The 72089-nt window shown below is 37.5% G+C and overlaps 2 protein-coding genes across 6 annotated transcripts; one reads left to right on the top strand and one right to left on the bottom strand.

Annotated features, from left to right (window-relative positions):
• Positions 1-14906: 14906 nt before the first annotated feature.
• Positions 14907-37347, bottom strand: STARD6 (StAR related lipid transfer domain containing 6). 3 transcript variants are annotated; one of them, XM_039255254.1, is made up of 9 exons: positions 37299-37347; positions 36493-36552; positions 35574-35657; positions 33467-33568; positions 33226-33275; positions 25062-25188; positions 21974-22091; positions 19208-19301; positions 14907-15421 (listed from the first exon to the last, which is right to left on the bottom strand). In XM_039255254.1, the coding sequence occupies exons 4-9, from the start codon at positions 33554-33556 to the stop codon at positions 15220-15222; spliced, it is 681 nt and encodes a 226-aa protein (XP_039111185.1). In that variant the 5' UTR covers positions 33557-33568; positions 35574-35657; positions 36493-36552; positions 37299-37347; the 3' UTR covers positions 14907-15219. The 3 variants fall into 3 exon arrangements, with proteins under 3 accessions (XP_039111185.1, XP_039111187.1, XP_039111186.1); XM_039255256.1 differs by lacking the exon at positions 37299-37347 and adding an exon at positions 37059-37193; XM_039255255.1 differs by lacking the exon at positions 37299-37347 and adding an exon at positions 36660-37028.
• Positions 37348-38170: 823 nt separating this feature from the next.
• CUNH18orf54 (chromosome unknown C18orf54 homolog) lies at positions 38171-63927 on the top strand. 3 transcript variants are annotated; one of them, XM_039255252.1, is made up of 8 exons: positions 38171-38240; positions 40288-40613; positions 41665-41970; positions 42763-42913; positions 46428-46530; positions 52948-53079; positions 54569-54639; positions 63367-63927. In XM_039255252.1, exons 2-8 carry the CDS (start codon positions 40331-40333, stop codon positions 63437-63439), a joined length of 1119 nt encoding a protein of 372 aa, XP_039111183.1. In that variant the 5' UTR covers positions 38171-38240; positions 40288-40330; the 3' UTR covers positions 63440-63927. The 3 variants fall into 3 exon arrangements, with proteins under 3 accessions (XP_039111183.1, XP_039111181.1, XP_039111182.1); XM_039255250.1 differs by having other exon boundaries at positions 41665-42453; XM_039255251.1 differs by lacking the exon at positions 38171-38240 and adding an exon at positions 39579-40096 and having other exon boundaries at positions 41665-42453.
• The last annotated feature ends 8162 nt before the right edge of the window (positions 63928-72089 follow it).

The following is a 72089-nucleotide window of genomic DNA, read 5'->3' as shown; positions in this document are numbered from 1 at the left end:
TCAGAGCCTGGAGCCTGCTTCAGATTCTGTGTCTCTGTCTCTCTCTGCCCCTCCTCCGCACGTACACACACACACACACACACACTCTCTCTCTCTCTCTCTCTCTCTCTCTCAGAAATAAAAATGTTTAAAAAACTTCATTCCTTCTGAGTAGAATTCACTTTCTAAAATTATGTCTTTAGAACTGTGGATTAAGTTGACTTTTTTGGGCTATTGTAAGATGTTCACTTTTATCTGTAAAAGTCTGTAGTTTTTATTATATGCCTAGCTACAGATTTCTTTTTATCATGTTTGGGATTTAGGTGCTTTCTGAATCTGCCAATTTATATCTTCATCAAATCTAGATTAATTTCAGTATTTAAAACTTTGTTGTGAAGTCTACATACAGAAAAGTACAGAAGTAAGTTAGCGGGTAATTAAATTTTTTAAAATGTTTGTATTTTTGAGAGAGTGGGGGAGGGGCAGAGAGAGGGAGACACAGAATCCAAAGCAGGCTCCAGGAACCCTTGCTGTAAGCACAGAGCCGGACGTTGGGTTCAAACTCATAAATCATGAGATCATGACCTGAGCAGAAGTTGGACACCCAACTGACTGAACCACCCAGGTGCCCCAGTTAGTGGGAAATTATAAGCAACAACTATGTAACTAGGTCAAGAAATAAAACATATCAAATGATCAGGAAGTCCAGAGATTTTTGTTTATTTTTGATTATGTAACTGATCCAGAAGCGGTTTGCGGTTGGGGGTGCATCAAATTGAACACAACCCAAGGAAATGTTGAAAGCAAAGAACCTTTTATTGCTTATTGTTATAAGTGAGAAGACGGAGATAGCTCACAAAGAACTGTCTCACCATGCTGTTAGTACAGGAAGCTTTTATTCAGTGAGGGGCGGGAGCAAGGGAGTTCGCATGGCCACTTTTGGTTCAGTTGTGGGTGTGTAACATGTTGGGGGGGGGCTAGTGCATACATCATGTGTTCAAAAAATGGCAGAAAACTCCACCCATAGAAGGAGATCTTAGTACTATAATGAGCTAAATATAATTTCAGGACAACGCAGGGGGCTTTTGTGCCGGTCCTCAGCTGCAGTCCAGCTCAAACTAGCACAGATGAGGGTTTATTAGGTGAGACACACCTAGCAAGAGGCTATCAGGTAAAACACCTAGTCAAGCTCCTTCTTGGCTGGAACTTTTGGGTCTGGAAAAACAAAACCCAGTTGTCCCTGGCTTTTGTCCCTCCCCCGTCTGCCTTCTGCCGATGCCGCCTTTGAGTAACTTTGAGTTGCATCCTAGCTAACGGTTGTTTTCTTTTTAAATTTAGATGTAATTGACATATTCCAGATGCACAATATAATTTTTCGATATTTATATTGCAAAATGATCACCACAGTAAGTCTAGCATCTGTCACCTATTCATAGTTACATTTTTTTTTTTTTTTTGCCTTGTAATGAGAACTTTTAAGATCTAAGGAAGTCCAGAGTTTTTCTTGGGGTTTCATCATGTGGGGAGGGTTTAGTAAATCATTGACTCTGTGGTTAAACTCTGTCTCCAGTTCCCCAGGGCTTCTACCGACCCTGGATGTCAGGACGGCACAAAGTCTCAACATTCTAATCATGTGGTTGGTATTTCTGTTGTGGGCTACTGCCATCCTAAGTCTTCCTGTTGGCATAACCTATCTAGCCCCCCCCCACCCCCCCCATAAGTCACCTCATTAGCATACACCATGATGAATAAGAAAGACACAATTGTTTGGGACATTCTAAGAGGTTTAGGAGCTCCATGCTGGGAACCCTGGATAAGGACCAGATAAATTCTACCATGGAATACTTTGAAATAAGTTTTGAGATGTTTTATGGTCCCAAATGTGCCCTATCTTAGTAAATGTCCTGTGTGCACTTGAAAAGAATATGTATTTTGCTGCTGGATGGAATGTTGTATAAATGTCAGGTTTAGTTAATGTTCAAGTCTTCTGTATCTTTACTGATTTTTGGTATATTAATTTCTGAGAGGAGAGTATTAAAGTGTCCCACTATAATTACGTGTATCTTTTTCTCCTTGCTGTTGTATATCAATTTTTGCTTCCGGTTATTTGGAGACACATTCAGGGATATTATATTCTGATCAATTGGTCCTTTTATTATTCTGAAATGACTTTCTTTATCTCTGATAAATTCTTTGCTCTGAAAACCAGTTTCCTGATAAGAGCCACTATAGTTTTTTAAAAAAATTAATGTTAGACTAGTGTCTTTTCCCACCATTTTAACCTATTTGTATGTTTACATGAAAAATGAGGTTTTGGGGGGCTACACAACAGATAGTTGGGTCTTTTTCATTTAGTCTGATATCTTTGCCTTTCAACTGAGGTTTTTGACCATTTATATTAACATAATGACTGATACAGTTTTGTTTAAATCTACCAGTCTGCTATTTATTTTCTATTTTCACCATGTTTTCTTTGTTCCCTTTCTCTTGAGACTTTTACTGGGATTGAGTATTTTTTTTTAAATCATTATGTCTTTTATCTTTGTTGGATTATTAACTATAAAACTCTGCACTCTTAGTGGTTGCTTTAGGGTTGATACTATATATCTCTAACTACTGCTTTATGTTTAGGGGCCTTCCACCAATATACTTCCATTTCTCCCAACCTGGCCCTTGTGCTCTTGTTACTATACGTGTTTACTCCTCCATACCTTGTAATTCCATATTTTTATTATTTTTATTTTTGCTTTATACAGTCAAGGGGAAAAAGGCTATTAAATATACCCATATTTCTGGTACTCTTCATTTATTTGTATAGATTCATATTTCCATCTGGTATCTTTTTTTTCTGCCTGGCGGACTTTAACATATTTTTACAGTACAAGTCTGCTGGGCCTGAATTCTTTCAGCATTCTTAGGGCTTATGGCTTATGTCTTATGTTTTTATTTTACCTTTATATTAAAAATTTTTTTTTAAATATTTTTTATTTATTTCTGAGAGAGAGACAGCATGAGCAGGGGAGGGTCAGAGAGAGAGGGAGAAACAGAATCTGAAGCAGGCTCCAGGCTCTGAGCTAGCTGTCAGCACAGAGCCTGACGCGGGGCTCAAACCCATGAACTATGAGATCATGACCTGGGCCAAAGTTGGACACTTAACCGACTGAGCCACCCGGATGCCCCATACCTTTACATTTTTTAGGATAGTTTTGCTGAGTATAGAATTCTAACTTGACAGGTTTTTTCTTCTCTTCTTCAAAGATGTTTGTTCATGTCTTTTGATTTGGCATTGTTTCCAAAATGAAGTCTACTGCTAGTTTCATTGGTTCTTCTCTAAATAATCTGTGGTTTTTAAGGGGGAGGGTGAGTAGGGATCTCATTGCCTTTAAGGTTTTCTCTTTATTTTTAAGAAATTTTAAGAAATTTTGTTATCATTTTCTTTGGTACAGTTTTATTCATGTTATGTTTGGTATTTATCAAGCTTCTGGAATCTGTTAATTTATAGTGTTCATCAAATTTGGAAAAATTTCAGCCATTGTTTCTTCAAATATTTTTATGTCCTCCACCTTCTTCTTTGGGTACTTGAATAAGACATTTCCAGGGTGCTTCAGGTTGTTATATAACTCACTGATATTCAGTTCATTTTTTTCAGTCTCTTTTTTCCTGTCTCTCTGTTAACTCTTGAAGAATTTTCATTGCTCTGTCTTCAAATTCATGGATTATTTCTTCCATAATAGCGAATCTGCTGTTATTTCTAGTCAATTCAATTTTCAAGTCAGACATTTTATTTCTTTGGATATCTGATTTGGGTTGTTTTAAAAATTTTTTTTAATGGTTATTCAGTTTTGAGAGGCAGAGAGAGAGAGAGAGAGAGAGAGGCAGAGAGAGAGGGAGACACAGAACCTGAAACAGGCTCCAGGCTCTGAGCTGTCAGCACAGAGCCTGACATGGGGCTCAAACTCACAGACGGAGAGACCACGACCTGAGCTGAAGTCACACGTTTAATCAACTGAGGCACCCAGGTGCCCCTGATTTGGGTTGTTTTTATATCTTCCACGTCTCTACTTAATGTACTCAATTTCTGGAATTTCTGTAGCTATTTAGGCAACATAGTAAATTAGATGTGTACAGAATCATTGCATTACTGAAGTAGTGGGTTCTGGGGTTGGCCTCCAGAAACACAGCTGAGAACTAGATGGAGCCAGTCTACCAGGTGAGCTGTCATTTGAAGCAGTTGATGAAACTATGAATTCAAGGAGCTGGACTTGATGTGCTATCACCACTGCCAAGGCTTGACAGTGAGAAGGCTGGAGAACAGTTACCTGCAAGTGTGTCCCAGTAACCAGGGACAGGCCATCAGGAAGACACTGCTGCCCCTGTCATGGATGCACCTGCCTTTTGGCACAGAAGAATCTGGCAGCAGGTGGGTCCTTTCTGGCCAGCAGAAACAACAATAGAAAAATAGGAAAAATGGCCTCTGCCTCATTCAACTCTCAGAAGACTTCATCCAGTGGGTGTAACCTAAATGCCTCCAGAAGAGTAGGTGAAGTCAAGCTGGGGGATGCATGATTGATTGATTGATTTAGCTTTACATCCTCTATAGTTAGAAGCAAGGTAGAATGGAGGTGAACAAGCCAATACACAGAATCTGTCAATTGTGTCAATTGGGTGTGTGTATAATTGAATTTTTATTCAATCGTGGCTAATTGAATTTTATTCAAAAATGGTTATGACAGTATGTTTGTCTCCTAGTGGCAATTTTTTATATTGTATTATAGACTTGTACTGTGATAAAATTCAGCCTGCACTTGAATTATCTAAACTAAATTTATGTGGATGCAGATCTATCGAGGTAGAAAAATTTGAGAAGTTGATAGAATATTGAATCTTCAGACTTAATCAGATTATAGTATTCTAGTTTGGTGTCATCAACTTTTTTGATGTATCACCCTAGCAGTGAAAAGAATGGGGAGTCATACACTCCCAGTATCTGTGTATTAAACTAGGGATACGCCAAAGTTTAGCTTTAGTCCTGGTATCCAGCCAAATTCAGTTCTTTGGTTTGGAAGCAGTTAAATAATCAACTACTTTAGCATCATGTGTGGCTTTAGTGAAATTGTGCATGAAACCACCACATGATTATATAGGTTGCCATCATATCTAATCATTGTTAATGATTCTAGTCATAAAAATAAGGCATAAGATTTATTATTAGCATCTGAGTGTTCAATTTCAAATATAAATAAGCTTTCCAGATGTAACCACATAAAATCTCATGAGCTTCTTTTTGTAATTCCATCAAAATATAAATTTGTAATTGTTATTGCAAAGTAAGTTGTTGCAGTAATTGGTGAATATGACAACTATTAATTTTATGTAGAAAACAGTTACTAATTTTCAAGTTATTGAATAGGGAAAGAGATTGATAGAAGATATGGGGTGTGTGTGTGTGTACCATATTTATTATCTATAAAACATGAAATCTTGCCATTAGTGAGAACATGGACAGCCCTAGAGAGTATTATGCTAAGTGAAATAAGTCAGGCAAAGAAAGACTAATACCATATGATTTCATTTGTACATGGAATATAATAAACACAATGAAGAAATAAATAGGCTCATAGATAACAGAATAAACTGGTGGTTGCCAGTTGGGGAGTGAGTGAAATAAGTGAAGGAGATTAAGAGGTACAAACTTCCAGGTATAAAATAAGTTACAGAGAGGAAAAGTACAGCATAGGGAATATAGTCAATAATATTATAATAATATTCGGTGACAGATGGTGACTGCTCTTATTGTTAGCACTGAGTAATATGCAGAATAATTGAATCATATTGTACACCTGAAACTAACATATGTCAACTATACTTCAATAATAAATATTTTAAAAGATTGAATTAATATAGATATTGAGAGAGCACAATTACTAACTATATGATGGACATACATTCTTTTTGAGTCAACAAAAAAAATGTGTGGTTGTTTTGTGGCATTATTTTGGTAGTAATGCTACCCAACTTGGTACTGAAGGTGGGGAGCCATACAGCAAAATCCTAAATTATATCTATTGGCTTCTGGACAATAGCAAGTTGAACAAGCTGTTAGCTGAGGCTTGAATAATAGTGAGGAAACTACATTATTAAGAAGCCGTTATGAAACATTTGATAAAACAGCTGTTTGTGCTGTCTTAGAAAATAGAAAATAGGGGCCCCTGGGTTGCTGAGTTGGTTAAATGTTCGACTCTTGGTTTTGGCTCAGGTCAAGATCTGTTTCATGAGTTTGAGCCCAGCTTGGGGCTCTGAGCTGGCAGCAAAGAGCCTGCTTGGGATTTTCTCTCTCTTCCTTTCTCTCTGCCCCTACCCTGCTTGCACTGTCTATGTCTCTCTCAAAAATAAATAAACTTAAAAGAAAGAACGAAAACAAAATAAACCTGATGAACTTTGACTTTGGACAAGGAAGTCTGCAGGCAAAATGTAGAAAGTGCCACCTGGCGGTGTATAGCTGTATGGGCTAAAGTACTACTACACAAAAGAGTTGAACTTTGAAAGGAAAGAAAGAAAGAAGGAAGGAAGAAAAAGAAAAAGGAAGAGAGAAAGAAAAGAAAGAGGAAGGAAGGAAGAGAAAGAGAAGGCAAAGAAAAGGAGATGGTTAGGTTGCAAGCAGAATTATATAATATGTAAAGGTAGCGTTACTAAACTGGAAAATAAAACTGTTGCCTTATCTCCAGCCAGCTCAGCTAGCAAAGTCTTAATGTAAGACATGGGCACATATCAAACATCAAATCAAGATTGTGACTACCAGATATATTTTTTATTCATATATTTTTTTATGTTTATTTTTAATAACTTGCGACACTAGCTAACACACAGTGTATATAGCATAGTCTTGGCTTCGGAAGTAGATTCCTGTGATTCACTTACATACAACACCCAGTGCTCATCCCAACAAGTGCCCTCCTCAATTCCCATCTCCATTCAGATATTTTGATAATACAGTTCTGAGTTGAGTTTCAGGTGGTGCTAAGTAGAACTTCTCCAGTGGACAATAGCTTAAGGGTGTGGTCCCACAGAAACCTGATCCAAAAACCTAGCAGTGAGAAAATCTAAACCCAATTATAGATGTGGCTTTTGGGTGTGTAAGGGACCCTAACCAGACAAGAAAGCTCAGAAGTTTTTCTTAATGTTTTATATATTTCTGAGAGAGAGAGAGAGAGAGAGCGAGAGCGAGCATGAACAGGAGAGGGTCAGAGAGAGGGAGACATAGAATCCGAAACAGACTCCAGGCCTGAGCTAGCTGTCAGCATAGAGCCCAATACGGGGCTTGAACGCACGAAGCATGAGATCGTGTCCTGAGCCGAAGTCAGACACTTAACCGACTGAGCCACCCAAGTGCTTCTGAAAGCTCAGGTTTTTTTTTTTTAATGTCTTATTTATTTCCGGGAGAGAGAGAGAGAGAGAGAGAGAGAGAGAGACAGCGTGAGCAGGGGAGGGTCAGAGAGAGAGGGAGACGCAGACTCTGAAATAGGCTCCAGGCTCTGAGCTGGCAGCCAGCACAGAGCCGGACGCGGGGCTCAAACCCACGAACCGCGAGATCATGACCCAAGCGAAAGTCGGACGCTTAACCAACTAAGCCACCCAGGTGCCCCTGAAAGCTCAGAAGTTTTAAGGAAAGTGTTACTAGCAAAACACACCAATTGCTTGGGCTAAACGATGATCACATTATAAAAACATCTCTTGGCCTTTGACTTTCTATGGCATGAAGAAGCTCGAGAGTTACTCAGCAGCTAACAAGGATCATGTCTTCAGAAAGAATAAAGGAGAGTGATAGGAAAAGAAGCACATCTCAGAGTAACCAAAGGCTGTGGGGAACACTGAGTCAGGGAGCCACTCCCAGAGAGCAGTTAGAGATTGGGCTCCAGTCAGGGAAGGCTCTCCATTGCCAGAACAGTAGGCCCAGCAGGGTATCGAAATGGCCAGGACCCAGAGACTTCACACTCCCCTTTCTTCTCCCTTTCCAATGGAACTGTTTATTGTGGCTATTTGTTCCTTTTTAATTATGCATACAATATACACATATATATTAGGGTGCGTGTGTGTGTGTGGAGGCAGGGGGCATGTTTCTTCTTTTCACTTCACAGATCTCTGGATCAAGAGGAGCTACATCTGGATCTGACATATATCGTGAAATCCTAGACTTGAGGGCTGATGCTGTGATTTATGACACCTTTGGGGGCCCTGGAATGAGTGAACGTATTTTGCATGTGGAAGGAATGTGGTTATCACCACAGTGTGTGCTGTCATAGATCAGTTGCATTAATGGTCTCACATCTCCACCTCTTGGATTTATGCTCCTTTACCATATAACTCCACAGTTTCAATAAAAGGCAGGTTCTAGGGGCACCTGGGCGGCTCAGTTGGTTGAACGTCCAACTTCAGGTCAGGTCATGATCTCGCAGTTAGTGAATTCGAGTCCTGCATTAGACTTTGTGCTGACAGTACAGAGCCTGCTTCAGATTTTCTGCCTCCCTCTCTCTCTGCCCCTCCCCGCCCCCAAATAAACATTTTTAAAAAGGCAAGTTCTATTTCTTTGCTTATTGATTACAAGTTTGGCCATGTTACTCACTTTGCCAATGGGACGTTAGACTTGAACAAACACAATGTTTCCACTTTCTTCACTCACCATCATGAGAACATGCTTGGTCTAGGCTGCTGGAGGATGGGACAAAGCACAGTTCAGTGTCTCCAATTGTCTGTCCTTCCTCAGATGACCCATAGCCAACTGCTGGGCATGTGAGGGAGCCCAGCTGATCTCAGCCTAAATTACCCACAGAGTTAACAGATAAAGTCAATTGTTACATGCCCCTGAGGTTTTTTGATTATCTATTATACATTCTTATTGTGGCAATTGGTAGTCATACAATAATTTATTATAATATACTGGATGAATCATCTGCATCACAATTTATTAAAATGATTATTGTGGACTGCCACACAAACCTGTATGTTTTATGGTAACAAATATGTGTAGTGTCTGCAGGGAGTCTAGTAACTGACAATACTGAGAAATTATTTTTCCCTGCATTCTATCAAACTTTAAAGTGTTGACTTCTAAATTCTTTTAGCAAAATTGTAATAATTATTTTTGGATAAACTGCAGATTTATCCTTATTTAGCATCATTTTAAGATGATGATAATAGGAATTGGCTTTGATTTGGCCAAAAACTTATTATTTATTATTAAATAGTTGACATATAATATTGTGATGGTTTCAGATGTAGAAGAGTGATTTGATATTTATATACATTATGAAATAGTCACCACAATAAATCTAGTTACCATCTGTCACCATACAGCATTGTTACAATATTATTGACTACATACCTTATACTGAATATTTTATCTCCATGTCTCATTTATTTCATAATTGGGAGATTCTACCTGCTAATCCCCTTCACTTATTTTGTCCACCCCTTCCACTCTGGAGACCATCAATTTGTTCTCTGTATCTATGGGTCTGTTTCTGTGTTGTCTGTTAATTCCTTTGTTTTGTTTTTTAAGGTTCCACACTTAAGTGAAATCACATGGCATTTGTCTTTCTGTCTGACTTCTTTCATTTAGCACAATACCCTCTAGGTCCATCCATGTTGCTACAAAAGGCAGGACTTCATGTTTTGTCTTGTTTTTTCTTTTTTGGGCTGAGTAATATTCCACTGAGTAATACTCCATTGTGTGTGTATGTATATATGCCACATCTCCTTTATCCATTTGTCTATTGATGGACATTTAAGTTGCTTCCATATCTTGGCTATTGTAAAAAAATGCTGTAATTGACCATATGGGCTGCATATGTCTTTTCAAATTAGTGTTTTCATTTTCTTTGGAAAAACATTTAGATGTGGAATTGCTGGATTATATGATAGTTTTAATTTTTTGAGGAAGAGCTATAGTATTTTCCATAGTGGCTGCACCAATTGGCATCCCATCAACAGTGTGTGAGGGTTCTCTTTTCTTCACAACCTCACCAGCACTTGTTAGTGCAGAATTGTTAAGCTGCTTTTATTTTTCATATTATTTGGATGACGATGTTATCTTCAAACTTATATATGGAGTTTTTGTTATTATCGATGGTACCTTCCAGAATTCGTAGCTATTTAGAAGTAATTGAGATGGTAAAACACTATAATATATAGGAATAAGGACAAGGAGAAGAAATCAAAGATATAGGACTTATTTCTTTGGTATTACATTTTACCTTCAATAGGAGAAAAGTTCATTAAATATATTATTTTCCAGTTTATAAAATGTGGAAAATACTAAATTTTTTGCTTCCTGGTTTCAAAATCATTTGCATTTCTTGGAATATATATATGTACTGGTTGAAAATGTGTACTTTTGAGATTTCCGTGTTTATGGCATTGATGTATGGCTAAGAGGCTCACAGTCTTCTGAAAGTATAATCTAAATTGGAAAACAGTGAAAGTGGCATTAGGTACTCACAAATCAGGCATAATCTGATTCATAGTATAATTGCATCTTTAATTATGTGTTTTGAAATTTTTATTAGAGAAGGGAAAATACTCAGAATCCAGTTTTAGGGAGAATAACATCCAAGGAGTTGGGGACAGAAGTCAGAGACTCCCTTCAGTTAAGCTGCTCTTCAAAATCTCAGTGGTTTCCTACATACTTCTAGCATCTTTCCCACTATGCCCCCCTGGCCCGCACCCCGCCAGGTTTCTGTGCATCCTCTCCCGCACAGAGGAAGCTAGAAGGTGCTTTTTAGAGGAGTTTGTGACTTTGCGATGAAAAATCTAAAAATGAAATGAAATGAAAAATTCTTCATGAGAATGGTACTTCTGCTTCTTCTTACACTTGAATTTTGGCATAATTTTCTGTGAAACATCAGAAGCTGTTCAAGCCACAACTCCAAAAATATGTGTACCTCTTTATAAGTTTGAGATTTGGCATATAATATGTATAAACAAAACTAGATATTTTTTGTGGGGCTAAATACTTAATAATTTCTCTACAACCAGAATAACAAATCTTGACCAGAGGAACTACTTGTGAAGACTATTAAACAAGCATTTATAATGTAAATGCCTCAACTATATATTGGTATAATAGGTTATTAAAAATCAAATTTAAAAAAATGCTATTGGCCATGAGACAGGTTTATAGTTTATGGGGTGCCTGGGTGGCTCAGTCTTTTGGAGTGTCTGACTCTTGATTTTGGCTCAGGTTGTGATCCCAGGGTTGTGGGATCAAGCGCTGTGCTGGGATCTGTGCTGAGTGTATGTCTCTCTCCTTCTGCCCCNGTTTTATTTATTTCTGAGAGAGAGAGAGAGACAGCGTGAGCAGGGGAGGGTCAGAGAGAGAGGGAGTCACAGACTGAAACAGGCTCCAGGCTCTGAGCTGGCAGTCAGCACAGAGCCCGACGCGGAGCTCGAACCCACGAACCGCGAGATCATGACCTAAGCGAAAGTCGGACGCTTAACCGACTAAGTCACCCAGGCGCCCCTGCCCCTCTCCCCTGTTTATGCTCTCTCTCTCATATTTATATATATATGACTTTTGGGGACTTGGGTAGGTTTTTAATTTTTTTTTTGAGTTTGAGATAATTGTGCATTTAGATGTAGTTAATAAAAAATAATGCAGAGAGATGCCATATTCCCAGTTTCCCCCAATGATAATATTTTGCATCACTATAGCATAATATCACAATCAGGAAATCTACATTTTATTCCGATATCACCAGTCTTACATGTACTCACTTATGTGTGTGTGCTTAATTCCATGCAGTTCTGTCACATGTAGATGGATTCATATGACCACCTCACATCAACACAGGACAGGTTTATCACAAAGATTCCTCCTCCTACCCCTTCAAAGCTACAGCCACCTCCCTGCTTGCCCCCATCTCCTTGATCCCAGCAAATCTTTCTGTTTTCCATATCCATCATTTTGTCAGTTCAAGAATGTTATCTACGTGGAATAATATACTATTTAACCTTCTGAGATTGGCTTTTTTCACTCAGCAGTATTCCCTTGAGACCACCTAAATTGTATCAATAGGTTGTCCCTTTGTATCTGTAGGAGCCCAACAGTGACCACAAGAAAGAGTGGCTGGGCGGAGCATGCCTGCAAACAGGATCTACCAGGGGGCCTGCACACAATATCCAAGGTTAACGGTCCGCTCGCAAACGAGGGAACGTGCCCTCCTTGAAAATAGGGAGGAGGCTGGAGTTCTGGGCAGGCTTCTTAGTATATATGCTGTGGTCACTGTCTCCCTTTGTTCTTCCCATCCTTGGAATGTGCTTGGTTAGAAGAATGCGTTTCTTAGATTTTGGTATGTGTCCAGCTACCGGGGTATAAAAATAAACCGCACGAAGGCTCGGGGAGATTTTTCTCCCTCCGGCCGGAGTTGTGTCTTTGTCTGTCTTTGTGTGTCTTGTCTTTGTGTCATTTCGTTCGCTACAGTATCGCTTAGGAGTATTCCATATGTGGATTTCTATAGTTCGTTCACCCATTAAAGGATATGTGAGTTGTTGCCTGTTTGGGGCTATTTATAACCAAACTGCTGTGAATATTTGTGTACTGTGTTTTTAGTGAACATTTTCATTTCTCTGGGATACAGAGTACATTTGCTGGGTTGCATAGTAAGCACGTTCCATTTTGTAAGACACTGTAGTACTCTTTTCCGGAGTGGCTGGACCATTTTACATTTCCGCCCACAGTGTACGAGTGGTCCAGTTTCTCCACATCCTAACACTTGATATAATCACTAACTTAAAAAAATTTTTTTGGCCATTCTGACAAGCGTGTACTGATCACTCAGTGTGGTTATTATTTGCACTTACCTAATGGCTAGTGATGTTGAATATCTTTTTTGTGAACTTATTTGCCATGTACATATACTTTTCGTTGAAATGTCTTCTGTCCATTTTGTAATTGGATTTTTTAATACTGTTGAGTTTGGAAAGTGCTTCACATATTCTAGATATGAGTCCTTGACCGAAATGTGTCGCAAGGCTGCTGCTTCTCTTTTCATGTTCTTCACAGGAACACACACTGTTAATTTTGATTGAAGTGTTGGTTACTGTAACAAATTACCACAAATCTGGTGGCTTAGAAAAATTGTATACTCTCATGGGCCAGAGACCAGAGCCCAAAATCAAAGTGTCAGCAGGGCCACACTCCCTCCGAAGGCTCTAGGGGGAGAATTGTCCTTGCTTCTTCCAGCTTTTGGTGGCCCTAGGTGTTCATTATGATTAGATTTAGGGCCCACCCAAATAATCCAGGATGATCTCATTTTGAGGTCTTTAATTACATCTGCAAAGATCCTTTTTCCAAATAAGGTCACATTCAAGGTTCGAGGGATTTGACAAGAACGTATCTTTTGGAGGCCACACTACAAAGGGGAAACCATTGAAATGCATTGGGTGGGCATGGAGGTGCAGCATCCTGCTGGGCCTTGGTAACACTGGGGATCAGGAAAAGGCAGTGGAGTGAATAGTGACCCACCCCTCTTTGCACTAGCTGCCTAAGTCTTGTTGCTGCCATGTAGGGGTGGGGGGAAATGCTCACTTTGCCACAGGACCCCACTGACACTGCCTCAGGAGGGGTATCAAAAGACCACTACCTGCTTTTGCGGGGTGTAAGATGGAAAAATCAGCTTCCTGCTTGGTCAGCCTACACCGCCCGGAAGGGTAGTCGTAGTGTTACCTGCTCAACTTTGCTGACATCACAGGGTGGGGCTGGTCAGAGTCCCACCACCTGCATTATGGGATGAAACCATGGTGGAGTGTAAGTGCTTGTCCCACTGAAGCCAAAGGGTCAGGTGGTTGCAGGTTTAGGTTGATGTTTGGTTGGTGGAGATTTCCTTCCGTTGGGCCACCATTTTGTTCATAGCTACTCCCATAGCGAGGAGGGACAGGCTTTTTCTTGAAGCCTTTTGTTGTTCGTGCCTGCTGGGGGTTCCAGGCTGGAGGCTTCTGCAGTGCCTATATGTAAGGCAGTAAGGAGACCCCGGCAATGACTATGCCATCCTTCAAGTCCAAGGTTCCTAGTCAGTTTGCCTTCTTTTCATCCTATGCTTGAATCTCCCTGTGCTTATGTGCAATCTATTAGTTTTAAGGGGAAGGATTTGGGAGGAATGGATTTTTACATCTCGGCCAAAACCAGAAATTGCTTCATGAAATATTCAATTTAAAATTTTAGGTATCATTCTTTATACTTTCTACTGGAATTCTTTTCAATTTTTATGTTCATGTCTCCTATAATTATCAATTTAAGCAGTAAGTGAAGAAAAAACAATTAGAAAAACATTTTTAACGTTTATTTATTTTTGAGAGAGAGAGAGAGAGAGAGTGCGCAAGCAGGGGAGGGGCAGAGAGAGAGGGAGACACAGAATCTGAAACAGGCTCCAGGCTCTGAGCTGTCAGCACAGACCCTGACGTGGGGCTCAAACCCATTAACCGTGAGATCATGACCGGAGCTGAAGTCAGATGCTTAATTGACTGAGCCATCCAGGCACCACCTTTGCTTCTTTAATCATGATATTTTTAGTTCTTTAAACATATTTATAATGGCTACTTGGAGAGCTTTGTCTGATAAATATAACACCTGGGTCACTCCCACAGGCAGTTTCTGTTGCCTACTTTTTCCTATTATACAGGTCATAGTTCTCAGTTTCTTTTCTTTTTTTTTAATATTTTTATTTATTTCTAGGAGAGAGAGAGAGACAGTGTGAGCAGGGGAGGGGCAGAGAGAGAGGGAGACACAGAATCTGAAACAGGCTCCAGACTCTGAGCTGTCAGCACAGAGCCTGACGTGGGGCTAGAATCCACGGACCGCGAGATCATGACCTGAGCTGAAGTTGGACGCTTAACTCACTGAGCTACCCAGGCGCCCCAAGAAAAAACAATTTAAAATATATTTTAATTTTTAATTAATGCTGACCTCTCACTGTGTATGTTTTCTTACTGATTGTTTTGCAGGGCATTTTCCAGGGGGCACAAAACAAAAGATAAAAGTGCATTAAAGGACAGTTGTTATTAACATCATTCTTATATGATTTAAAACTATGTTGAATGCTGTTCTCCTGTACAACTATGAGTTCCTATTTTCACAAACTGCCTTCAGTAATTTGTACAAGGGTACTGTCTAGAATAGTTTAACAGCATTTATGCACATTGACTTGGAGGTGAGTGGCAGTTAATTGCCACACATGCTTTTCTATGGCCTCATTTCTTCCTTAGGAATGATGAATGACCGTTATGATGACATCCATGTCCTGATGGAATTTTTTGTGCCTTTATTCCGTCTTTTGCATTGAGGATGAAGCTTACTAAGCTGGAAGGCATGGTTGCTTCAATTACTGTTGGGGACAGTTTTCCTCTCATTTCTGTCTGGATAAACATCACTAGTTTGGAATGTGCTGGGTTCCTGTAAACAAAGGAAGCATTAAAAATATAAAGATTTTCAGCTTTATCTATTGAATTTATATTTTCATAGAAAGCAGGATCCTTGTCTTATTCACCATTAATTCCCTTCAGAGGGCTTATGATAGGGCAAGCTGTTACTGAAGGGAGAAAGGAAGGAATGTCACAAAAAAGGGCAGAGTGATTTGCATTGGTAAACATTTTACATGAAAATATTAAGTAACCAGACTATGCATTACTTTTTTAAATTACAAAACTAATATGTGCTTACAAAAATTTAAACAATACAGAATTTTCATAATTATTCTCCTTATCCTGTTTCCCAGAGATAATGACTATAATCACTATACTTTTGATTGTATCTTTTCAGACTATTGCCCATGTATATATAAAGATAGCATTCCTATATGCATAAATGTACACCTACCCCACATATACACACATACAGATTTTTGTTTTTACAAAAATGAGATGTATTTTTCTGCAACCAGCTTTATTTTCCTCTTAGTAGGACAGCATGCATTTCTATTTTTGTTGAGACATACAGATTGGCTTAGATGTTTTTCATGACTGCATACAGTATTTCATTCTCTATTTAACCAGACCTTTATGGAGTATCATTTGGGTTGTTTCTCACTTTTTGCTGCTACTACAAATAAAGCTGCAATAAAACATCTTTGTAATGTATCCATTTGGATTTCTACAAATACATAGGCTTTCTAGGTCAAAGGTTTTGTGCATTTAACAGTTTGAAATATTCTTTCCAAATGACATTAGGAAGACTGTATATAATATTTCATATTCTAACCCAGTGATCTTCAAACTGGAGTATGTGAAGACTTCCCATAGGATATGAGAGGATAATAACATTTATGAGAATACATTTTCAAATCTCTAACATCCACATGTACCTTTTTGCTAAGCTCATCTGAGACCATCTTTGGTGGAGATGTAGGCTTCTCCTTCCCCACCAGCCTGTTCATATCATTCTCTGTTGCTTTACAGAGCAAAGGCATACTTGTCATCTTCCCTGAATAGTACTGAATGATACTACAGTGCTTTACTCTGGCATGTAAAAATCTCTGAGAGGGGTGCCTGGTGGCTCATTCAGTTAGGCGTCTGACTCTTGATCTCAGCTCAGGTCTTGATCTCATTAACTGAGCCGAAGTTGGATGCTTAACTGACTGAGCCACTCAGGTGCCCCTATTTTGTAACATTTAGATACCCATGGTACAGGAAATAAAATGGATTTTTAAAATTAAATACTAATCTTTTTCAAGGAAGCATGGCAGGATGATTAATGAAAGAATTCAAACCATAAAATATATTCTTTTTAGAGAAAATTTTTATGTTTATTTTTGAAAGAGAGAGATGGAGTGCAAGCAGGGGAGGTGCAGAGAGAGAGGGAGACAGAAGATGAAGCAGGATCCAGGCTCTGAGCTGTCAGTACAGAATTCGATGCAGCTTGAACTCACGAACCGTGAAATCATGACCTAAGCCACAATTGGATGCTTAACTCACTGAGCCACTCAGGTGCCCCAAAATATATTAGGATCAAATTATGTGAGGGGGAAAAATTAAGAATGTGGGATCAAGGAGAAAATGAATGATGTAAATTTCTGAGTGTTGAAGTTCTTATTTATTTTGAAATTGATAGTTATGGTAGGTTTCAAGTTATTATGGTAGTTAGAGTCTATTCGATATGCTTATAAGAGTGATATAACACTTTTTAAAAAGTCTCAATATTTAAAGTGCTATAAATTGCATCCCCTTAATTTAATCCTATGCAAAATTTTAATATCAACTTACAAATGTGCAAGGCGGAGCACAATTTTACAACATTCTTTTCGGGGGGTATGAAGACCACTGCTCCCACAAACTGTGTGAGTGTCCATTTATCTCATACTCTTCTCTATGCAGAGTTCAGACCATTTTCACAAAAGTGTCTCTGGTGGCTGGATTGAGAATATTCACTAGCCATGGGTAAGGTCTTAAATCTCTATTTGAGTTTCCAGTATTTACTAGAAAAGTGCCTTTACTACTACTGGTAATAAGCTGTTTTTTAAAGTTTATTTATTTTGAGAGAGAAAGAGAGGGGGAGAGCGAGTGAGAGAGGGGGAGGGAGAATCCTGAGCAGGTTCCACGCTGTCAGCACAGAGCCCAACATGGGGCTTGATCTCATCAACTGTGAGATAATGACCTGAGCTGAAATCATGAGTCAGATGCCTAAGCAACTGAGCCACCCAGGCATCCCCTTATAATAAGCTTTATAAGTTTACTACATGACTAGTTTACAAATGTTGATTGTCCAAAATGTTGTGCTGCATGGAAAGAGAAGGTATAAGAGAATCATTTTCTGTCAGTACCTTTCTCTGAGACTATGAATGAGACTATATCTTTTCTCTAACAGGATGCTAGGCAGAGCTCTTACACGAAATGGGATATCAAGATCAGAGCCTTTGTCTCATGTTTTTTTTGCAGTGGAAAGGGAACGTTAACATGATGCAATATAGGGTCTCAGGTTGTGAAGTACACATTAGAGTGGGTAGCTTCCCCAACTAGAGTCCTTGACAGCAGCTGATTTACCCAGATGATTTGAAGCAATAACCCTGCCTTTGGGTTGTTCTTTCCTGCTGTGGAGCATACAGTCTTGACCATAGATTCAAAAGTGGCAGGTGGGTGGAAATACCATGTATCACCATCATCATCATCTGCACCAATGACCCTGTCCGTTAATGTACATAATTGTGAACTTCTTTCAGTTCTCTAACTCAGTAGAGGATATGTTAAGGAAGATAGCCCAAAATGTAATTTTATTTTGACTTTCCTCACATAAGGTTTTTTTCCCTCCTATTGAGAGGTTTATATCTGACCAATATAAAATGTTACAAGTTTTTAAAAAATTTTTTTTAATGTTTTATTTATTTCTGAGAGAGAGAGAGAGAGAGAGAGAGAGAGAGACAGCGTGAGCAGGGGAGGGTCAGAGAGAGGGAGGCACAGAATCTGAAGCAGGCTCCAGGTTCTGAGCTGGCTGTCAGCACAGAGCCCCACACGGGGCTCGAACCCACGAACCGTGAGATCATGACCTGAGCCAAAGTCGGACGCTTAACTGAATGAGCCACCCAGGCACCCCAAAATGTTACAAGTTTTTCTGTGTCAATATATTTTATTTATATAAAATTATTTAGCAAAATTTAAATTTAAGGAATTTGTGAAATGATCTACCTTGAATTAATATACATACATTTACAAAATATGTGTATTTTATGTTACCATTTATCCCTCGGCTGGTCACCTGTGGGCAGTGACTCATCTGTGATTTCTCCAGCTCTTTCCAAATTTACCTATCTCATTCTGCAGGTATCTGTAAGTGGTCCACTGGAAAGAATTCATTTAGGATAAAGCATTCATTGCTGACAATAGTGAGTATAATTCTTGGGATATTTACTTTTAACTTACAAAAATTCCTTACTAACTCACAGAAGTGACTCTAATGGAGAAATCTGAAGCATCAGGTTAAAGTTAACTGGGGGTGAAGGGATGAGGGGGAATGTATGTGTACATGTGACTCATCCCAGAGACCTCAAATCATACTTTCTAGGGAATTATCCATTCTCATGATGAAAACACTTATAATTTTTTTTTTAATTGTATTTAGGGGCATTTTTGTCCCCTAACAGAATATGCTGGCATACACTTCTACCAATGAGTTAGAAATCTTTAGTTAAGAAATCACAGATTGAACTAAACCCCTGTTAAAATAAAATAAATAAATGCAAGTAACACTTACTCTTGCAGAGGAGAACATACGTAGCCACAAGCATGGTTATAACCACGGATGTAATTTGATGATGGAGGGTAAGCTGGAAAATCCACACTCTTACCTAAGTGATTTAGAAAAAAAGAAGATGAAACATATTTCATAAAGATGAAAAATCCTATTTGAAGTAGCATATTTTTAAAAAAATGTATGATATAACATTTAATTTAATTTAGTTATTGTCAGCACTGATTCTAGTTTTATACATGTGTATGTATGTTTGTACACATGTATGTGTACACAGGTCAAAGCTGAGAAAATGCCTGTATGAGCACTATTGTCCTCTCAAATTATCTCATTATAGTATTTCTAAACATGTTGTTAGCTTTTACATACAAGAAAAATGTGTTCAAAGTATCACTTAATTACCTTCTGAGATTTGAAGCAAAAGAAGAAATCATAAAGGAAAAGACTATTCTATTAAGATGTTGGGTTTATAAATTTTGCTAGCCCTTATTATTTTTAAAGGGTTAGATCCTTTTTATTTATTTTTAAAGTTTTTGTTTGAATTGCAGTTAGATAATCTGTAGAATATTAGTTTCAGGTGTGCAATATAGTGATTCAACACTTACATATAAATTGTTAATCATCTTTTAAATAAAATATTTGATGTAATTTGCACTGTCAGTAAAGATGGTCTAAATGCTCTTTTCTGCCAATTCTCTGTAGCCAATTCAGAGTATAATTAAAAATCAGTAGAGTTTAAGAACCATGCAGCATAGCCATACTGAATGTGAATGTAGAAGGGAGGTGATTTGATTCTAAGTTTATGATAATTATATATACACTTTCTGAAAATATTTTTACCTTTATGTATGTATGTATGTATTTATTTATTTATTTAGGTGTGTTTGTGAGAGAAAGAGAGGATGAGAGAGCACTCACATGCCCAGGCACACGGTGGAGGGGAAGAGGGAGACTTGAACCCCAAGCAGGCTCCTGTGCTGACAGTGCGGGGCGCAATCTCACAACCACAAGATCCTGATCTGAGCCGAAATCAAGGGTCGGAGGCTTAGCCAACTGAGCTACCCAGGTGCCCCTAAAAGTCTTTTTAAATATTTTTCCTTTGTAAATAATGTAAAATATTTACATATTTTTCCTTGCAACTGAAGCCTGCTCTTGCCAGAGAAGATGAATTTTCTTTTATGACTTTAACATAGGCCATCAATTCTATGGGAAATGCAATGTTAAACACCAGCTTCGGAAAGCTTACAGGACAAACAAGGCTGAATGCATTTTCCATGTTCACAATGTGTTCATCATCTTAATAGAGTCTATTGTGCTGACATAATGGAAGTGATATTACCATAGTGTTTCTCTGTTTAAAATACGGAGATTATCCTGGTCTTTAAAACTTTTTTGCTTATATTTCACAGACAAGTATGGATCTTTTATGAGGCATATAGTTGGGCCAGATTTTGGAATGTCAGAAGACTTGAGTTTTAGTTTTCATTCAGCTGCTTCTTAGCTATGTAACTTAGTATCTGTGAACTCTAGTTTCCTCATTGGTGAAAGAATGCACACAAAATATTTAGCTCAAAGCAAGCTGCATAGTAAGTTAAACAACAAAAGGAATGTTAAGAAGAAAACTCAGTATCTATCAAAAATTCATTTAAAGAAAATTGCTTAAAGCAAATTTAGTATTGATCACTGAATGACTGATGATTATGACTATTTGTTGATGTTAACTTCTTCCATACTTCTTTTTTACCTTCCCTCTGACCACTAAAAATGAGACTGAAGTGGTCTCCTTCAAATACAGAAAATAACAGATCTATAATTCAGACATATAGTATTTTGGGCTGTAGGTGGTAAATAAACTCTTATGCACTCTCATTTTAGAAGGAGACAACTCAACGACAACCATATGAAACTACAAGGGACAGCCACATATAAGTGATGAGTATTAGGCCTTAGCAGTAAGCTGCTATGTAGTAGTCTAGTGTCTGAAACTTAGAGTATTACAGACATAAAGTAACTGAAATTTTGTTGGAATATAATAATTAACAATACTTAATTGTCCCTACCCCCAAGTAGTTTACAGTAGAGAAGGCTATTCGGATAGGACTGGTGAGATTAAATTGAATTCTGGAGAAAAACAGGGGTTTAGGCTACTTTCCTACCAAAGTCCCTTCACTGGGAATTACTGTATTTATAGGAGTCCAAAGATCTGTATGGCATGAATGGGTAGATTTTAAGTGAATAAAGCAAGTTAGGGAAAGACTACACATTTGCATTTTACAGAGTGACACCTTTTTTGAGGGAAGGCTAAGGATATATCAAAACCTCCAGTTTCTATAAGAAATATAAGCACATTTATGTAAAGACTCATCTAATGAAAATTTCTTCAGGAATTTTATCAGTTACTAGATATGCCCAATCTACACAACTCAAATATAATATAGCATATCCAAAGATTAACTTTGTGTCTTAGTAGTTTTAAAATGTATGCTGTGAAGTTTCAGCCTACAAGTTACCTGTCTATACTCAGTGCTCCATGGTATAAATTACAAAAGGGCCCAGAGCTGCCATAATCATTGACTGATGTAAGCGGCACCTCCAGAGTTGGGCAAAACTCAGGCTTGTCTATATTATACATACTTTTATTGGTCTCACCAAATTAAAAAAAAATAACAAATTGATTGAAAACAGTTTCTTCCAAACTATGAGTTAAAGGAAAACAAAATTTATTGATTCATAGTAATTCCAAAATGTGGGCAAAATGCTTCAACTTACAACTGATGATATCCATATTCCCTTCGTCGTGCTTGAAGTATACTAAGTCGATAAAGTCTCGGGGGGAAATTGAACCCATGGCAAAACTTTGTGTAATGGTATGACATATGAATGTATCCTGGAACAAATCAAATCATAAAGATTGCAACAGTTATTTCATGTCTACTCTTTGTATCTCTCCCCAAAGAATATCACTGCATAAGGTTAGCTACCATTTGGAAAAGGGAGGGCTTTGAAAATCATCAAAGGAGCTCATATTTTCAGTGTTAGAGAAATATTAGATCTATAACCATAAGTACAAGGGTAGCCAAAGCAACAAATAAACAGGTGGGAACACATCAAACAGAAAAGCTCTGCGCAGCAATGGAAACCATGAATAAAATGAAAAGGCAATGTACAGAAATGGGAGAAAGTAATCTGCAAATCATATATCTGGCAAGGAATTAAGGTAAGTGCAGAAAATTCAGGAAGGAATTCTGTTATTATCTACTCTTTAAATTTTTGGATGAAGAAATTGAAGCCTAACAGATTAAATCACATGCAAAACTAGAGATACATACGGAACTAAAACACATGTTCCTGATTCCCAGTATATTTCTACCCGTCCACTGGTTAGGGAATATATCCTGAAAAATATATTGGTTTAGCACCCTGTGGTGTAAGGTTTTAAAATTAAAGACCAGTATTATAGTGCTGCCTTGACATCTGCTGAAATTAGGAGAGTCTTAAATGGCCTGACTGCAAGGTATTCTCCCCATCCTGTTCCCCCAGGAAAGGTCCCTTAGCCAGGCAATGCCCCTTATGGGCAGGATCAGGCACAGTTCCTACTTGTTCGAGCATAGTGGCTTTTAGTTCCCTGCTGGATGGCAGAGTTAATCCAACCAGTCACAGCCTCCTGTAGGAGTCAGGGGTCACTGCAATCTCTTGACGCTACAACATTTGTCTTGCACAACCCCTGGTTATTTACTCTGCTCCTGGGTGCAACTCCCATGTCACACGCATGACATGGTGCGTCCTTGAGAGTTTAGCTAAGCTATTCCATGGTACTGCTGCTTCAGCAACCTTTTTGTTTGGCCACCGAGCCTGCAGGGGCCTTAAAATGACACTAGCATCCCATGCAAGCGCATGCCTTGGTGACCACAGTCACAAGGAAACGTCATATAACCTCCCCAATGTCCCTTCCAATCAGTGGTCTCCCCTGCCTCCCACAACCTTCCTCTTGTGAGCTCCTTACACACCTCTGGGACTTGTGTTTCACAAAGTGACTTGCTCTTTTTGGTCTGAATTGGTCAATCTGGCCTTAGCCCAGGAATCCCAAAGCACTCCACTCACAGACGCTCAAGTGCTTCAGGCCCTGCTTCTGTGGCCTGCAGCCTGCCTTGACCTCGCCACCTGGCTCCTGGAGGCAGGCCATGTACTTTTTCCAGGACTTGTGAGTAAGAAACTTCTTTATTTCAATTTCTTTTGTGGTCTTTTGTTGAACTGTGGCTCACCATCTGGCACCCTATGCTCTGCTTAACAAATGCCGATTTAACGAAGTTCTAACAGTCCTCCTCTGCTGGCCTGTGACTAATGATTAATAAACTGCTGTAGATATCATTTGTCTGGTGTCAGGTGTCATGTGTTTGACCACCCTCATAACCCTAGAGTAGGAATCCCTCTCTCACCAATGCAGGTGAATGAGTCAATTAAAACACATCTCTGGAGATGCACACCATCAACATTCATAGGAACATCAAAGAATTCTTGTTACAGTGTAATGCTACTGAGAGATTCTGTAATATATTGGAAAGGGCACAGAATTTGGAATCAGGAGATCAAGTGTTAAGTCATGGTTCTGCTTGGTGTGTACACGTCACATAATTTCTCAGAATCTGTTAAGATTTTTTTAATGCCAAATCTAGTATTCTTTCCATTTTTACAACTGACTTGCAGCAACAGCAGGAGCATATGAAGTATGAAAGGAGCTGTGTAATAATCAGTATCATACATTCGTGAAAGAAATAGTCCAAATGTGTGAATTTTCATTGGTGATGGACTCTGTTTCTCAAACTATATGTTAGAATCCCAGGAGAGTAAAGGATAGGTATTTTTTGTGGATAGGAACTTCAGGCCCTGTCTACAAAATGAAACATTTACTTTCCTGGGCTTTTCTACAACCTTCCCTGACTCCAAGCTTTAAAATCAATTTAATAAAAGGAGGTAAAGTTAACCTACAGAGTTCTAAGTAAATTATTAGATGCTGGCAGATAAGTAGGATATTTGTATCGGTGTGTGGAATATGGCTTGAAGACTCAAAGAACCAAAGAACCAGTGACTTGAAATTTTATACATGTACTTGCTTATGAAAATCATATAAGTTCACTTTATGACTCAGTTTTTAAAAATAGCTTATTGAAGTATAAGGTACATACCACAAAGTATAGCAGTCTTAATAAATAAGACGCTTGCAGTGTGCTGCCTTAGTTGTCTCTTACATTCGGTCTTTTCTCCTGCCTCTGTGACTTAAACTTTCTACTCTAATTACCTGTATTCTTTTTTCTTCTTTGTTTTTATTCTTCCTGGTCATCTATTTGAGATAATGTATTTGAAAGTTTCTAAAACCACAACTATACAGATAGATATATAGGTTTATATAACCACAATATATAGATATTATTCCATATTATATCCCTTACTCTTAAAAAAAGTTACATTATGTGTCTGCATTGTTCTTGTTATCTAATGTATTATGATGAAGATAAATCTACTGACTTCCCATCCTGAAGGCATGCTTCATCTTTTTTTCATGTAATGGAAGAGGTGAATACATAAAGCTCAACCCCCTCAAGGCCAAAGGCACACATCTACAAGAAAGCTGGATAGATTCAGAAGGTGCTAAGCCTTTACAACAGAATAAAAAGCTAATTGGAAATAAACTTTTGACTAATAAACAGAGAAATTTTAAGGCTTTTATAAAGATTTCAATTCAATTTGAGTCTATAAAATATGAAGTGTCTATAGTTATACAGGTTTAATATATTCAAATCACTAATACAACTAAAAATATATTAATACAGTGAAAGTCAAATATTAAACGACAAATTACCGAATCAATCCTGTGTACCATGTTGTACACTTTCAATGATTTATCCCATGTCACTCTGTTTTCAGGTTTGTAGAGGAATTCGGATAGTTTAGTTGTTGGCTCTGGAATTATTCCTTCAACACGATATCTTTAGTTAACAAAGTAGAGAAAATTCAAAATTTTACTAGTTTAGGTTTAGCTCAAAATATAATGCTATCATAGTAGGCTAATTTAGCAAACAGCAGTAAAGAACACTTGTAGGTAATATCAGCAATTCAAAACACTAATATTCAATTGGAAGTAGCCAGGTTTATTTAAATAAGCATTGCAGTAATTAATATAAATTATTTCAAGATGCATTTTTCTACAAAGCTTGTTTATAATGTTTTATAGTTGTCTTATTAGAGGGGCTATGGTCTTTTAAGATTTTTCCAAAATCTTTCTCACAAATATTTACCTGCTGTATTTATCGTAAGCCAAATGTAATTGATGAGAAGTTTGTGTGCTTATACATACAGTATCTTACAGCCCCAATTCATTAAAAAAATTTTTTTTAATGCTTATTTATTTTTGAGAGGGAGAGACAGGACACAAGTGGGGAGAGGCAGAGAGAGAGAGGGAGACACAAACTGAAGCAGGCTCCAGGCTCTGAGCTGTAAGCACAGAGCCCAACGTACTAACAGTGAGACCATGACCTGAGCCGAAGTCAGACACTTAACCGACTGAGCCACCCAGTCCCCCAGTCCCAATTCTTAATTTAATTTCCTTAATTTAAGGATGTAATGTGGTCTAAAGCAGTGGTCAGCAAATTCTTCAGGAGAGGGCCAGATGGTAAATAATTCAGGCTTTGCAGGCCACACGATCTATGTTGCAACTATTCAACTTAGGTAGGGTAGCAGTGAAGCAGCCTAATGAATAAGGCATGTCTGTGTTATAGATGAACTTTATTTATAGACCCTGACTTTTGAATTTCATTTATTTTTCACATGTTGGGATTTGGACAAGTAACTAACCTTTGTGTTTATCCATCAATGAAATTAGATTTTTATCTATCAATGAAATTAAGATAATGTGAGAAAACTGGATTAAAACTCACTATTTAGGAGAATGTTGCTGAATAAAAATGAAATCTGAATAATATTGGTTCTATTCTTCTCCCAGGAAATCATTCTTTCCAACCTGAGGGGATAGGTTTAAGTAAAATCAAAATTTTAAACCTCTAAACAGTTATAATTCCTGGGTAGAGTGAGACAAAAACCAAACAGTATTGTTACACTAGTCATATTTATGAATAGTTCTTCCTCTGAAACTTTGTTTTTATGATTTGGTAAACAAATAAGGAATTCATTAGATTATGTCTTTGTATGTTAATTTCTCTTTAAAAGAGAAATTAGTTAGTCCTTAATTTTCTCTATGAGATATTCTCAACTTTCCTTACTATGTAATGCTTCCTTTCTCAGATCTACAAAGTTTTAAAGAGCTTATTATGAAGCTCTGTATAAGACAGTGAGAAAACAACCTGAATAATTATCAGGTCCTGTACAAAAAGAAGTCAGATATAATATAGTTAAAATTTAGGTACAATAATATTAAGGGATGTGTACATACTACCATGGATTGTTTTTTATTAATCAGTTCTCTCTAGTTACATTGTAAATTTGGAGTATAAGGAATTTTTAACCTTTTGGTATTTCTAACATATACAGATCTTCCTTGACTTTTGATGGGGTTACATTAAGATATATAAGATTTGATGAGGTTACAATAAGCGCTCTCCATCGTAAGTTGAGAATATCTTAAGTCAAAAATGCATTTAATACCCCTAATCTATATCATAGCTTAGCCTTGCCTGCTGTAATTGTGCTCCTAACACTTACTTTAGCCTACAGTTGGGCAAGATCATCTATGATCTTGGATCTATGATCCAACACAAAGCCTATTTCATTAAAAAGGGTTGATTAACTCATTTAACTTAGGGAAGGATGTCTAATATACCTATAAGTTTATCAACATTTAAGGATTTGTGACTTTTCATATCTACTGTTTAGAATAGAGGTTGGCAAGCTATGGCCTATAGGTCAAGTCTAGTGTACTTCCTGTTTTTGTAATTAGTTTTGTTGAAACACAGCCATACTTACTCATCATGTGTTGTCTGTGTTGACTTATGTATAGTGCTTTTATGCTATAATGTCACAAAAATGTATTGTCTATCTATATGTTGTGTTTCTATGCTCTAATGGCAGAGCCAAGTAGGTGCAACAGAGACCATAGTTGCTGCAAAGCCTAAAATACTTACTTATTCTCTGCACCCCCACTGAAAAAATACACCAACCCCTGGCTTAGACTATCTACTCAGTGGCTAATTTGTTAATTTTCCAGGCATTTGTAAAGGTGAGATAAGTAGCTACAGGTATTATATGAGTAAAAGGTGGAAAGTATTTATTTTGCTTTTTGGAGGATTATAAAACACAGTTAAAGCTGTGTCTTGGGCAGATGGTAGGCCACTAGTTAAAAATGACCTTATCTTAATTCACTAATTAGAGTTAGTGGCTTTTAAAAAATGTGTGAATATCAAGTCTCTTTGAAAACAAAACATTAATGTGCCTTGGGTATGAGTTCTACTGTGTTCATGGCTCTTTCAGAGATAGCAATATTGTCATATTTGGATTTAAACTATATTTTTATATCTATTGATCATTATGATGAACAGTTCATTAGATATTTTACTATGATCTACAATAAAGCTTTGTGCTTATTATTCATGAAGTGACCTCATGTCACATTAAAAATATTTTAACCGTGGTGTCTGGGTGGTTCAGTTGGGTGAGCGTCCGACTCTTGATTTCAGCTTGGGTCATGATCCCAGGGTTAGGGCATCTAGTCCCTCCCACACTGGGCTCCACACTAAGCATGGGGTCTGCTTGGGATTCTCTCTCTCTCTCCTTCTGCCCCTCTCCCTTGCTCATGTTCTCTCTCTAAAAATTAAATAAATATATATCTTAACTATTTTGTCTTTTACAGTTTCTGACTGTATAGCTGGTATGTGGAACAACTGATAGATCAGGACATATGAAGTTACAATTTATTTATAGACCATACATTTCATGAAGCTTTCAGGTAGCAATGAAAACCTTTTGGAATGTGTGGATTTATATCAACATATTTATTTTAATGTCTGTAACTACTTTATAGCCTTTTATGATTTAAATTTTTTTTTAATGTTTTTTACTTATTTCTGAGAGACAGCGTGAGCAGGGGAGGGTCAGAGAGAGAGGGAGACACAGAATCTGAAACAGGCTCCAGGCTCTGAGCTAGCTGTTAGCACAGAGCTTGAAGCGGGGCTCAAACCCACAAACCATGAGATCATGACCTAAGCCTAAGTCAGCCGCCCCACGGACTGAGCAACCCAGGCACCCGTAGCCTTTTATGATTTTTGTGAATGAGCACTGCCAGAAGAGTAACTAGGAGATTGAGGAGGAGAAAAATAATATAAGGTGTCTATTTTGGCACACTAGAATTTGTAAACTTGGGGAAGCATCTGTAAGATGATAAATCACAGGCTTTGAATGATCATCTTTTTCACATATCCTATGTGATATGAGAGTTGGGGGTGGGACTTCCAGAGTAGCTATGTGAGAATCTTAGTAAATCCTCCTCCACAGTGAAAACAACTGTTTCACAACAAACTGATGAAAATTACTTTAAAAAACAGCTATTGAAATTCTCTAGGAAATGACCTAAGGACATTCAGGAAATGGAGAAACGTTTATTCAAGAATATCTACTAAATCCAGATAGGCAAAGTAAGAGTCTGTAGCATTTGAGCCATGATCTGCTTCTAGCCAACTCCCTTGAGTCCTGGAAGACTAGGAGGGACTCCCTCTCCCCACTAGCTCTCAGTCTAGGGCTATGGTTTCATCCTAGAGGGGTGGGTCACTGACATTGCTAGGCTCATGCTGCTAAACTCTATTCCCAGCAGGCACTGCTGAGAAGACTGAGGCTTCCTTACCTGACCCAGAGTTTACTGATAGGATGAGGGCTCTCTTCAAGGCACAATAGGCTGTAAATACGGAGGTCTAGTTCCCCTTCCTGCTACATTAAGAGGGCAAACTGAAGTCATAGTGTCATCTCTCCCCAGTGTCACCCTCACGTCCCCCTTCTGCTCATGGATGGAGGTGTCACTCAGCTCCAGTAGTAGTGATAGGCTCTGCTCGAGGGCAAAAGCAAGACAAAATGAGCTGGCAGCATCTCAGCCAGGCCTGAGAAGACAGATTTCATTTGAAACAAAATGTGGAGAAAGTTTTGAACAAAAAAATACAGATTTTGTTAGTGAACAATCAGAGGAATTACATGGAACTACAGAAGCCCAAGAAGACCAGCCAGAAGTAGGGAGAGAAGCAGCTAGGTGAACAATGTAAGATCACACTTCTCCCTGGCAGGGGGGTTGTGTGTGGAAGGCTGTGTCTATGCAGTAGACTGCCCCTACTCAGAGCAAGTGGCGTGGATGAATTATGTTGCCCCTACTCAAGCTATGAGAATAGATGTACGAGGATACCCTTAACTCAGAGCAATCAGAGGAGATACATAGGGTGCCCCTATTCAGAGCAATCAGAGTGTATGTGCTAGGCCGCTCTTACCTAGAAAAGAGGGGATGTTTGCTACTCAGAGCAAACAGAGATCGTGTACTAGGCAGTCCCTACTCAGAGAAATCAGAATGCATGTATTAGGCTGCTCTAGTCAGAACTAATCAGATTGGATGTTCTAGGCTGCCCAGACTCAGAGCAGAGTTTATGTACAAGGCTGCCTCTTCTCTAGAGCAGTAAGAAGAGACTACGAGGCTGCCCCAATTCAGAGTGATCAGGAAGATATACTGCGCTGCCTCTAGTCAAAGCAATCAGTCAAAGAAGTCAAAGCCTCTAATCAAAGCAAAGGGTGTTATACTAGGTTGCCCCTACTCTGAGCAATCAGATTAGATATACTAGGCTGCTCCTATGCAGAACAGTTAGAGTGTATATATTAGGATGGTCCTACTCAAGCATTTGGATTAGATGTACCAGGCTGCCACTACCATGGGGTAATCATAGTGTACGTAAAAGACTGCCCACTCAGAATAATTATACTGCATGTACAAGGCTGCTCTTATTCAGGAATAATCATACTAGGTTTACTAGGCTGCCTCTTCTAAGGGACAATCAGAATGGATGTACTAGGCTGCCCCTCATGGGAGCATTCAATGTAAGATATGTTGGTGACTTACAAGCATTTTCCAAGCTGCATATGGATTAATCAACAAGGAATTGAAGCCTTACTGCCTTAAGAGACTTAAATATAACCTCTGACACATAATGTATTCTGACTACTTTAAAATAAAATCATACTCTTTGCTGCTGTTCTGGAAGAACGTCTGTATGCCCACGAGTGCTCCCTCTGAGGAGTGGCTGGTTACAGAACTTCCAAGTTACCTGTCCCTGGCTAAGTGCAGGACAACATCATAAAACTGTTGAATTGCAAAAACAGTCTGTAAGCCCTACACAGATCCAACTGTAAAAAGCAAAAATCCTGCTAGGTTGGTGGTCTTAAGCACAATTTGTGATCAATAGATGGCTTATGTTGATCCCTCCTATAGGCTAAAAGATAAAAACAAGGGGAAAAAATCCAAACAGGGATTATCAGAGGCTGCAGAATAGACTTCCAGAATTATTCCACAGAAACCATTCAATAAACAAATATAACATCAAGCCTGGTGGGTGGGTGGATTATGTATCCAGAGTTGCCACAGTATATTACTTAAATCTTCAGTTTTCAATAAAAAACTATGAGGCATTCATGTAAAGAAACATAAGTATGATGTATGCAAAGAAAAACAGCAGGCTAGAAAATATTTGTAGGATATATGAGGAGTAAATTAAACACTGACAAGAAGTCTCAGCCTACTGCCTGACATATAGTAAAAGATTAATAAATGTTAGCTGCCGCTAACCTTTTGGGAAATGTGTAGGGTTGAACTGTGTGCTGGTAATCTGTATTTCATCCCTTGAGGGTGAAAAGAAAGAAATTCCAACCAGAGAACTGGCACTCTTCTCTTGCGTATACCCAAGTGCTCCAAGCTAACCACAAAAGGTTATTTTGTAAGTGCTAAGAAGATATCTTTGGTTTATAGGTTTGTGCTCCAGTTACAAGGGAAATTTAAAACTTTCTATTTGGCAACCAATATAATAGAACTAAAGTCCATAAATCCATTCAAAACACATTTACTGAGTGTGTATGTGATAGACACTTTTCTGGTGCTAGGGACACTGTGATGAACGAAAGCGATTTCTTGATAATCTCGTTCCTATTCCCATCAAGTTTATAGTCTTTTTAAAAATGTTTATTTATTTGAGAAAGAGAGAGAGTGTGTGAGAGAGCATGCAAGTAGGGGAAGGAGCATGCAAGAGGGAGAGAATCCCAAGCAGACTCCATACTGACAGTGCAGAGCCTGACATGGGTCTCAATCCCACGAACTGTGAGATCATGACCTGAGCCAAAACCAAGAGTTGTCTGCTTAATTGAGCTACCCAGGTGCCCCAAGTTTATATTCTAATAGGACATATAATAAATAAGAGAACAAAGGAAGAAGATAAATTTCATATAGTGATAGATTCAAATGAAGAGGGCAGCATAGTAGTAAACAGCAGCTGGTGTGTCCAGGAAAGTCACTCTAAAGAGCAATGAGACTGAGATCTTGAGGACAAAAATGACATTAGCCTTGGAAAGATTTGGAGTAAGAGCATGCCAGGCAAGTGAAGAGCAACTACAAAGGCTCTGAGGTGGGTTTAAGTTCATTGCGTTCATGAGACAGTAGTAGGAGAGTGAGGGTGAAGTGGTAGGAGAGGGAGATAGGCTAGGGTTAGACAGTGCCCTGCAGAGCTTGATAAAGGGTTTGGATTTTATTTTAGATCCAATGGAAAGCCTTTAGAAGATTTTCGGTGGGGGAGTGACATAATCTGAATTATTTTAAGAATCTACTTTGACCATTGTGTGGAGAATGGGATACCGTTGAGTAAGAATAGATCCGTGGAGTCCATTAGGAGTTACTGAGCTAATCCATATTAGAGGTGCTAGTGGCCTACACTAGGATGATAGCAAGGAAATAATGAAAAATAAATCACTTCTCTGTACAGCCCATTGGGAGCTAGTCCTTGAATGGCTCTCAGTGTGGTATAGCATCTTGCACACAAATGTCCAAGAAGTATTGTTGAATGAATAAATAACTTCCAAGGTTTCTTTGACGGATAGGCTGCTATCCAGACTTGTCCGGTATGTAAGGCACCAAAAAGATATAATATTTTTCTAAGAGTTTATTTTTTGACCTCACCCACTTCCTTCCTTGGGTCTGTTTTTGAAAGTGTATCTATTAGAATCATTACTTATTTAGACAATGAAGGCAGGGATTATCTTCCTGATAATTATTAAAATGAGTAGGACAAAGCATACCAGTCTTGTTCTGTAGTAAAAAAATTGGATTGAGACAAAAGGTAAGGAAATCTTAGATTAAAAAAAGGAGCAAGAAGCATAAAATGAAGTAGATCAAAGAAAAAGTGGACTCCAAAAAAAAAGAAGTGGAAATTTGATTTTGATAACATAAGATGATGTGTTTGCATTAATGTGACATCATGAGCAATGAATGGATAGCTCTTAAGAATAAGGTTAAAAATGTCAGCACAATTACCCTCAGTGTAGTTATATTTGAAATAACAGGATCTTCAAAAATCCTGCTTAAAAGCAGCTTTCAGAAAACATTACATATATCAGCAAGAGAAATGACTTGGGGAAATAAATTTTATTTTACAGTGGCTCATTTAATGGAAAGATGAAATGTTTGAAAGGCTGCAAAACACTACTGTTAGCAAGAAAACACCAATCTGTTTCTAAAATAATTATTTCTTGAAGTAGAAATTTCCTGTCTTAATGAATTGTTCACTTGGAAAGACATTTTTTTCCTGATTGTCTTTAAGTTTGAAAATGATTCAATGGTATGTAATTGCTCTAATTTATTAATACCACATTTCAAACTAGTGACTTAATAATTCATTTCTATTTCCTGATCACTATCAAGCAATGTTATAGCCAATGAAGCAGCACTGATTTCAGATATATCAATGCCACTGAGTTCAAAACATCTATAAATGGGAGACTGTACTCACAGATTTCCATGGAACTTTTTGGAAGCCTTGCTGGAAACAGTTATCTTTTTCTTAAAGGGAAATAAAAATCCAGAAATAAATTAACTGTCAGGTACAGAAAAGATGAAAAATAAAAACCAACAAACAAAAAGGAAAAATACATTTTTTGGTTTGTAAAAGAAAATATTTTAAAAAGTCTTTATAATGAATCACTTCTCATTAAAAAATAAACTCTTGAACCATGTTTAACTTGTTTGCTTACTGAAGTCTTAACCACTTTCCAGCCTGATGTATCTTGATTGTATCTTAAAATTTCTTGAGCAGTTTCTTGGGCAAGTGCCTTATAGTCCATCTACCTGCAAAGCTGTAAAAACAGCTGCCTGGTAAGAATATAATCATACAAAACAATTTTAAAATGCTGTATTACATTTTAATACTATTTCTACAGTGCCTATCACATAGTAATGAACAATCATCATTTTTTTATTAAGTTTTTATATAATAATTTCTAAATGCATGCACATATGAATTGCTTCTTCATTATTCATAGTCTTTGAAATGAGAAACTGGTATACTACGAAGAATAGGCTTTGGACTGAAAGAGACCTTGGTCAAATCCTGTCTCTGCCACTAACTGTGAACCATATCATTTAGTATTTCTGTGTTCCCATTTTCTGGGATAATAACTAAATGTAGAATTAATGTGAGGATTAAGCAAGATAATGCACTTAACTGTCCTACCCGATGCCTGGCATATAATTATCATTCAATAAATGATTAATATTTCTTTGGGGTGCTTGGGTGGCTCAGTCGGTTGGGTATCTGACTTCGGCTCAGGTTAGGATCTCACCACGTGTGAGTTCGAGACAGATTCTGTGTCTTCCTTTTTCTCTGCCCTTCACCCACTCATGCTCAGAAATAAATGAATGTTAAAAAAAAAATTAAAAAATTTCCAACAGCTTAATCATGCTTCTTTTCTCTTGTAAAGTTCATCATTTGATGATCATGTATTCTTGGGAATTAGTCTTTTTATTATTTATTTATTTATTAACAATTTTTTTAAATGTTTACTTATTTTTGAGAGAGAGAGAGAGCACAAGCAGGGGAGGGGCAGAGAGACAGGGAGACACAGAATATGAAGCAGGCTCCAGGCTCTGAGCTGTCAGCACAGAGCCCGATGCAGGGCTGAGTTGAAGTCAGAGGCTCAACAGACTGAGCCACTCAGGTTCCCTGGGAATTAATCTTTTTAAAGTGAGGGCAGTGGCACTAAATGATCTGATCCTTGGCTTCCTCTCCAAAGGCAACTCCTACCTGTCTTCTCTCCTACTCAGGTTGAGTCGTATTGACTTGGCTGTTCCTTAAATACAGCCAAAGACCTTCCTACCTCAGGGACTTTGTACTTACTGTTCCTTCTGTTTGTAACATTCTTCCCAAATATGAGTGACAGATTCCTGTTCATTGGTGTCTTGTTTAAATTTCACCTCTTTAGACAGGATCAAGTTCAATATAAACATATTTACTAAATCCTTTACTAGGGATTAGGTACTGTGGTAGGTGTGGCAAAAACAAGTAAGATACTATTTCTGTTCTGAATGTGTCCAGGAAAGTGGAGTCTCCTTGGTCCTTTGGCCCATCATCTAGTTTGCTGGTTGGTACGGTGGAGAGAAACACACAGCTGGATTCAAATCCTAGCTCTGGTACTCACTACCAGTTATATTATTTTGAATAAATTGCTTAACCCTTAATCTTCAATTTTTATATCTGTAGATTGGGGATAGTAATACATATCTCATGGGGTCATTATAAGGATTGAGTTAATATATGCCAAAGTGATTGAAACAGTGTGGGGCCCCTTAATGATCAGAAACATTAGTGTTTTTTTTTTTTAATTTTTTAATGTTTATTTGTTTCTGAGAGACAGAGAGAGACAGTGTGAGCAGGGGAAGGTTAGAGATAGAGAGAGACACAGAATCTGAAGCAGGCTCCAGGCTCTGAGCTGTCAGCACAGAGCCCGGCATGGGGCTTGAACCCACGAACCGTGAGATCATGACCTGAGCCGAAGTCAGGACACTTAACCGACTGAGCCACCCAGGCGCCCCATTAGTGTTTTTTTTTTTTTTTGAAATGACACATTTAAATATATCTTTTAAAAAACTCTCCAAAGAGCTGCCTCAATAAACCTTCTTAAAGTTAATGATCAGAATCATGTCTTAATTAGCTGTCACCTAAAGCTCTAGGTTGGATCATAAATCCACCTTCTCTTGTTTTGTTCTCTAGCAAAGCGTAACACGTAGTCAACATCTATATTTGAAAAGCTTTAGTAAACCATTACAACTCTTTTTTTCCTAGTAGACTTTCAGTTTCTTTACCTTTCCTAATAGATCTAGTCCAAAATTTTAATAATTATTGGGACTCTCCTCCAAATCCTTGTGGAGATCTCCATATCTCTTAACCTGTGAAGGAACAAAGAAGAATTATTTTGATTCATGAATTAGGTCAATATATTTGATCATTTCCTTCGTATTTTCTCAGTGTTCTTTATTTTCACTTTATATCCTCATTAACATTTGCTACATATGCCCACGATGAAAGAAAAAAGTAGTAAAAGAAATGTTACTACTGTTTATGAAAAGGACCTTTAAGAAATTATTTTAAAGAAGGACTGGTTTAAAAGACATTCTGGTAGGGGCGCCTGGGTGACTCAGTCAGTTAAGCATCCGACTTCAGCGCAGGTCATTTCACGGTTGGTAAATTCAAGCTCTGTGTTGGGCTCTGTACTAACAGCTCAGAGCCTGGAGCCTGCTTCAGAGTCTGTGTCTCCCCGTCTCTCTGTTCCTCCCCTACTCATGTTCTCTTTCTCTCTTTTTCAAAAATACAGATTTAAAAAAATTAAAGAAAAAAAGACATTCTGGTGGAATGATGCCAAACTTTTAGGGTCATGCCATTAACAGTCCTTGGCTGGTCCCTGATCTGTGCTTGCCCCGGCATATGTAACACAGTTCTTTATTTCCTATCAGCAACATACTTGACATTGAATGTTAAATTTAAAGAAAGCACAGATTATTGGACCACAGCACTAGAGTGTACACTCCTGTACACTAGAGTGTACTTACACATTTTCAAATCACTACCACTTACTGCCACAATAAACGTGTTTAATTGAACCACTCAAATGAATTTTATAGCTCGTGGGCTTTTTCATTTGCCAAGAAAAAAGGACAGGTTAAATTTAGTGGGCCAGAGAGGGTGAAAAGAAAAAAACAAACAGCAGGATTACAGCCCAATTACCTTGTGATGTGACATCGGATGAACTGGAACATATTCCGGTGGAGTAGTGGTCGGGGATATCTTCACCCATAGGGGCAGGGGAAAAAATAAACATAAACCAATATTGAGATGAAATCTTTTTTTTTTTTTTTTGATACACCACTTGGTTGAAACTGGATTCTTCGCACCTCATATCCTGTCCCAGCCTCGTAGACAGATTCGCATATGTTATTAGTGGGTCTTTACATCTGTTTGTACATAATCTCCCTTTTTCTGGGCTGCCTGACTGGGTCCCCAATCCGTGCTGGGTCACTGCCATTCTTCCCTGAGAATCAGGGTCCCCCAGGAATTTGTTAAATCCCATCCCTGGCCAAACTCCCTCCTCCAATCTCGCATGGAGCTGGCCTCCAGCCCAGGAGGACCGGGGTCAGGGACGGGGTGCGAGGAGAGAGGGAAGGAAGGGGTCCGGGGAGCTGCCCCTCCACCACCGGCGGAGACGGCGTCTTATCCTGGGAGAGGGTGCTCGGAAGGCGGGGAGGACAAGCCCCAAACGGCAGCCGGCGGCGCCCCCGAGTCTCCTTCCCCACCTCGTCCCCTCACACACTCCCGGGGAGCCCGCGAAGAGCGGTGACCGAGGACGGGAGGACGTGCGGGGCAGACACGGGTACGCAGTCTGAGGTCAACCCCCCTAACCCAGAAAGATGAAGACGGAGAAACTACACTTCCCAGCAGGGAGTGCGACCTAACGCCCCGCCGCATCCCCTTTTCCCCCGCGGCCTCCGCCCGTCACCCAGCTGCCCCAGGCGCAGAGCGCCACGCATGCGCACCGCAAGCCAGCGCCATGTTGGGTCAGTTTGAAAGCGGGCGCGGGCGTCGCGCTCCGCTGTGACGGCGGAGCTGGCTTCGAGCGAGCGGAGCTCGAGGCGGGGCGGTGTCCCGGTCGGGGATGCTTTGTCGCGTCTCCCGTCGCGGTAGCAGGCGCAGGCCTTCGGTGGAGAGTTATAGAAGGGTGCGTTTTTATCTCTTTTGGAGACTTGGTCGGTGAGCTCGGCCCGCAAAGGGACTGTATTTTCGAGGGGCGCCCCATCCTTTGACAGCCGGTGGGAAAAGCTAGAGAAAGGGGGGCTTGCGGGGGCGGGGAGAGAGGAAGACGCTCCGGAGGGAGGGCGCGAGTGGACATTCCCCGTGGGAAGAGAGCATGTTTAGCGGGAGGCGAGTCCGAGAACGGGACGGAGGGGACCTGACGTGGGGCCGTGGGGACCCGGGGCGTAACGGTGATTTGGCCTTAGGGCTGTCACCTCCGAAAACCTCCGTCCGCCCCCGGTGGGGCTCACGCTTGCTGCCTGATAAATGGCTTCGGGGTGGAAGTAGCTAACTGAAGTGTTTGTCTGTGACCGTCGGGGGTGCTGGAATCCCGCGGGCTGGGTGCCTCCTAGGTAAGCGCGGAAGGGGCGAACCCGCCGCGTCCCGAGGGGAAAAGATGCTCTCACGCAGGGAGGGAGGCCCGCGACCCTCGCCTTCCGGGTCCGTTAATTCTTGTCTTCTAGCTGTTAGAAATAAACTTCGGTTTCAAAACATCCATCACTCGTGTTTCCAGGAGTTCTTCGTTTCCTGCGAGCTAATTCCCGTTGGCTATTTAACACTGAACATTCTGTTTTTGAATCCAAGGGAGTCGAAATTTCTTGCCATCCGTGTACCATTTTATTTCATTCCTCGGAATGATGGATTTCCTTTTGGCGATAGGAGCGGAAGTGTTTACGGAAGAAATGGTAAGACCCACGGGATTCGGTTCCGGATAATCCTGTGGTGGAAGTTGGGAGAAGTGGGAAAAAGTTGGGGTGTGTCGGTGATTGTTTGAAGCAGGGTAATGGGTGCATAGGGATTTATTAAATTATTCTACTTTTGTGTCCTTTCGGGAGCTCTCCGCAATAAAAATTCAGACGGCTTTTCTTTCTGCCCTCCTGTGAATTAAAATCAGTGATATTACCCACGTACTGAGAACTGTAATCCAACAGCTTTACCTTGTAGGGTTCGTTTTTGTTTTTTATTACAAGTTTTTGTTTAAATTCGAGTTACTTAACATATGGTAAATTGGTTTCTGGTGTAGAAGTTAGTGTTTCATCACTGACATATAACACCCGGTGTTCATCACAGCAAGTACTCTCCTTAAAAAAATGTCTTTAATGTTTATTTTTGAGCCCCCTCCCCACCCCAGGGGCAGAGAGAGGCGGAGACAGAATCGGAAGCAGGCTGGGCTCTAACCCAAAAACCATGAGATCACGACCTGAGCTGAAGTCTGAGGCCTAACGGACTGAGCCACCCAGGCGCCCACAAGCACCCTCCTTAATGTGTGTCACCGGCTTAGCCCATTCCTGCCCACCTCCCTCCATCACACCTGTTTGTTCTCTATCCTTAGGAGTCTCCTATGATTGGTTTCCTCTGTCCTCTTTGCCCTTTCCCCGTGTTCGAGTGCTTTGTTGCTTATGTTTCATATATGAGTGAAATTGTGTGGGATTTGTCTTTCTCTGACTTATTTCGTTGGAATAAGGGAGAAAATGTTTGGTTAAGCAGTGTTTACTTGAGAAAATTTAATCCTCATTATTGCAAGGGGTAAAGAAAGAGCAAAGCTGACTTAGCCTAGCCATTCTGCAGGGGTACACCAACCTCACAGCATGCAGGGAAATCACAGAGGCTGATGGAGAGGCTGATCTTATGTTCTGCGGCTGCTTCACTTCCGACGGTCAGCTCTCTTGCAAAGGCAGATGCATGCTTTAAAGCTGAGGCAGGATGATATTTTACTCTTCTTTAAATGGAAAACTTTCAGCATTTTAAAGTCGAATTTGATAGTTATTAAGATTATATTAACAGTTGTTATCACTGTTAAACATTCCCAAGGTTATAGCCCAAAGTTAAACATACTAACTTTATAACATTATAGCATGTATTAAGTCCTAGACAGTAATCTTTCCTTTTTAAGTACAAGAAAAAAATCCATTTCCACTGATTTAATTTTAAAAAGAATGTCATGTCATGTATCGAGTAACGCCTATTTCTTTTTAGTTTTTCAAATGTAGATCATATTACTTTATTAAGGTGAATACTTTGTCGATTTCCCAATTATCTAGTCTCTTTTAAAAGAGAGGTAGGTTTAACATAAGAAGTGAAAATGGTAAGTGTATTTCCAAAAGCGAAGGTGAGAAAATGATTAACAATAACAATGTTATTTTAGGAAAAGAGCATGTTGCTACCTCAATAAACTTGTGGTTTATTTCTTTATAATAAATACTGTTCATTACTTTGTTCTCAGGTTTTTCTGGAGGAAAGGGCTGGTTAAAGTTACATATTGGCATTTACAACATTAAAAGTGGATATTCTATTCTTGTTTCTAATACCTCATCTGATGCCTTTAAAAATTTATTGAGCACCTACTATCTGTACTATTTGAGCACCTGCTATCTATACTGTATAACAGCAGGCTTATGAATTGAAAAATATTCTGTGTAGGGAAGTGTTAGGTATTGTGATGTCATAGAGTCTATCCCCATAATAAAAGACTGCACATCAGCAGTACTCTTCCCTTGGTGTTAGTCTCAGATAATTATGTGTACACAATTCCAGGCACATAGTAGGTACTCGGTAAATGTTTTCTAAATCAATGCTGAAGGAATTCACAATAATTATAATAATAGAAAATAATGTGCATTGCCTAAAAAATTATAGAAATGGATTTTATTTAAATTACATATTTAGTAATTTCTCTCTATATGGCTATTATTCCTTTTAATGGAACCTTAACCTATTGTTTTTGTATTACAGTTTTTAAGAGAAATGAATAGAAATAACCCATTTTGAGGAAGCCATGGCAAAATCAATTACCAAACACAGAGTTTGTTCTCGGGAATCTTCAGTATCTTCTCTGTTAGCCAGCTGCAGCCTGAGTGGTAGTAATTCCTCTAACTCTGATGGCTCTTTTCAGTATAAAGATAAACTATATAGTTCTGCCTCTCAGGCTCTACAGGCCTATATTGATGATTTTGATTTAAGCCAAATGTATCCTCGTGCAAGCACTGGAAAGATTAACAATGATAGATGTTCTGCTAATATGCCAGAATTCTCCAACTATGTTTATAAACCAAACAATGGTATGCTTTATTTTTTAAATTTTTTTCCTCCACTGATTTAAAGCATTTGAGAGATGTATTGTAGCCTTGAAAAACTAGATCCTTTTTTTTGTTGTTGTTCCTTTGGGGTAAAAATGACATGTAATATTGAGGTCTGGATGTTTTTCTTAAATGATTCTGTAATTCTCTGGTTCTCAAGGATTTTCAGCTAAGATCTTCTTGTGACCTTGGAGGGGAAGCTGATGAATGTAACTAATAATGGCAGGTTGTTGATCCTAAACCCTTAAGCCATTTTATTTTAGCATAATGGAAAGAGCATTAAACTTGGTGGTTCTAAGTTTCATTAACTAGCTTTATGACTTCAGATAAACCTAACTCTTTCTGAATTTATACTTGATCAATCCCAGTTAATGTGATAAGATTCTGTCTTCGATCTGTATTCTATGGGACGATAATATAAGGTGTTAAGAGTTTTTCCTTGATGCAGCTCCCATGAAGACAAGTTTGGAAAATGCATCTATTGATAACCCAGTTTCACACTTTACTGAGGACTTATGGAAAGGCCCTAGTATGGAAAAAATTTCACTCAACTCTTAGAATTATGTGGGCAATATATATTCCAGAAGAGTCTTAATTAGGACAGCTATTCTCTTTGTGTTAATGCTGTTGCAGGTTTAATAGGCAGATAGCGAATTATTTTTCCACCTAGTTTAATAGTATATTTTTCTTCTGTGTTGCAGCCAGTGTTGAGTGACCAATAATAATGCAGGTATATTAGTGCATTGGATATGTCTAGATGACAAAAAGTTAAATAGTAAATTAAAGAAGAAGGTTCACTTTAAAGGTTAGAAAAAAACTTGTGGAACCTAGTTAAAATAAATTGAAGAGATGTGAGAAAGCACATTGTATTTCATCAACGTATACTGTTTATACTTTCAATTAGACTTTAGTGAAGATAAAGAGAAGCAGCAGAAATGATTCTTAAATTCTTGATTGTCATTTACTATTAAATATTATGAAGTATTGTTATATGTAATAAGGAAAATAAACAGAACTCTGCTTTGTTTTTCAGCTTTTGACAATGTTGATCACAAAAAAAGCTCCTTGTCCTTTTCCTGTAGAAGAAAGACTGTTAATGATATAGACTCCATTAGCCTAACAACTGATGATCTATTAAAACTTCCAGCAGATGGATCATTTTCTTTTGCTTATGTTGGATCAAATCATCGAATTAGCAAGAAAAAGAAGAAATGCATTGGAAAACTGAGTTCATCGGATACTGAAAAGAATAAAAATTTTCAGGAACCCTCTGCTCTCCTGTGCAAGAATAACTTAGTTACTCCTGTTCTATACACAAATATAAATGGAAAGCAATGTGGTAGGCTAAAAAACCCAAAACTTGTGAAGAAGACTAATAAATGCGCTTCTGAACCATCTTTACTTTTTTCTAAGAAATTGTCTTTTGAGGACAGTTCAGAACACAATCTTGAAAAAAATTACCCAAGATGGCTCACTAGCCAGAAATCTGATCTTAATGTTTCAGGGATAACTAGTATACCTGATTTCACCTACCCGGTATGGCTCCACCATCAAGACTTACTACCTGATACAAATAGTCAAAGGATATATGAAATATTTAAAGAAGATCAGTGTTCCCCTAGACATAGTTACCAGGCACAAAGAACTTCTCGGCTTACAAATAAATTAGATTGTTTTGAATATTCTTTTGAGCCCTCAAACACTTCAGATTCCTTGAGGGATGACAAAGGATTAATTAACGGATGTAAATGTGATTCTCAATGTAGCCAGTGTCAATGTGAGAATCCAGTTCTCCCAGGACAAACCAAAAAGCCATTCAGTGGTAATTGCTTTGTTTTGTTTTTAAGAACCAAAGACAGTGCTGTAAATTTGACCTAATGTCTAGGAGCTTTTATGTTATTCTTTTGATGTAATGATCAGATCAGATGATAAATCTTTTGAGCACTTATTGGTCTTCATTTATGTAGCATTTTGTGCCTAGAAAATGTCTTTTCTCCTTTGAAATGTCATTAAAAAATTTTACTGTTACAGATGTGTGTATATTCTAAATTATCTGAATACTTATTTGTTGCCGATGAGATTTTGCTGTGCATTTATTTTTTTCTTGAATTAATTTAATCTTTTAAATTAGGTGACAAAATTGAATTGCTTATCCTGAAGGCCAAGAGAAATCTAGAGCATTGTGCTGATGAGTCACCGAAGTCCATGAAAAAGGATGATAGTCCTTGTTCATTAGATAAACTTGAAGCAGAAAGATCATGGGAAAATATCCCTGTTACTTTGTACGTAAGTTACAATGGAGAAACTTTTTAGTTTTCCAGCTTAAAAATGTCATGTGAACAGTTAATTTATTTTTAAAATAACTCCGTGATAATTAACAGTTGTTGTGACATGTTAATTCTATAGAACATTGCCTTTGTGTTTCTTTGAATTGCATTTTTCACATGTTACCACAAGATGGTGTAATGTTGCATAACCTTGGCACATTATACAACTTTTGTCTTCTTTACACGTTCCTTTTGTTGCACTGTAAAATACTGATTTATGTTTAATATTAAAAATCACAACCATAAACAACTATTTTGCAGATGGGGAAGTGCTATGAAATTCTTGTTGTTTTCCTTTTCCTTTTATATTTTTTCTCCCTCTATATTCTTTCCATTTATGGAATTACGCGATTACCCATTTTTTCCATTAACATTTTATTAGTTGTTATTTTCCTTAAACAGTGGTGCATGTTTTGTTATGGTCTATTGTGCATTTTTGTAGCTTCTAATGTTTTTATTTGTGTGCTTAACCTTGCTATGACAGTGTCTCAGAATAATTTAAACTGTTTACCTGGATACTTATGAATGTTAGTGTGGAGTAAGAATTGAGCTTAGGTAGGAAAGCTTTTTTTCCTTAGCAATATTACATCTGAACTCATAAGAAATGCATTCTTGGTAACCCTATATCCTGCCTTAGCTCTGATAAATTATTATCTTGTGTTGTCTAAACTTTCATTCTATTATACTCTGTTATAGACAGAGTCTTTTAATTCCAGTTTTCAATCACTTCTCAGTTGAACATATTTTTTTTTAATATAGACACTTACTGTAATCCTGGTTTGGAATCGAGCTCTGTTACTTTTTCTGTCTTTGCTGACACCTTGCACAAGTTGAACTGCTTTGTACAAGCTTTTCTTTTGCTTTGTACAAGACCTTATATAAGCTATTCTACTTGGGGTTGTTGTGTGGATTCGTTTGATTAGAAAATATATATAAGGTACATAGGACAATTTCTGACTTATGATAAGCTGTCTTGTAAATTGTTAATAGTGGTGATAATTATCCATAATATTTTTTCCCTCATTTAGCTTCCTTTCTCAATTGTTGGTTCAATAGTATCTTTATTTTTTAAAACTTGGGTTAATAATTAGCTCACTTAATTCTTTTTTATTTAAAAAAAATTTTTTTTAATGTTTTATGTATTTCTAGGAGAGAGAGAGACAGCGTGAGCAGGGGAGGGTCAGAGAGAGAGGGAGTGACAGACTCTGAAACAGGCTCCAGGCTCTGACCTGGCAGTCAGCACAGAGCCCGACGCGGGGCCTGAACCCATGAACCGCGAGATCATGACCCAAGTGAAAGTCGGATGCCTAACCGACTAAGCCACACAGGCGCCCCAGCTCACTTAATTCTTAAACTTAGTTTCTAATTTTCTTGTCAGTTGGTCTTGGTATTTGTAAAGTACCATAGCTATAATACTTTGCTTTCAATTGCAATCAACCAGAATGGCTGAGCAAATAGTACCAGAGGTGTTTAAGAGTAAAATTTTTGAATGCTTTTAGTGTATTACATAATTAGATAATATAATTTATGCTTATATAATTATTATAATTGTTGGTTTGGCCCAGTATCTTGCATATATTGACTTCCAGAAGATTGAATTCATTATGTAATTCAATTCATTACATAAAATGAATGATGGATTGTCAGAAGGAATAGACCTAACTTTAGTGTGATGTAGACAAATTACTGTCAATCTGTCATCAAAACAAAAATTGACTAGGAAGTAGTCAAGGTAGCATACAAAAAGGTAGAACACAAGCACAATCCGAAAATTGCTTTTTTGTCTGTTTAACATTTTTATAATGGAAAATTTCAAAGAAATACAAAAGAATAATATAATGAATCCCTGTGTACTCCATACCCATCTTCCGTAATTTAGTAAATGCTTTTTGATGGTAGTCAATGGATGCACAAACTCTTTTGGTAAAGAATTCAAGAGAAGACTACTTGGGGGTAGGAAAAAGCTCATAGTAAGTTATAAATCAAATGAGTCAATAATGAAATACTGCTAATTATTAAGAAAAAATTAGAATTGTGAATTTGTATGTTATGGAAAGATTCTTAGGTATCTGAGTAAGTACTTACTTGATTTAGAAACACATCTTAAAAAAAATTTTTTTTATGTTGTTTTAAAATTTATTTCTGAGAGAGAGAGAGAGCAGGGGAGGGTCAGCGAGAGAGAGACACACAGAATCTGAAGCAGGCTCCAGGCTCTGAGCTAGTTGTCAGCACAGAGCCCGAGAGAGAGAGAGAGAGAGAGAGAGAGAGAGAGAGAGAGAGCGCGAGCGAGCAGGGGAGGGTCAGCGAGAGAAGGAGACACAGAATCTGAAACAGGCTCCAGTCTCTGAGCTAGCTGTCAGCACAGAGCCCGACATGGGGCTCTAACCCATGAACTGTGAGATCATGAGCTGAGCCGAAGTCAGACACTTAACCGACTGAGCCACTCAGGCGCCCCACACATTTTATATTATGTATAAATAAGAAAGAGAATGACTTTGTTTATTCTCTGTGACTAATAGAATTTGTTTTGGGAAAATTCTGACTTTGGCTGGGGTTTTTCTATTATCCCCTGAAACACCAAGAAAGAAACTAATATTTATTGTGCCACGGACACAGAGCTAATTTATACAATACTTCTGTGAGATAAGTGGGACCGCATATGTAAAACTGAAGTTTAGATAGATAAATTACATAAAGTCATTTAGTGAGAGGAATTGGGGTTTCAACTCAGGAGTTTCAATTTCACAATTGATCGTTTTCCTACTGTGATCTGTCGTCGATGTTAATGCTAGTTCTGGAGAGCGAGTCCTGTTGCTTTGACACGGAAGAGCATGTAACTACCATCCCAGCAGAAACTCCTGTATTTGTGGGGGGTTTTATTACCATTGGGTAACTGTTTATTTGAAAAAATGTACTGCTTATTTCAAATAGATGAGCTTTTGGAGTATAGCCTATAGTTGAAGGCTTATTTGTTTGAGGACTAGTGTTTTGACTTCACAGTTTTTTCTTAAAGCTTTAAAGGAGAAGGACACCTGGGTGGCTTAGTTAGTTAAGCCTCTGACTTCGGGTCAGGTCATGATCTCACAGTTCAGGAGTTCGAGCCCCACGTTGGGCTGTGTGCTGACAGCTCAGAGCCTGGAGCCTGCTTTGGATTCTGTGTTTCCCTCTCATTCTGCCCCTCCCCTGCTTGTGCATGCACGTTTTCTCTGTCTCTCTCAAAAATAAATAACCTTAAAAATATATATATTTTTAAAAAAAGCTTTAAAGGAGAAACAAGGAAATAGGGAGGGTGAGATTCTAGTATCAGTTTCAGGAAATAGGGAATTACCAAGCAAAGTCAATATGAATTGTATTTGCAACAGCTGTTTCTTGGTGATTATTTGTATTTAAATGAGAACCATTCAATTGTAGACTAATTTTTATAAATTGGGAACTTAATTACTGTCTTGTATCCTTAAATCCTATGTAGCAAATCTCCTGTGCCTGTTAACTCTGATGATAGTCCTCAGCAGACTTCAAGGGCAAAGTGTACTAACGAGTTCCTCGATGATTTTTTAAATAATGATAATAAGGTGGGTGAAATTGAATTTTTTAACTTTTTAAAAGGATTTATGACTAATATACAGATTGTAATTTCTGAGTTATTGTTAAAAAACAAAAAATGATTCAAATACCCTCTTCTTCAACACATGCATAAAACCATCACTCCTAGAATTATGGGTAATTTTATTTTAGTATTTTAAGGTAGAGGGACCTGGTATTAAACTCTACAGAGAGCCTAAATTATGTTGGGTTTTTTTTTTTTTTTTTTTTTTTTGGACAGTGTATAAAGCATAGCATTATAAAGTATGTTGTATTTTCCCATAGGATGGTTGATTATTGAGAGTTGTGTTTCTAACTAAGAGAAAGTTATAATTCTCTATAATTAAAAATGTTTTTAATGTTTACTTTTGAGAGAAAGAGAGGGAGACATAGAATCTGAAGCAGGCTCTAGGCTCTGAGCTGTCAGCACAGAGCCTGATGTGGGGCTCGAACTCACGAGCTGTGAGATGATGACCTGAGCCGAAGTCAGATACTTAACCCACTGAGCCACCCAGGTGCCACTATTTTTCTTTAAAAAAATATTTTTTAATATCTATTTATTTTTGAGAGAGAAAGAGAGACAGAGCATGAGCGAGGGAGGGGCAGAGAGAGAGGGAGACACAGAATCCGAAGCAGGCTCCAGGCTCTGAGCTGTCAGCACAGAGCCTGATGTGGGGATCAAACCCACAAACTGTGAAATCATGACCTGAGCTTGATTGACTGAACCATCCAGGTGCCCCATAAATCTCCAATTTAAAATAGGAAAATTATTATCCAATTTTGCAAAATCAGCAAATGTGCATCTTGCAAGTAACCCCAAAATAAAGAATAATGTGTATGTATGCACATAAGAAATTACGTATAATTTGACATAGAAATATAGTCATGGATGTTAAATATTGAAATCATACTTTTGGAATCTTAAAATCTGGAACATTTGGGAAGTTGAACACTCAAAAATTAACTGAAAGTTTTAATAAAAATGAGTTCTTTCAGTAAAATTTACTAGAGAAATCAGAGGCTTTCAGAATGTTTGATCTTAGCACTTTGTTTAAGATACTGTAGCAGATGTTGGGTAAGTGAAGCTTAATTATTAGATATTTGTTTGACATATTTGACTACCAAGCACTTCTTTGGGAACTATATCCCCAGTAGCGAATGAGAGAGGAAATCCTTGTGTTGTGGATCTTTTATTCTACTTAGACAAACTAAACAAGTATATAGTATGTGATACATAAGGGAGTACTATAAGTGGTGAAGAAACGTTAGTTGGAATAGGAAAATATAGGTACAATTTTAGGCAGCGTAGTCAGGAATGACCCTATGTTGTGGTGGTACTTGAGCACAAATGTAAAATGAGTGAGTAAGGCAAGTATTCATGGGGAAATAACTTTATACCTAAAAGTAATAATACAGAAACCCTGAGGCAGAATCGTATTTGGCATGTTTAAGAAATAAGTCCAGTAGTGTAGCTCAATCAGAATGAACAAGGTAAGATGGAGAGATATAGAGGAATATAGATATAGAGGAACCAGATCATGTAGCATGTTTTAAGCGATGGAATGAAGATTTTTATGTTTTATATAAGTGAGATGAGAAGTCACTGGAGGGTTTTGAGTGGAGGAATGAAATGATCAGATCTACATGTTAAAATATAAAATGGTAGCTGTATGGAGCAAAGACTTAAAAGGAGCTGGTGAAGGAGCAGGGAACCTAGTTAGGAGACTTTTGCAGTCTTTCTGGATAGGATTGGCTCAGGTACCACTGTACATTGGTGGTAGTCAGAAATGGGTAGACTTGGCATATATTTTGAAGGTAGACCTAGTAGAATGGAGATAGAATTCAAGAGTGAATCTAAGTTGTTTGAGCCAAGCAGCTAAAAGATTGGGTGATGCCATTTACTTAGGTAAAGAGCACTGGTAGAGAAACAAATTTGTAGAAGTTATTTTAAGTTTGAGATGAATGAATGTTAAATACTAACTAGTGGTCACTTTTCCCCTGACAGTACACACACAGTCTCACTACCAGGGTGTTTTTGTTTTGCTTTTAATAATTTTAGATGCACACAAAATTCCTGTCACCATTCTTTCAGTTTCTCTAATGCTGTCATCTCACATACCATAGTATAGTGATCATGGAAAGGGAATTATCTAAACTATAGACCTTACTCTAAATTCACTAGTTTCTGTACCAATGTCCTGTTCCAGGATCCAACATTGCATTTATTTGTCATGTTTCCTTTTAAAATATTCTTAAAAACATTTTTTTTAATGTTTATTTTTGAGAGAGACCACGTGCAAGCAGGGGAGGGGCAGAGAGAGAGAGACACACACAGAATCTAAAGTAGGCTCCAGGCTCTGAGCTGTCAGCACAGAGCCTGACGTGGGGCTTGAACTCACCATGAGATTGTGACCTGAGCCGAAGTCAGATGCCTAACTGAGCCCCCCAGGCTCCCCAAATTGTCATGTTTCTGTAATGTACTTCAGTCTGTGACAGTTTCTCAGTCTTCCCGTGTCTGTCATGACCTTGACACTGGTGAAGAGTACTGGTTGGTTAGTTATTTTATAGACAGTTCCTCAGTTTGGGTTTGTGTTAAGTTTTCTTATGATCAGAATGAGGTTATGCATTTTGGCAAGAATGTAATAGAAATCATGCTATGCCCTTCTCAGTGCATCATTATCAGAGGGTTCATGTTATAGTGATACCGTTGATTTCCTATATGTGTATTAGTTGGGCTACTGTAATAAATTTGCCATAGACCTGGTGGCTTAAGCAACAGATATTTATTTCTGTAGGCTGAGAAGTCTAAGATCAAGGTGTCTGGTGAGGTCCTGGTTCCCAGTTTGTGGATGGCCATCTTCTCCATATAATCTCCCATGGCAGAGAAGAGGGAGGAAGCAAGCCCTCTTGTGTCTCTTGGATCAGGGTACTGATCCCATTCGTGATTCCTTGTGACCTAATTACTTCACAAAAGTCCTTTCTCCAAATACCATCACATTGGGATTGGACTTCAACATAAGAATCTTAGGGGAACACAAATACTTAGTCCATAGCAATATGTTAATAAAATAATATATTAATATATAAAATTAAGTTAATATTTGTGATGTTAACGTTGAACACTTGGTGTCTACTGGCTGTCATTTTAGTAGAATTATAGTTTCCCCTTGTAATTAATAAATATTTTAGGGGAGATATTTTGAGAGTGCACACATGCACATCTATATTTCCATATGTGTCATATTTTATATGTATGTATAAAATCGTGAGTTCATACTGATACTTTTCACTCCAGTCCTGTATGACTTGTTTTAGCCTTTTTCCTTATTTGTAAGGAATTTCTCCATTGGTAAGAATCCGGACTATTATTATCCGTAATCCCTTAACTATTTGTTCATTCTTAGCATACGTATAGTTTGAAAATTGCTAATCTATATTCCTGTGAGGAACATATTTACTAACTAGGTCACATTATTTATGTATAGTTCTTTTTATCTTTAGCCTTACAGTATCCAGCCAAAGTACTGCTTTCCAAAGTTACATTGGTTAATTATTTTCTTCCCAACCCTTCAGTGTGGTCATGTTGTTCAACTGTAATACTGTTAGGTTGTTCATTTTTTTTTTTTTTTAAATATTTTTATTTATTTCTAGGAGAGAGAGGGACAGCATGAGCAGGGGAGGGTCAGAGAGAGAGGGAGACACAGACTCTGAAATAGGCTCCAGGCTCTGAGCTGGCAGTCAGCACAGAGCCCGACGCGGGGCTCGAACCCACGAACTGCGAGATCATGACCCAAGCGAAAGTCGGACGCCCAACCGACTAAGCCACCCAGGCGCCCCTAGGTTGTTCATTTTTATTGTACATATTGGGTTTAAACCTCATTTGGTTTAGATTATTTGTTTTTTGAATATGTGAAACATTACTATAGTTCTGAGAGAGCTATACAAAAAGATATACTTGAAGATATTCACTATCAGGTTTTAATGACAAGTCTCAGGACAACTCTGTTAGACACTAACATTTATTAAATATTCACTAGTGAATTGCACAACTAGTTTATATAATCTGTTTCATAGTTTTCTTTTTGGAACTCTGTTCACTAGTTTGCAGGAAAAATCCACTCCAGGCTTTTGTAACCCTTATGGTTGGCATCAGAAAACTAGAAATTTTGTTGTCTTTCTAATGTTTATTTTTTTTAAGCCAGTGGCTGCATGCACATAATTTAGAGATAATGTCTCAGGTGCTGTCTGCAGGAGTCGGGAGTATAAGGCTAATTGAATCCTTAATCCTTGTTTATTTTTCTTTACTTTTATTATTTTTTTAAACATTTATTTTTGAGAGAGAGAGCACAAGTGAGTGTGAGCATGAGTGAGGGAGGGGTAGAGGAGGAGGAACAGAGGATCTGGAGCAGGCCCCAGGCTCCACATTGACAGCAGAGAGCCCAATTGCAGGGCTCTCAAACTTGTGTACCATGTGTTCATGACCTGAACCAAAGTCAGAGGCTTAACCAACTGAGCCATTCAGGTGCTCCTATTTTTCTTTATTTTTTAAACTTTAGTGAAATATGTGTAACATAATGTTTACTATTTTAACCATTTTTAAGTATACAGTTCTATGTAGTAAGTACCTTCACATTGTTGTGCAGCCATCACCACTGTCCACGTTTAGAATGTCTTCATCTTCCCCAACTGAAACTCTGTATTTATTAAATACTAACTCCCCATTCCTCTTTTGCCCCACCTCTGGCTTGCACCATTCTACTTTCTTTCTGTATGAATTTGACTACTCTAGGAACCTTGTGTGCTTTCTTAGTCAGCTGTGCTAACAAATACCATAGTGGCTTAAACAGTAGAAATTTATTTCTCGCAGTTCTGGAGTTTGGGGAATCTAAGATCACAGTTCTAGCTGGATCTAAGATCAAGGTTCTAGTTGATTCTGTTCCTGATGAAGGCTCTCTTCCTTGCTTGCAGGCAGCTGCTTTCTCACCGTGTCCATCCATGGCCTTTCCTCGAGTTCTTAGGTGTCTCTTATTAGAAGGATGACAATCCTGTGGTATCTGGGCCCTACCCGTATGAGACATTTAACCTTAATCCCTTACGGCCCTATCTCCAAATACAGCTGCATTTGAGGTTAGGGCTTCAAGAATTTTTGTTGGGAGGGGCACAATTTAGTCCATAGCATCATATAAGAAGAACCATACAATATCTGTCCTTTTGTGACTGGCTTATTTCACTTAACCTAATGTCTTCGAGGTTCATCCATGTTGTATCATGTGTCAAAATTTCCTTTCTTTCTTAGACTGAATAATACTTCATTATATGTACTATGTTTTGTTTACCCATTCATCTGTGATGGATACTTGGGTTGTTTCTACCCTTTGTGTATTGTGAATAAGGCTGCTGTAAATATAGGTGTGTAAATAATCTGTTTTGAGTCTGTACTTTTATTTATTCTAGATATATAACCAGAAGGGGATCTTAGGGTAATTCTGTGTTTAATTTTTTGAAGAATTGCCATAGTGTTTTCCACAGCATCTGTACTGTTTTACTTTTCTATATCCCATTTCTTATATTCTATTCATGTAACTGTGGAGAGTATGCTTAACTTTGAACCTCTTCACTAATGAGAGCCTATTTTTAATATTCTTGTGCTTGTCAACAACTTCCTCTAGACTTGAAGTTTAAATAGTATGTGAATTATATCATCTATACTGAAATATATTATGAGGCCTCTTTGTCATTATGTGGTAGTTACCAGGATACAGCAACTCATTTGAAAGATATAAAAATAATAGTTTGGTAAGAAGACTTTAAAAGAAGTTTTAAAAAATATCCCTTTTAGAGTCTCTTAAAAGAATCCTGATCATGTTACGTAGTACTGTTGCCTTCTTTGGATGCAGGTAGGATCAGTTGATAATTGAGGTTTGAGTGTTTTTTACATAGCAAGGAATGTGTGACCAATGACTAGGTGAAAAACTAGCATTTTCTGTGTGAAAACATTTAGAAGTATTTAGAGAATGCTGTATTTGAAATTCTGGTTCTTTAGCTAATAACCAGCTTTATTTACATACCTGAAAAAGAGCATGTTGGCCTACCTGAGCTCTGAGGACCTTTCATTTCTAAAAAATCTGTGATTTTTAAATCCATAAATGAAAGTATCGCAAATGTGAACATGTCCTGTTCATTTGAAAAGAGCAGGAACTAGAAAGGATGTGCCAAACTTTACGGTTGCCAGTTACCTGGCAACTGGGTAAGGGGAGGGGTTGGGTTACAATTTTGACTTTTCAAAACACATTATTGCCTTGTATTGTTTGAATTTTTGCATTTTATATTGGGGGGGGGAATACAAAATAAAACTTTTTTTCCTCCCTGAATTTGCTTGGTTAATCATTGATCTGTTTTAATGTCAGAGCTGTACCCTTTCTGGAGGGAAACATCATGGTCCTGTTGAAGCCCTGAAACAAATGTTGTTTAATCTTCAAGCAGTACAAGAAAGTTTTAATCAGAATAAAACAGCAGATCTGAAAGAAGAAATTAAGCAAGTAAGCACAGACTTGATTTATGAATTGAGATCTGTGAATGTGAATTAAGATCTGTGGGGATATATGATTCCTTCTCACAATTTTCTTTCAGTTTGACCTCTAGTTTTATGTTAATAAGCATGCTGCATAACACATATTCTAGAGTTGTAGTATTGTTATTCTTTTCAAAAAGTAACTTACTCAGATTTAGTACTATTACATTTCTGTAGCTGTGTACCCCTGAGTGGATTATTCTCTTTATTGTTATAAATACAGCATCTTATTTAGATATGACAGTGTTAGAGCTATAGTTATGGGAGGATTGTAGGAGTTGCTTTTTAATGCTCTACAAAATTATTTGTATAACCCAACTTTTTGTATTTATATTTGGAAATCCTTTTCAACCTTAGACTTCTCTTCATAAACTTTGTGTTCTGAAATTTTATTTTGTTACCATGTGTTTGGCTTTTCTTAGTTAATGTAAAATCTTATTTAAAAACCATTGTGTTTTTATGTATTTCCTAGGAATTTCAAAATCTCTTTATGGTTTGGGCTACTATTTTGTAAGCGTTGAATTTTCTTCACAGTAGTACAGTGTTTACATAGAGTTTATGTTCTCACAAGTCTGATTGGTTTTTAATTTAATTTTTGATTTTTTTTATTTTTGAGAGAGAGACAGAGACAGCATGAACAGGGGAGGGTCAGAGATAGAGGGAGACATGGAATCTGAAGCAGGCTTTAGGCTCTGAGCTCAGCACAGAGCCTGACGTGGGGCTTGAACCCACAAACCATGAAATCATGACCTGAGCTGAAGTCGGACGCTCAACCGACTGAACCACCCAGGTGCCCCTCACAAGTCTGATTGTTAATTCTAATTCTGCCACTTAACTAGCAAGTGCAATATTTGTACAAATCTCTTAACCTCTTTAGTTTCATTTTCTTCTGTAAAATGTGGTTGTTGAAAAGGTAAATTGAGACCAACTATGTGAAGTACTTATATAGAGCTTGACACCTGATTAAAACTTAATAGCTGGTAAATACTTAATAAATATTTTGTCATTGTTTTGTTCTTATTCACTAGAGCTTTATGAAATTCAGTTTAAATGATAAATGAATGGATCAGCTCTTAGAAACTGTCAAGTCTGAATTGTATTTCTCTATTTTTTCTATACTTAATGATTAGTACGTTAACATATAGTGTATAATGTATCCTTTATCCCCCTCCTGTTCTAGATATCACTGAGATGTAACCTTGTTCATTACAGTTATAATTTCAAGCCAAGGTTTTATTGTTATTGGACATACGTTTAGAAGCACACTTGAAAGATGAATAAGTAGTAGTTTTATTTTTAGAATAAAGAAAATATTTAATGCTTTACTTAAAATTATTTGCTAGATTTATTTCCTTGGAAATGCAGACAGTTTTTTAATGTTCTTATTTTTCACATACTAAGTAGTACTTAAGTTTATAGTTATATATTTTCAATATTATATTTGGTGTTTTTAATAGGTTTCAGAAGACAATTTCTCTCAATTACAATTGAAGGAAAGTATGGTTCCTATTACTAGGTCTCTTCAAAAGTAAGTATTCTCTACTAATTTCTGAAGATGTTATGGATACAAATCCATTTTAGCCTTCTCTTTGAAAGCAGAAGATTATAGGAGAAATTAAGTAGTTCTAAGAATAGATAGACTTGATATTTTAAAAAATATTTATTTTTAATTTGCATCCAAGTTAGCATGTATTGCAATAATGATTATAGGAGTAGAATCCAGTGATTCATCCCCTACATATAACACCCATTGCTTATCCCAAGTGTCTTCCCTAGTGCCCATCACCTATTTAGCCCATCCCCCCTTCCACAACCCCTCCAGTAACCCTCTGTTCTCCATATTTAAGAATCTTATGTTTTGTCCCCCTCCTTGTTTTTGTATTATTTTTGCTTCCCTCCCCTTATGTTCATCTGTTTTGTATCTTAAATTCCACATATGAGTGAAGTCATATGATATTTGTCTTTTCTCTGACTAATTTTGCTTAGCATAATACCCTCTAGTTCCATCCATGTTGTTGCAGATGGCAAGATTTGCCAAAAAGATTGCCGAGTAATAGTCCATTGTGTATATATACCACATCTTTATCCATTCATCTGTTGATGGACATTAGGACTCTTTCCATACTTTGGCTATTGTTGATAGTGCTGCTATAAATATTGGGGTGCATGTGCCTCTTTGAAACAGCACACCTGTATCCTTTGGATAAATACATATTAATGTAATTGCTGGGTCGTAGGGTAGTTCTACCTTAAATATTTTGAGGAACCTCCATACTGTTTTCCAGAGTGGCTGCACCAAAGTTTGCTTTCCTACCAGCAGTGCAAAAGGGTTCCTCTTTCTCTGCATCTTCGCCAACATCTGTTGTTGGCTGAGTTGTTAATTTTTAGCTGTTCTGACTGGTGTGAGGTGGTAACTCATTGTGGTTTTGATTTGTATTTCCCTGACAATGAGTGATGGTGAGCACTTTTCCATGTCTATTCATGTCTTTTGCCCATTTCTTCACTGGATTATTTTTTTGGGGGGTGTAGAGTTTGATAAGTTCTTTATAGATTTTGGATAGTAACCCTTTTTCTGATATGGCATTTGCAAATATCTTCTCCCATTCTGTTGGTTGCCTTTTAGTTTTGCTGATTGTTTCATTTACCGTGCAGGAGCTTTTTATCTTGATGAGGTCCCAGTGGTTCATTTTTGCTTTTGTTCTCCTTGCCTCCTGAGACATGTTGAGTAAGAAGTTGCTGCACCTAAGGTCACAGAGGATTTTGCCAGCTTTCTCCTCGAGGATTTTGATGCTTCCTGTCTGTTTAGGTCTTTCATCCATTTTGAGTTTATTTTTTGTGTATGGTGTAAGAAAGTGGTCCAGGTTCAGTCTCCTACACTTTGCTGTCCGGTTTTCCCAACACCATTTGCTGAAGAGACTGTCTTTATCCCATGGGATATTCTTTCCTGCTTTGTCAAAGATTAGGTAACCATACATTTGAGGGTCCATTTCTGGGTTCTCTATTCTGTTCCACTGATCGGAGTGTCTGTTTTTGGCTAGTACCATACTGTCTTGATAATTACAGCTTTGTAATACAGCTTGAAGTCCAGAATTCTGACGCCTCTAGCTTTGGTTTTCTTTTTCAGGATTGCTTTGGCTTTTGGGGTCTTTTCTGGTTCCATACAAATTTTAGGATTGTTCTAGCTCTGTGAAGAATACTAGTGTTATTTTGATAGGGATTGCATTGAATATGTAGATTGCTTTGGGTAGTATCGATATTTTAACAGTATTTGTTCTTCCAATCCATGAGCATGGAGTGTTTTTCCTTTCTCTTTCTGTGTGTGTGTGTGTGTGTGTGTGTGTGTGTGGTCTTCAGTTTCTTTCATAAGCATTCTATAGTTTTCAGTGTATAGATTTTTCATTTCTTTGGTTAGGTTTATTCCTAGTATTTTATGGTTTTTGGTGCAATTATAAATGGGATCGATTCCTTGATTTCTTTTTCTGCTGCTTCATTATTGGTATATGGAAATGCAAGCAATTTCTGTGCATTGATTTTATATCCAGTGATTTTGCTGAGTCAATGTATCAGTTCTAGTAGTGTTTTGGTGGAATCTTTTGGGTTTTTCATATAAAGTATCATGTCGTCTGCAAAGAATGAAAATTTGATTTCCTCCTTGCTGATTTGGGTGCCTTTTATTTCTTTGTGCTGTCTGATTGCTGAGGCTAGGACTTCTGATACTATGTTGAGTAACAGTGGCGAAAGCGGACATCCCTTTCGTGTTCCTGACTTTAGGGGGAAAGCTCTCAGTTTTTCCCCATTGAGGATAATATTATTAGCGTTGGGTCTTTCGTATATGGCTTGTATGATCTTGAGGTATGATCTTTCTATCTCTAACTTTCTTGAGGGTTTTTATCAAGAAAGGATGTTGTATTTTATCAAATGCTTTCTCTGCATCTATTGAGAAGATTGTGTGGTTCTTGTCCTTTCTTTTATTAATGTGATGTATCACATTGATTGATGTGCAGATATTGAACCAGCCCTGCATCCCAGGTATAAATCCTACTTGGTCGTGGTGAATGATTCTTTTAATGTACTGTTGGATGAAGTTGGCTCATATCTTGTTGAGAATTTTTGCATCCTATACTTGATATTTTTAAGCTTCATGGAATATATTATTTAATCCTGAACTTTTCTCTTAAACTTGTGCTATTTCCTATTAATATGTTATTAAGACCTAATGAGATAATCTTAGTCACCTAAATATAACTGATATGAGTGGCTTAGATTTTCTTTTCATTTGAGTAATAGCAATAATTTGACATAGTTGGTATGGATATCCTGGAAGAACAATTTGTTTATAAAATGTGTTTTTATGTATTTCCTCTAGAATAAATATAATAATGATAAATGTGTCATTATTTGACATATCTCTACAGAAACCTAAAGTGGGCATAATGTCCTGGATATAAAGATAGGTCTAAATGTCTTAAGTATGTTAATCTGTTTTCTTAGTTACATTATCTTAGCAAAAATGTGGAGATAGATACAAATCTTTCCTATGGTCATGGTATTGGCAGAGGAAACGGTATTTATTTATGGATTTGGTTGTGTGAATATGAAGCGCCCTCAGAAAGTGGAATACTGAACTTTAGGAAATGCTAAGATTGAAATTTTTTACTTTAGTAATTCCATTTCACTTGGCAAGAAGTGGGCCTATACAAATCTTGTCTACTTTGTCCTTTCAGAATGTGGTTAGAATTCAGTTATCTAAGGAAGTAGTGGAAAAGTGAAACACTAGACATGTAAACTTATGACTCTAGTTGTGATATTTATGTGTACGTATGTGTATACACACACACTTTTTAAAAAATTTCCATAGTTTAAAAATATATGTATGTATGACTTTTTCCCCTCGACTTTGTAATTTATAATTTTCTGGATGGAAATAATGCCTTACTTTATAGCTTGCCATAGTATTTGGGTATAGTGTTCCTATCTAGTAGGAGTCGGTGAATAATGATAATAACTAACATTTATTGAACACTTACCAGGTATCAGTGTTCTTAGTGCTTTTGAGTAATTCATGTGATCTTTACAACCCTATGAGGTTAAGTACTATTATTATTTTCATAATTCAGATCAGATAATAAAGATCAAGTAATTAATTTGGCCCAAGGCTACATAGCTAGTAAGAAGTAGCACTGGGATTCAAATCGGATGGTCTGATTCTACAGCCTATGTTCTTAACACTCCTCTTATTAATGATAGTGGTACATTATCCATGCAGATTAGTGTAGGGCCTCAGTTGATTATTTAGGATAAAGACCTCATTCTGCTTTAAAATTTAAAATAAAACGACCTCAAGATTTCCATGTTTCTTAAAAGCATTTATGTTGAACTTGTGTCATAGACTTAAATGTGTTTCCAAAGTACATATCCTGGAAGATGCTTTTTCTTGGTGAAAATAAACACTGGGCCATAAGTAATTAAACGACCACAAAAATTGATATTGATTGTAGGCACTTTTACCATTAGCTGAGAATATTTTTTAACTTTTTTTTTTTTACATTTATTTATTTTTGAGAGAGAGAGAGACAGAGCACAAGTGGGGGGTGGGGCAGAGAGAGAAGGAGACACAGAATCTGAAGTAGGCTCCAGGCTCCAAGCTGTCAGCACAGAGCCTGATGCGGGGCTCAAACTCACAAGCCCTGAGATCATGACCTGAGCCAAAGTCTGATGCTTAACTGACTGAGCCACCCAAGTGCCTGAATTTTTTTCTTTAATAGTAGTAACTTTTTTTCTGGCTTAGACGATCAGTAATCTTGCCTACATATAAAATGCCATTTTCAAAGAGTAAGATTCATGTTTGTTAGATGGCTGTTAGCTGTTGCTTCTGTTGGATTAGCTGGTGCAATCTTAATTTGGCTTTTACTTTACATTTCAAAATTACTATCAGTAAGGTACTTGTACTGATATGAAAGTAAGTGTAAACTTTTAAAAGTATGTTAGTACATGTTTTCTTTAGTTTTAGTCTGTAGATTATTTTAAGGACAATTTGAAATTCAGATTGTTCTGGTTAGATTTATGGACATCTTTTCATATTTTAAAATAAATAGACTCCGCTTTTTCAGAAGTTGCAGATTGTACCTTGGATACTTTGATGACCTTTTCTAGCATGAAAGTCCTATTAATGTCTCTCCCTTTCCCTCAAATAGGAGTTCTTGTTTTTAACAGTTTGATTGCTAACAGTTTTAAAATGTTTTTCATTAGGCTGAAGAAACAGTAAGCTCTTACTATGGGTTCCGTTTACTCTGTGGGATGCTCGGTTTTCTTATGTTCTTTCTTTAGAAATAATTGCTTTCTAGGAAGACTCATTGGACCTGAAGTAGAGTAGAGACTGAGTAGCTTAAGATGTTATTTTTTTCAGAGGGATATTTCTTGTAATAGAAATCTAAATTGTAATTGTTTTGTATCTTTATAATTCTAAGCTTTGTCTTATACATTCACATATTAGGATGTTGATAAAAACTTATTAACTGAAATCTCTGTGTGAGAAATTTGTCATCTTTAAGCAAATGAAAAAATTGTAGTTTTTGAGCAGGGGCCTTTTCTAGAACCTTGTATGTCATTTAAGCCACCAGCTACTCTGTCTAGGCTGGCTGTGAAGAATGAGCAATAATTACAGTGCTCATACACTATAAAGGTGAGCAGTTGGAGACTATTGCAGAATTATCCGTCATCCAAAAATAATTTGTATTGGTTTTGGAGTATGTTGTTTTATATACAATTTGGAAATGAATGTGTAAGATTTTGTAGTTTTCAGTACTAAAGGCCATGCCATGAAGATTTAGTGATAGCTAGAAAGTTGTCCTGTTTCTCACTTCTCTTTTCCTGCTCAATTTTCTGGTCTTCATTCTATACTAGAGATAGACAGAATTACCTCTCAGATTTGTAAAACATGATCCTGGAGGAATAATTTTTCTTTATACTAATGTACTCTACTAAGATCTAGAGAGTGGTAGGCAGTTTGTTTAGTTGTTGCTGGATATGAGGCTGAAACATAATACCCAAGAGCACCCAGTATAGCAGTACTAATAGAGGCAAGTACTACCAGAGGCAAGATATCACTGAGTAAATTAAAATACAGTTTAATTACTTTAATATAATCAGTCTGTTATTGAGTTTCTGTGGGTTCATTGATAGATACATTCTCATAATAAGACAGAAGGTTTTTTTTTTTTAATTTTTAAAAATTTATTTCTGAGAGAGAGCGCGAGCATGAACAGGGGAGGGTCAGAGAGAGAGAGGGAGACACAGAATCTGAAACAGGCTCCAGGCTCTGAGCTAGCTGTCAGCACAGAATCCGATGTGGGGCTCGAACCCACAAACTGTGAGATCATGACCTGAGCCGATGTCGGATGCTTAACCGACAGAGCCACCCAAGGCCCTGTGACAGGAGTTTTTTAAATTTCAGTTTTTAAGATGAATGACTATTTGGTATTTTAACGTAACTCTCAAACTGATATTTTTTTCATTAGCTTGCTTTCTCACTTTTTTAGAAAAGAAACTCAAGAATAATTTCCTTCTATTATTTTATCCTGTGCTTCTCCCTACACATACCTTTGAAATAGCAAATCACTTTTGGTGGCCTCTTCTCTAAGTAGATTGATTGGCTTGTTCTTAGCAGGGCAGATAGAGGTTGAATGAACGGAAATGAAAGCTGATTGTGTAGCTGAGGAAGGGGGACTGAAGAGTTCACATTACTGCTTAGCTTTTTCATTCATCCTCATCATACCACACCCCTCCCTTCCCTTCCCATCCTTCTTCTTTCTCCCTAACATTTGCTTTAAAGACCTAAAATAGGACTAGAACGGAAACCAGTTATATTGAGTTATGGTTATGAAAATATTTGAATAAATTTCTAATTGGCAGCATGTGCTTCTTTGTTGATACATTTAAAGAAGACATTTAAAATATAGGTAAGTTAAAAATAATTTTGTAAAATGGCTTTGTGCATAACTTGTGTGAAAGCAGTATACCATAATGTGGTCTTTTCCCTAACCTTCACATGTTGATCAGGAAACCGAGAAAGGGAATATTGGAAAGCGTCAGTGGGTCACCAGTGAGGTGTCACTGTTTGGTGGATGAACAACAAGGCTCAAAGTTGTCTAATAGTTGGCCAGTTATGTCATATGAACTTTGGGATTGTAGACAGAAGGGCTTCATTATATGTGTTCTAGCAATGAGTTTAATAACTTATGTAATTTTGTAATTATTACATAGCTATTGTAATTTCAAAGTAGTGTGAATATAAAAGAAATTTTTAGATACCTTCAATGACTGTAATGTGATAGAAAAGATCTCTGATTTCTATGGCATATGCGGTCACAGAGTTGGCTCTGTTGCTCGCATTCATAATGGAAGGAAATGCTAACTTACAGATAGTATTTAGTGAAAATAAAGGTGAGAATATTTTCCCCCCATTCAGCTTTGTAGATGCTGTAAATGCAAGGGATCTGTGGCCTCAGAGTTGTAAACAAATTCTAGCCACTTGTCTCTCCCTCCCTCTTTGTCCCTTCCTCTCTTTCTATCCTCTTCTCTCCCTCTCTCCCTCCCTCCTTTCCTTGCTCTCTTTCTAACCTCCTTCCCTTCCTCTCTTTCTTCTTTCCTTACTATTTTAGTTTTTTTTTTTTTTTAATGTTTTATTTATTTCTGAGAGAGAGAGAGACAGTGTGAGTAGGGAAGAGTCAGAGAGGGAGACACAGAATCTAAAACAGGCTCCAGGCTCTGAGCTGGCTGTCAGCACAGAGCCCCAAGTGGGGCTCGAACCCATGAACCATGAGATCATGACCTGAGCCGAAGTCAGATGCTTAACTGACTGAGCCACCCAGGAGCCCCATTCCTTCCTATTTTACTTTTAAGCAATCTCTGCACCCAGTGCAGATCTTGAACTCACAATCCCGAGATCAGGAGTCACAGGCTCCACCAACTAAGCCAGCCGGGTGCCCCTCTTTCTTTTGAATCATATGTTGTTAAATAATAAGCCTGACAAGAAAAAGGTAGATCTAAGTCAAAAACTTACAGATTATCATCTTTCTCATAAATGTGTTTCTAGGAAGAAAATAATTTTTTAGGTAAAGAGATTTTACTATAGGATGTAGAAATGATAGAATCTAGTTAATTTTACCTCTGATTGCATAGTAACTTTGGGGGAGTTTTTGTCCTTTAGTTGATGAAGATAAGAACCTTAAAAATTAACTGAAGTTGCCAAAAGGGTGGCAAAATCCAGATTCTTAATACATTTCAGTAAAAGTGTCCAAGAAGCAGAGTACAGGGAAATAGATATAATGTAATTAACAGTACTAGATTCTTCCATCTTCTTATCGTGGGTAAAGTGGAAGGTGTATTTTACGTAATACACATTGACTGAACCTGTGTTAGAGACTGTAGAGCAGAGTATTATAGTCACCACCTTTCAGCTCACCTTAGAAATAGTAATTTCTGTTAGTAAACACACTAGTACACATCATAATTGTTATATTGTTTTCTTGGTCCCTTATTAATAAGAGATCTGAAATATGGTTGATTGACATGAGTGGGACATAAGGTTCTGAATGAATAATAGGGAGGAAGAACTGGAAGAATATTTTTAGAGGAAGACTAGAAAGTTCAGGGCTTCTCTTTTCTTGGTTTGTTTAGGAGTGATTAAATTTTAGCTTTGTTTTAGAGAAAACAAAAAAATCAGGTTGCTGATATAATACCACATAGTTGTCATTTGTTTCCCCCCATGTTCAATAAAAATGAGTTTTCTTCAACTGTGACTGATTTTTCAGAGCTTTTTAAAAACTTTTTAGCTATCTTAAATGTACATCTTAATGAATATAGTTTCTTAAATAAGATACACCATATTCCAAAAGAAAAGGTGTAATTTCAGTTACTGTGAAAATGACATGAAAAAATTGTCTTGTTAAGTATGATACAAATAAACCTATTATTAAAGTTCTTGGCAGACTTTCAAAAAAAGTCTTGAATGTCAAAAAAATACATTTTTAAAATAAATGTTTATAGAATTTAAATGAATTATTTTAGCCTTCAGTTACTCAGATCTCAAGATTTTATAAAGAAAAATTCTAAATGTTTGATATTTATTTTATAAATTCATTTCTCATACTAATTTTGAAGTTAATAAACAATGTAATCACCATTTGTTGCTGTCTGCATTGTATGTTCAGTCTTTAATACTGGTTTATAATGTGTTTTATACTTTTTAATGAAGGGCTTTGCACCATTTATCTCGCCTGAGAGACCTGGTTGATGATACCAGTGGGAAACAGTCACCGAAAATGTGAAGAGGAAAATAAAACATTCCAACCAATAAATAGTCACCACAGAACAAAAATGTATTTTTTCCTATTGTTTAAAGTGACAAAGAAATTATAAGTCATACATTATTCTGTGTTTGGTTCAAGTATTATGTTTTTTTTTTTTTTAAACAAACTTGAAAATGTGCATAGATTTTGTGACCTATTCTCATTTTATGCCAAAATGCCAGAATGAACTTGAAGGATCCACGCTGTGTCCTACAGTCTGATTTTGGTTTTCAGGCCAGCAAATGTCCTCTATTCAAAGATTTCTGTTCTTGAAACTTACATGGACTTAATCTTACTGAGCATCCTCATCATTTTATCATCGGTTTCTGGATTATTAAGAAACTCTTCTTGGTTTCTATCCAAAATCACTTAAGTAGACTTTTTGATAAAATCAACGTCTACTTTTAAGTAGCTTAAAGTGGGGGGCGCCTGGGTGGCTCAGTTGGTTTAAGCGTCCGAACTTCAGCTCAGGTCATGATCTCACAGTTTGTGGGTTTGAGCCGTGCTTTGGGCTCTCTGCTGACAGCTAGCTCAGAGCCTGGAGCCTGTTTCAGATTCTGTATCTCCTTCTCTGACCCTCCCCTACTCATGCTCTCTCTCCCAGAAATAAATAAAAACATTAAAAAAAATTAAGTAGCTTAAAGGAATATGAAAGTCATTATGGTGAATCTTATACATATAGAAGTATGTTACTTTTAATTTTCATAAGTATTTAAGATATGTTCTATTTGCAAATAACATTAATTTAGTAATGGGGTGATGCACTGCTAAAAGGAATGTTGTTTTATGTTGTGAAATCAAAGAGAAAACCTCTTAATTGTTTTGATTTTGATTCTGTGTAAGATGATCTTGACAGTTTACAAAGCATTTTGGTGTTGTATATTTGAGAATTTAATATTTTGATACTAGATTATTTCTCCGACTTTAGTTTTGGGGTTACCTCAAACTAATAAAAGCTGTGAGATCAGTGACTAATTACTTTATGCAGTTTGATAAGTAAACTTAAAAAGAATATGGAAAATTCAAAAGCAACTCTGTATTATAAAGCTGTTTTGTAAGAACTGAACTTTCTTTAAAGCAATATGTAGTCTAAAGTCTGTCTCTAGCTGGGACTGAACTGAGCTCTGCAATTTTGCATTTTCTACCAAGTAAATTTCTTTTTTTTTTTTTTTAATTTTTTTTTTTTTTTTTTAGGGTTTTTATTTATTTCTAGGAGAGAGAGAGAGAGACAGCGTGAGCAAGGGAGGGTCAGAGAGAGAGGGAGTCACAGACTGAAACAGGCTCCAGGCTCTGAGCTGGCAGTCAGCACAGAGCCCGACGCGGGGCCCGAACCCACGAACCGCGAGATCATGACCTAAGCGAAAGTCGGACACTTAACCGACTAAGCCACCCAGGCGCCCCTCTACCAAGTAAATTTCTAATAAGCAAGGAAACATCCTTACCAACAACACTAGGAATTAAGTCATAAAGCATGTTTTAAAAGCCTGATGAAAGAAGGTCTACATGTTTATACAAAAAGTACAAATTAACATGCCCAGATTGTAACATCTTTGTTAGGTAGCTTTACATCAAATAGGAATTTCTAAGTACATTGTGTTAAAGAATTTTTCCCCCCCAAATTTATAGACCTTTGCTATAGAGCTTACACATCAAAGACTATAGAATGAAGGCTGTCACTTTTTTCTCAACCAGGGAGTCGCCACCATGCAGTTGTTTTGCCCAGTTTGAGAGTCACTTGCCATTAAGTTTGTTTTGTTTAGTCTGTGGAGGTATTTCCACACCAACATTCTATTTTCTGATTATGATCTTCTGTTTCAAAACAAACAGTTTGCATACAGTCAAACAAGGCATTACTTTGATGAAAGTATGACTGGATGTTAAAAATGCAGATTTTTAAGTGGATGAATATGAAGTGGATCTGGGATGATCATGTTCCAGGCTTAGCCAAATCTTCTGTTAGACAGTCTAATGAAGGCAGAGGAGATGAATATATATCATCAATAATTAACTTCTAATCGCATATATGTTCATCAGACCTAGTATTTAGTATTTGCCTAAAAAGCATTTCCAAAGAGATTCTGCTATAATGACTGAATAGCACTGATTTGATTAATGCTGCCATTTGTAAGAAAATAGCTTCAATGCTAAATAAGAGAAGCCTTCTAAATTTTTATAACTAATATTTTAATAAACTTGATTATACTTACTAAAGGAATATTTTCCTTTGTGTTAAATGTGTAAGCTTAGTCATTTGAACCAAAAAAATAAATTAACTTTTTTAAAGTGGTTAATTCCACTTTTATTAAAAAACAAAATGTTTAGGAGAGTCAACTAAAAAATCTAAATGATAAATGTTCATGAAATTCGCTAAAGAACTGATTCAATTACATGTTAAAAATTTCAGTATTCTTTGAGTTTTCCAGGGGTGAAAGGAAAGCAACAGTATTGAGACTGCTGAATTGGGAATTTAAAGAAGATAATGAGAACAATTAAAGGTTTTAAAAGTTGCAGTGAGAATATAAATTTTTATCAACCCCTTTTAGGCATATTTAAAAGTGTTAGATAGAAAAAGATTTTATTTTATTTTTTGTTGTTGTTGTATTTATAGTTTATTTCAAAGACCTGATGTGGTCCCCATGTTTCTGTGACATTTTTTCTGTTTACAGGCTACGAAATAGTGTTTTCATTTTTTTTTAAGAAAAAGATTTTAATAAGACATTTCAGATTTTTAGTTGAGTATGAAAAAAATTTAACCTAATTCCAAAACTTTTTTGAGATCAAGGGATAAAGGTGCAATGAGTATATGAAGACTCAAAACTCAACTGTATTTTCTTTAATGTCAGTAGGAACTTTACTGTCACTGTTTTCTGTGTTAGCACATTGCTGTGTCGTAGAGATTTCTGACCAAATTGAGGAACACTGTTGTGGGTTCGTTTGTTTGGATTATATGTCTATGTTATTTCTTGTTGAGATTTATAAATGTGGATTTTTTTGATATTTAAAGGTTAAGCTAATATCTCGTTAACTTCTATACATTTATACCAAAATGTTTTTTGAAGATAAATCATGGTAAGATTCTTCCCCTCCCCACGAGCTGAATATGTGGAATCGCTCATAGATTTGAATTTTTGTTTTGTCTTTCCTTTTCCAACGTGTACTGTGTGTCAAAATCTATTTGGTGAAAGTGCTATCGAGAAGTGAACTTGCCAAACTGCAAATACGGTGAAAAGAGACAAAAGAAGCAAAAGGCCAATAAAATTGATGATTTCTGAACAATTGAAGTTTTTCGAAATGTGAATGACTGTATCATTCTGTTCCATGTACCAATTAGATGTTTTATGCATGGTTATATGTTGTGTTAGACTGTAGTGTCTATCGTGTAAGGATTGGTGTAACCTAGGCCTGAATATGTGAACGAACGCATATTCAGGTTATATTGTTAGATTTTTTTTTCCCATGACATTTGAAATTATTCCCTTTCTGTTTCCTGGTTTTCTTTCTTCTTTATATTCATCTGTGGCTAAGATCATTTTCCTTTTTTAAACAAAAATATCTTAGCTTTTTACCCTCCTACTTTGTTCTGCAGTTTGTTCTAGACCAGACTTCTATAACAGCTTTTCTCACAATGTAGCTACTTTTCTAACACTGTAACAAATGTATCTGTCCATTCTTCATTATCTTAACTAAGAGGGGTCCATTTGCCTAATGCTTTTTTTTTTCCCAATTTTTAAAAATACTCATTTTTTGAGAGAGAGAACGAGTGGGGTAGGGGCAGAAATAGGGAAAGACCAAATCTGAAGCAAGCTCCAGGCTCTGAAGCAGCTCAGGATCTGAGGAGATCCTGACCTGAGCTGAGGTTGGATGCTTCACTGATGGAGCCACTCAGGCAGCCTTGCCTAATACCTATTTCAACCTTTTAACATTCCTTTCCTCCCTTTCAGCACTTGCATCGAGTAGTGACTGACTGGTCTGCAAGACACTATTGTAACACCACCATATAACATTCCTAATCTACTTCAGAAATTTGCTGTACATTGCTTTACGTATTATCCCAACTTTCTACAGATTCTCACCTTTGTGTGTATTATCTCCCACACTTGAAACACTTCGTTTTCTTTCATTCTGGTTATGTAAAGCTTACTCTACCATTTCTTTAAAGCTCCGACTGAATGTTGTATTTTCTTTTCCAAATATTCTAACATTCTTCCAGACTGGCTAGGTTGGCTTTCCGCTTTCCTCGCCCATCATTCATTTAGCTATTATGATTCTTGTTTTTGTTTTAAATAGTGTCTCTTAATCACATTGTATTCCTAGGGGAGAAAAATGTCTCAAAAGTTAGAGGATTAATTTTTATCTCCTTGATAGTACCTCTTACACTACAGTGTATAACCAGGAACATGTAAACTTAAAGCCGTGATTAATAATTTTAAGTGTAGTTCTCCCTATAAGATCGTAGGCTCAGAAAAGGACAGATCATATTTTTTTAATTTATGTGATATCCTGCAAATCCTTCAAATGAAGTAAGTCAAGTCTATTTTTTGATGTTGCTGATGCTGTTTATCAAATAGGATCAACATTTGTGTACTTTAGATGACATCTGTAAGGCTTCTAACCTCTTGAGCTCTCAAAGCTAAGATTTTTTAGTTTTTATATATTTTGCATTTCATCAAATATACAAATTATTTTACAGATCTAGGATTGTGTCTAGGAAAACTTTCAGTGGTTGGTTTTCATTGTGTTGCTTTGAGCTTGGCTTGATGGGAAACTATCATTCTGGGTCCAATCTAGAAACAAAAGCCACATAGTGATTTTAACAAGGGATGTTTATTATGAAAAAAGTTTTAAACTGTGACAAATGAAATAAGATATGAGAATTCTGTATGGTACCCCAGAGCTGAGGGGGAGTAGCCAAGGAAAAGGTACTTGGGTTATCTTCCCTTGGGTATGCATTAGACGTAGGGGCTTAAGATTTGGGTTCAGATCTCACTGAAGAAGGGGTAGCTGTGGCCCACTGGATGGCAGAGAAGTTTACTAGTTTGTCCAGACCAGAGTTGATCTTCAGTCACTAGGCAAATAGGAAGTCACCCTTCAAGGTTCAGGAAAACTGTAGCTAGTTACTGGGTGTGTGGGCACACAGGAAGGGGTATCAGTGTTGGCAGGATACCTGGAACATGACGTGTTTGTGTTGAAAGGGTTGAAGGAAGGGGATTACCAGCCTGGTCCAGGTCTGTGAGTGCCAAGAAGAACCATACATTCTAGGATTGTGACTGGGGAAAGAGTATCACCGGATGTTTTCATACCCACCTGGTTTGCTGATGGTGCAGCTGTCAGAGAGCAGTGGTAGGGCCCCTTCAGGGTGAATTTGAAACCCAGAGACTGTAAATTGATAGATTTTAGAAATTTAGATTTTAGATTTTGGTGGGAGAGATCACGTATGGAAAATACAAAATGCCTCACCTGTCTACCCTTCCCTCCTTTTTGCAATGTCTTGCATGACCTATTCAAACAAGAACTGGGAATTAAAGGCAAGGTCGCAAAACTGTCAGGTCATAGAAAACAGGTAAAATGAGAGAATGTGGGCCAGTGTTCTAAATATCTAATGAGGGGTGCCTGGGTGGTGCAGTTGGTAAAGTGTCTGACTTTGGCTCAGGTCATGATCTCATGGTTTTTGAGTTCAAGCCCTGTGTGGGTCTCTGTGCTGACAGCTCAGAGCCTGGAACCTGCTTTGGATTCTGTGTCTCCCTCTTTCTCTGCCTCTCCCTCACACATGCTGTTTCTGTCTCTAAAAATGAATAAATCTGTAAAATACATAAATATCTAATGACTTTGGTAACTTTATAAAATAGTTCTGAACTGGAATTCTGGAACTATTCAAGTATTCTGGAATTACATGAATTATATTCAATCAGAATGTCAGAGATAGGAATATAGTATATTCCTTTCATTATTTTTTGTAACTTTAAATGAATGTTTTGCCACATAGCTTTAAATGGGTGTTTCTGGAAATGGAGAGTTTCCTGCAATTGGAATGCTTTGTTTTATAGTATATTCTTGCTTCAATTAAACAACTTTTTACTTTTCTGTGTCTTCCCTGTATTGCTCTTAATTTTGCCTCTTAATATCATCTCACATGCATATTTCAGTCTTCCAAGTATTGAAATCAACAAGAGTAATGCTCTTTCCATCTATTAGATAAGTATATCTAGTTTCTAAAATATGTCTTTGGACAAAGTTTTATGTTCATTATTGTGTCACTTTTTAGATGTTCCCTATTGTTTAAAAGCCTGTCTTTACTTTACAAATGATCCAGAGCCCTACTTAATAGCAAAGCTAGAGTATATGCTTTATTTTTTTAAATTAAGTTATAACTGACAGTTTGATGTGTATGGCACGATGATTTGATATTTGTGTATGTTTTAACATACTTCCACTTCTTAAATTTTAATTCTAGTATGGTTGACATACAGTGTTAACATTAGTTTCAGGTGGTCAACATAGTAATTCAGCAATTCCATCACCCAGAGCTCATCATTAGTGCACCTCTTAATATCCCCATCACCTGTTTCCCCCATGCCCCCACCCACCTCCCCTCTGGTAACCATCAGTTTGTTCTCTATATTCATGAGTCTGTTTCTTGGTTTGTCTGTTTTTCACTTTATCTTTCTATTGCAACCTGTAGCTAGTTTTTTCCCCTCTTTGTTGAGATGTATAAATGACAAAACTAAGATATTTAAAGTATACATTGTGATGACTTGATATACATATATGCTGTGAAGAGTCCTCCATCTAGTTACTATATCCACCATCTCATATTTATCCTTTTCCCCTTTTTAGTGATGCAACGAGTAAAATGGGACTCTATATTTGATTCTTTAATAATTTATTACTCCATCAGGCTAGCATTTGTTTGGCTCCTGGATCTGTGCTACGTGTGTGTGGAGGTGGATGGAGGAGAGGGGAGTGCAGGTGTGGGAGAGGTGTTGAAGCAGGGCATGACTGTTATGAGAAACTCATGGTGGAAAGATACAAACGGACACAATTGCACTACAACCAGTAAGGTGGTTTCAGGGAAACGAAGATGGAAGAGATGGAAGAGCTGCTATAAAGGCACAGGACAAGGAGCAGCCACGTGGTCTGGGGGAGATCAGGAATTCTTTCAGGAGGGAAGGCTGATCTAGAGAAATGAACAAGTTTGCCATCAAAGGATTGGGTGGAAGGCATTCCAGACATGGGCAATAACGTGCAAAGACTTGAGCAGTAAAATGGTCTGATACAGGATTCATGGACTCAGAAGGGTATGTTGTATGTTGTCGTGGAAGAAACTTGTGCTTTAGTATCAGGCTCATGATTCTGCCATTTATTAGCTCTTTAATGGGAACAAGGTACTTGAGCTTGCTTGAGTCTTTTGTTTTCCCTCTATTTGTAACAGATCCTTTATAGCTTTGAGAATTAAATGATGTAAGTTATGCCTGGCACATATGACATGGTAATACTAGCTGCTTATGTGGTAATACGTCTAGTGAGGGAGGCATAAGAATAAGACCTAAGGCTGCTTCTACCCTGTGCCTCCCTGTTCTGGTCTCCATACTATTGCAAGACTTTAAAAACATATCTGAGATGTACCTTTTCTCAAAATTCCCAGTGGCTTCCCATCTCAAAAGTTAATAGGAGAATTCAACTAAAGCCTAAGAAGTCCTATGTGGTGTGCCAACACCTCTAACCTCAGTCCCCAACACCAGAACATTTCCTACCACTGGATTTGCTCTCTGATTCAGTCACACTGGTCTTGTTCTCAAATAATTACAAATACGCTACTGTCTCCAGGCTGTTGCACTGTATCCTCCATCTGCCTGGTCTTTCCTCAAATACCCGATGATTCTCTCCCTCAGGTGTCTGCTGAAATATTTTATCAGAGAGGCCTCCCCTAAACCCCACTACTCCCTATACCATTATTTTTTTGCCCCTTTACTCTTTTTTTTCTTTAGGGAAGAGACTTTGTTTTATTCACTGTTTTCTTCCCAACAACCAGAATTGTGCCTAGCATTAAAATGATACATAAGTATTCTCTGAATGATGAGGCTGAGAAAATGGCCTGGGGGCCCATCTAAAGACCCTTGGAAATACTCAGCTAAGACTTGGGTTTTATCCTACAGGCAAAGGGAAGGGAACCAGTGTTTTTTGATGCAGCTTTAAGTGAATATTAATCTTTTGTTAGTCCCTACCTTGATTTGTGGTTGTAGTCAAATTGAACTTTTTTCCAGGCACTAAAAATATTTTCATTTTTTCCAGTAGTTAGTCCTTATGACCTGATACCATGGCATAAATGCATTATGTTAGCGATTTTTTTAGGTAGTAAAATTAGAATGCAAGTTTTATTTAGTTTTTTTTAACGCCCTTTTTTCTTTTAAAGTTTATCTTAGAGAGCAAGCAGGGGAGGGGCAGAGAAGGAGGGAGAGAGAGAGAGAGAGAGAGAGCTCAAACTTGCAAACCATGAAATCATGACCTAAAGCAAAACCAAGAGTAGGATGCTTAACCAGCTGAGCTACCCAGGAGCCCCTAATTTTTGTTCAGCTAATTTTACTGAGGTGCCTGATATTATAGTGTAAGACAAGTTCTCAGAATATAGGTT

Source organism: Hyaena hyaena, unplaced genomic scaffold, assembly GCF_003009895.1.
Source record: "Hyaena hyaena isolate Hyena2069 unplaced genomic scaffold, ASM300989v1 scaffold_523, whole genome shotgun sequence".
Classification (NCBI taxonomy): Eukaryota; Metazoa; Chordata; class Mammalia; order Carnivora; family Hyaenidae; genus Hyaena; species Hyaena hyaena.
The sequence above is the reverse complement of the archived record's forward strand: the minus strand, read 5'-3'. Positions and strand labels throughout refer to the sequence as shown.

Bases quoted from the DNA above. Each gene is read 5' to 3' on its own strand.
- STARD6 (XM_039255254.1), bottom strand. From the start codon at position 33,556: ATGGACTATAAGGCACTTGCCCAAGAAACTGCTCAAGAAATTTTAAGA. The intron at 33,276-33,466 runs GTAAGCAAACAA...TTTCCCTTTAAG, and splicing joins GGAAAGTGGTTAAGACTTCA to AAAAAGATAACTGTTTCCAG. The intron at 15,422-19,207 runs GTAAGTGTTACT...CTTTGTTTACAG, and splicing joins GTATGTTCTCCTCTGCAAGA to GAACCCAGCACATTCCAAAC.
- CUNH18orf54 (XM_039255250.1), top strand. From the start codon at position 40,331: ATGGCAAAATCAATTACCAAACACAGAGTTTGTTCTCGGGAATCTTCA. The intron at 40,614-41,664 runs GTATGCTTTATT...TTTGTTTTTCAG, and splicing joins TGTTTATAAACCAAACAATG to CTTTTGACAATGTTGATCAC. The intron at 53,080-54,568 runs GTAAGCACAGAC...TGTTTTTAATAG, and splicing joins TGAAAGAAGAAATTAAGCAA to GTTTCAGAAGACAATTTCTC.